Raw genomic sequence first — 72,089 nt, forward strand, 5'->3', positions numbered from 1 at the left:
TATTTTAAGATTAATATATTATTGATATTTTTATCATAATATTTAAGCTTCAGAATTCACATATGTTAAGTTTTGTTCTTCAACAGGAAACTTGACCCAACCTAGTAAATAAAAGGTACAAGCAATTTTTCTTATGTTACAGGATTTCCATATCTTATAGTGATTCTGGTGAGGTAGGCTACATATTAAGCAGTCCCATAAACAGTAACTAAGCACATAAAGCAAATGCATCTTGAGACTAAAACACTAGAATGGATAATTATATTAACTCTTGGCCTAGGGCGTGTCTATGAATGTTTACAAGGGAAATCCATTTCCTTGTTCATTTCTTCCTTCCTGCATTCATTTAAAGAATCTTTATTGCAATCTTCCTATGTGTTACAATAAACTTTCTAGATCAGGAATTGGCAAACTATAGCTTAAGGGCCTATCTGGCCAACTGCCTGTTTTTGTACAGCTTGTGAGCTAAGAATAGATTTTTACATTTTTAGATAGTTTTTTGAAAAAAATTAAAGAATGATATGTATTTTGTGAACATTTAAAATGATATGAAATTCAAAATTAATTCAGTGTTCCTAACCAAAATTTTAATGGAACACATACATATGCATATACTTCTTTGTTTATCTATTGTCTACAATCACTTTCGTGCTGTAAAGCTAGAGATGAATAGTATAACAAAGACTATATGGCTTGTAAAGTCTAGAAAAGTTCTTTTATAGACATGGTGAATTCAGCAATCATCATAAAGTAACTGAAGAAAAGACGATGGTGGCTTGGATTAGAGGTTTACTGGGGAGATGGGAGGAATTAGATAGATGTGCATTTTAGCTTGGAGGGATTGGTATTCAGTTGCCACTTGAGATCCTCACAGCCTATACGGGAGTGCCTGATTCAAGTTCTCACTGCTTTGCTTCCAATCCAGCTTCCTCCTAATGTGTATCCTGGGAGGCAGCAGGTGATAACTCAAGTACTTGTGGGTCCCTGTCACCTGCTCCTGACTTCCGCTTGGCCCAGCCCTGACTGTTGTGGGCATTTGGGGAGTTACTATTTCATTTGTTAAGAAGGGCTATGTGAGCCGGCACCTCGGCTCAACAGGCTTAATCCTCCGTCTGCGGCGCCAGCACACCGGGTTCTAGTCCCGGTCAGGGCACCGGATTCTGTTCCGGTTGCCCCTCTTCCAGGCCAGCTCTCTGTTATGGCTCGGGAGTGCAGTGGAGGATGGCCCAAGTTCCTGGGCCCTGCACCTGCATGGGAGACCAGGAGAAGCACCTGGTTCCTGCCTTCAGACCAGCATGATGCATCGGCCACAGCGGCCATTGGAGGGTGAACCAACGGCAAAAGGAAGACCTTTCTCTCTGTCTCTCTCTCTCACTGTCCACTCTGCCTGTCAAAAAAATTTAAAAAATAAAAAAAAAGAAGGGCTATGTGATACAATTGTTATGGGTTAAGACTTATTTCTTATTAGTTGTGTTTCTGCATATGTCTAGGTGTTGATAATTCAATAAAACATAGTTTAGTATTTGGCTTTATTTTGAAAGATGAATGGCATATAATTTAGATAGTTTTAAATTAAAAGTTGGTGTACTATTTAGAAAAATTGTATGTAAAGTGAATGAAAATATTCTTCAGCTGATTTGATCTAAATAGAAAGTAGTGGTATTTATAAGTTGGGTCTGAATGTCAATAGTTCAGTTTTCAACAGCAGGACTATAATTTGTCAGAGTTAAAAAGACTGGAGTTGGCTCATTAAGGAAATTTTCTAGCATCTCATCGAGAAATAACTATGAAATTCTGTACAATGAATCATCAAAGTTTTCTTTTCTTCCTTTTCCAAATTCTCCTCCTCCATTTTTAGGCTTATAAGAGATTTATGTTCATAGGCTAAACTTCATTTAAAGACTTTGCCAACATGATGTTCATTTCATAGACAAATTAAATCAAGCACAGACAAGCTTTACATGTCTGGGCTCTGCAAAAAGTTTTTGCCGAAACCAGCAATAGCACTGGAGTTTCCTATTTGCAAATGAAGGAACTGTTTTAGAACACAATATGACAAATATTTTGTGAGTAATAGCTGTTAAACTAGCTTTACAAAGATGAATGGGTCAGATTTTCTTCCCTTTTACAATATTACCATCCCTGTCTGCATGGATACTATCATTTTCCCCATCAACATCAATTCAGTTTATTAAAAGAATGTCCATTTTAGTGAAACTTCACAAAATATTTCAGCATTTTAAGTATTTTTCACTTTCTAGCCATGAGAAAAAAGAAACTTTTCTCATTTTTCAATCATAAAGTTATAGGGACAAATACATCATTTAGATGACAAAGTTGAGACCATTTTTTAATTCAGGTGTTTATAACATTCTGGGTATGCCATTGAGAGTAGAGTCTTAAGAGCATCAGGACCTAATGATACCTTGTATTTGTAAATAATTGCTAAAATATGTTTTATATACTTGACCCTACTTTTTAAATGCCTCCCCCAAGTTATTTTTGCTTTTTACAATAGATATACAGGCATTTTATAGAAAAATTCTAAGTCACAAACACATAAATAGAAGGAAAACAAGCAGCATTCCTAAGCTAAATCCTGTGGACACCTTGGTGAGTATAGTTCCACCCCCTCCCTTTTCTCCACATGAGTCTGTGTTATCATCCAAGGCACACATTTGTGACTTGCACTTTGTACCCATAGCTAATTGTTTTAAGCTACACAGTGGTTCCCAATGCATTTAACCATTCTCTATTATGAAACATGGGTTATTTCTTATATTTTGTTATGACAAACAACTTACTAGTAAGTATCCTTTCATGTATGCCTTTCTACATCTTCTTTATTGTTTCCTGAGGCTAACTTTCCACAAGAGAAATAACTAGGCCACAGATCTGAGCACTTTTAAGTTTGATGATTACTGCTAAACCACTCTCCAGAAAGTCCTGCAATCTCTGCTGTGATTAATGACACATGAAAATGTCTCTTCTCCCTCCCTAGAGAAGTTTTCCTTGTCTTACTCTGTGTCTTACGATAACTCCACAGTGTAGACAGAACAGATTAGGAGAAATGCTAATAGTCATCTCTCTAGAAAATAATCAGACTGGGAGTTGAGTTTTCTGAATTGTTGCACCAGGTTTTCCTTTCCTGTGGCATTCATCTTGCTGTCATTCTGCTGCTGATGGCAATTCCAAGTGCATTATCAGGAAAGAGCCTAGACCAGAAATTTGCACACAAGCCACAGCCTGACTCATGCCTGTGTTGCTGGCAGTGCCCTGGCCTCCAGCCATAGGACTGTGGGTGGCACAATTCTTGTATTCTGAGAAAAGGCAATGTTGGCACACTGCTTGTCCAGGCCAGCACTGAAGCCAATGGGAAGGGGAGGAGGTAAGGAAGTTGGAGTCAAAGCAATGGAGGGTGATCAAATTATAGAACTTGTAACAAGATGGTCGTAAAACCTTCATTCTTGCACTGTATTATGAGTAAAATAATCCGTGCCATACATCCGATTTGAAGATATTTAACTAACGAGTTTACTTTATTTATTCTAAGACCACAGAATTCTGGTTTTGTTTTGATTTATATAAAGCATTCCAGAAAGCAAATTCTCATAAGTTGAAGCAGACCAGATGATAAAGAAAAAATTGCTTTTTGAATTAAAACAAAAATAGTTTCCTTCTCCCTTTCCCTTTCTTTTCCCTTCCCTTCCCTTCCCTCCTCTTTTCTTCTCTCTCTCTTTGGTGTCATATGGTTTAATAAAAATCAAGTATAATAAAAATCAAGTATAAAGAAAACTGAAAGCAAAGAATATCATTGAGTGCAATCATGTAGATGTTTACAAAGTTCTAAAAATGATTTGACTATAGTATTTTGTAAGAAAACTGTTATGTAAAAGTGCAAGCAATATTTGTTAAGGGTGGAGGCTGGTGGTTGGCATAGTGGTTAAGACCTTGGGTAGAAAGCCTGTGTCCCACTTCTCAGTATTTGGATTTGACCCTGGCTCTGACTCCTGACTCCACCTTCCTGTTCATACAGAGTCTAGGAAGCAGCAGTGATGGCTCCAGCACATGGGTTCCTGCCACTCAGACAAGATACCTAGGTTGAGTTCCTGTCTTTCAGGTCAGCCCAGTCTATGCTGCTGCAAGCATTTCAAGAGTGAACTAACAGATGGGAGCTCTCTGTCTGTGTGTATGGTCTGTGTGTTGGTCTGTCTCTCTCTGATCCTTAAATAAATTAAAATTAAAATTAAAGAAAAATTTTGAATTAACCAATAAACCAGGTATAACAGTGTATTCTTTTTTTTTTTTTAAGATTTTATTTATTTATTTGACAGGTAGAGTTACAGACAGTGAGAGAGAGAGACAGAGAGAAAGGTCTTCCTTTTCCGTTGGTTCACTCCCCAAATGGCCGCTATGGCCGGAACTATGCCAATCCGAAGCCAGGAGTCAGGTGCCTCCTCCTGGTCTCCCATGCGGGTGCAGGCACCCAAGCACTTGGGCCATCCTCCACTGCCTTCCTGAGCCACAGCAGAGAGCTGGACTGGAAGAGGAACAGCCGGGACTAGAACCCGGCACCATATGGGATGCTGGCGCAGCAGGCAGAGGATTGTGAGCCGTGGAGCCAGCCCCTAACAGTGTATTCTGTGGAGCCACTAGGCTCTCTAGTTACAGGATCTGTCTCGGGAGCATCCTGGCTTTTCAGCAGTAAGAAGGCTGTTCAGGAAGCTTTCATGACTAATTAGCTTGATTTGTTCATTCTCTTCTGTGCTTCAGCGTCACTCTGTTTTTTGTTTTTCCCCATCACTGAATCTGCTTGTAAATTGGAGTCCTCTCTCTGTTTATTTGTCTGGGGTATCCATAATCTTGGAAACTCCTTAAGGTCAGGAATTATGTCTTGTTCTCTGCTGTGCTCATTGTGGGAGTCTGTGTAGAAGACAGTCCATAGGAACTTAATAGACAGAATGAAATTATATAATAAGAAACATAATATCAAATTTTACCATTTTGAAGTAGAAGTTATTATTATTAAAGGTTTACTTATTTATTTGAAAGGCAGAGTTACAGATAGAGAGGGAGAGACAGAGAGAGAGAAAGAGAGAGGGATCTTCTATCCATTGGTTCATTCCCCAAATGGCCACAGTGGCCAGAGGTGGACCAGTCTCAAGCCAGGAGCCAGGGACTTTTTCCAGATCTCTCACATGGGTGGAAGAGCCTAAACACTTGGGTCATCTTCTGCTGCCTTCCCAGGCAAATTAGTAGGGAGCTAGATCAGAAGTGGAGGAGCTGGGACTCCAATCAGCCCCCATATGAGATACCGGCACTGCAGGTTTACCCTCTTCGTCACAGCACTGGCCCCCAAAAGTTATTATTTTGAAGATTTACTTATTTGTTTGAAAGGGTAAATAACAGAAAGAGGGGGAGAGAGAGAGAAAAAGATTTTCCATTCACTTCCCCAAATGATGACAATGGCCAAGGCTGGGCCAGGCTGAAGCCAGGAGCCAGGAATTCCAGACTGGTCTCCCATGTGGATGCAGGCGCTCAAGTACTTGGCATCTTCTGTTGCTTTCCTGAGCACATTAGCAGGGAGCTGGATTGGAAGTTGAGCAACTAAGACTTGAATTGGTGCTCATCTGGGACTCCAATGTCCAACATGGTGGCTTAACCCACTGCACTAAAATGCAGCCCCAGAAGTTATTGTTTTGATTATTATATTCATAGCTTATCAAAAATATTGGAGTCTATTTTTTAAATTAATTAATATTAATTTATATAACAATCAATTTCAGTGTTTATTAATTCTACGAACTTGGGAAGATTATTTAATTAATTGCCTTAATTTTTTCACCTTTAAATTGAAGGTGCTGCATCAGACCAATAATTCCCATCTAATGTTGGGGAGACCTACATGATATTTAGTGATGGGGTAGAATATATTAAAATCTTCACTAGCGTGTTTGTGGTTTGTAGAAACTTATTCAAGGCCGGCATTTGGTACAGCATGTTAAGCTGCTATTTGTGATGCCAGCATCCCATATAGAAGCACCAGTTTGAGTCCCACCTGCTCCATTTCTAATCCAGCTCCCTGCTAATGTGCTTGGGAAAGCACAGAAGGTGGCACAAGCACTTGGCCTCTTGTCTCCCATGTGGGAGACCTGGATGGGGTTCCTGGCTCCTGGCTTTGACCTGGCCCAGCCCTGGATGTTTCGGCCATTTGGGGATTGAACCAGTGGATGGAAGATCTCTTTGTCTGTCTCTCCTTTTTTTTTTTTTTTTTTTGTCAATCTGTCTTTCAAATAAATAAAATAAATGTTTTTAAAAAGACTGTATTCAACACAATTACATATTTTTATAGCTAGGATAGAAAAAAGAAATATGCTCTTGCTATAGTATGAAACTTGAGAAAGGACAGACCTGGATTGGTCCCTTGGTGTCTCAGAAGCTGGAGCACAAACCTTCCCAAGGGTTACATAAAAATCTGAGGTAGGGGCCATAATTTATTCTCTTTAATGTTTTTCAATGAGTTATATAAGAGTGAGAGACACTGTGCTGATCCCGAGCATCTCCTATTGCCTGGTGTTTTGTCAGGGTTCGTATCAACCTGTTTTTCTACAGCTATGTTGGAAGAATTCAAGAATTTTCATGTATTTTATTCTAAAGGAAGGAAAGATCATGGATTATATTAATACTAAGTTCAGAAACGTGAGGGGATTTTCAAAAGTTCATGGAAGATGGAATTAAAAGATTTTTCATGTAAGAATATTTTGAAATGCATACATGAGTGGTCTTTAAAATGTTATTAAAATGCTTATTATGAAGGAATGATGAAAGCATGGATTTCGCAAAGTTTTGGAGTCAAAATAAGCTAAAATGTTAATTCTGCTTTCTGTGAATTTTGTGGAGTTCCCTCAAGCAAGGAAGATAAGGGTACCAGCTAGAATGTGAGTCTGATTTTATGCTGTTACTTAGCTTTAGAATAAGTAGGGCATCGTTTAAATTTGGAGACAGCTTATGGTGCTGAGATGCAGAAGTATTGTTACTTCATTGACTTGCCACGTGGTAGAGGACAGGTTGATAGATTAGTTCAGTTGTGGCTCCAAAGATTGTGTGAGAAAACTGAAACTGCCTAGCATGTTTGGGTGATTCGGCTGCAATGTCCAGAGCTGTGCCTATCTGAAGCCAGGAGCCAGGATCTCCCGGGTCTCCAACACAGGTACAGGGGCCCAAGGACTTGGGCCATCTTCCACTGCTCTCCCAGGCTACAGCAGAGAGCTGGATTGGAAGTGGAGCAGCCGAGACTCAAACCAGCACCCATATGGGATGTCTGCACTACAGGTGGAGGATTTACCAGCTACGCCATAGTGCCGGCCCCTAGAAATATTATTTATTTATTTGAAGGGCAGAGTGGCAGAGACAGAGAGAGATCTTTCATCTACTAGTTCACTCTCTAGATACCCTCAACAGCTAAGAGCACAGAACTCTACCTGGGTCTCCCATATGGTGGCAGGGACTCAATCACTTGAACCATCAAGTGTTGTCTCCCAGTGTGACATCGGCAGGAAGCTGGATTGAAAGTGGAGAGAGGGTTCAAAACCAGGCATTCTGACACAGGATGTGGGTGTCCCAAGTAGTAGTGTAACCTACTATGCCTCAGTGCCACCACAGGATGCTGTATTTTTAAGGAACTAGAGATTGTGTATTCACAGAACTTGAGGGACGTGAGTAGGCAGGGACTGCCTCCAGACTTTGATGCAAGTCTGTGAAAGGAAAGCAGTAAGGAAAGATAGATCTGGAAGGAGCCTTAGACCACAGAGCACTTCTGACAAAGTCTCATGCAAGCCATTGGTGATCCCTGAGCCCCAGGAGTCGACATGTTCTGTGAGAGGAGTTGTGTGTCAGGGAGCAGTGTCTTAATCCTATTGTCGCCTGTGCTGTGTTATAGTATGGGGCAGCCAGGGGGAATGCTGGCTTGAATGCCACAATGGACGCAAAGGCATGGGACTTGGAGTAGATCCTTTGGAAGTGTGATTTAGTGGAGTACCTATATCTCAAGACCCTCAGCAGGACTTCTGAAAGATTGTGGACATGATCCCCTCTGCCTGCTCCACTCCCATCTTCAGACCAACTTATAGCAAAGGGTAAAAGGAGGGGACTCTTTTCCATTCTGTTCCTAGAGTCCTAATCCCAACAGAGCAAGTTTGGATCTGGAGGTTACATCTCCCAAGGCTCACCTTTGTTTATTTTTATCTCCTAGCCAATAGTACCATCCCTTTTTAAAAAATCCCAGTGCCCCAAACATTTCTCAGCAATGAATTAAATACAAAGGCCATGCAATAAATGAGATACCTCAACAGGCCGACACCCTACAGAGGGTTATACACATATTAGCAGAAATGTAAATAATGGGATATGGAGCAGAACAGACTGGTTACAGAAATGGTGTATCTTGACTGGCCTGCAAAATCTGACAGAGTCTCCAGGGCCAAATGCAACTACTCAGACAAAAAAAAGAAAAAAAAAGGAAAAAAGAAAATTAGACAGACAGTGGCAAGTCTAGGCAGAAGCAATGAGGAATGACAAACAGACTATATGAAATGGGAGGTTCCCGGAGGACTGGAGGATAAAGGGTAATCCTTAGGAGGTAGGCAGTTTCCTGATTTATGCTTGGGAAATTGCACTTGCCGTGTCAACCACGGTTGTGCACATTTTATGAGTGTGGAAGAGATTGGTTTGGGCAAGAGCAGAGAACAGTAGGAAGCAATTACCTCTTGCCTGTTTACTCCCATCTTTTCACTGCTGTGTCTCTGCAAGGACAGGAGTCTGGGGACGCAATTGGCGAGTAACTTACAGTTGGAAGACCTGGATTCTAATCTCAGCATCACAGTTTACCATGGTGTAGGCCAGTTATGAAACTCTGAAAATGAAAGTTTCTGTTCTGTATAAACTGGAAATGACATCACTTCCACTGCTCCCCCCCGTGGGTTCCTGCGAGAATCAAACAAAAACAGACAACGCTTTCTGAAGTCACTTCGCTCACTTTCAACACTACAAAAATTAAGGAACTGCTACAAGGTACTGTGCAAGAAATAACAGGCACCTGGGAAAACCCACAAAGTATTGTTTCGTAAAGATGTTGCTTAGCCTCCCAAAGAGAAAAATGCTTGGCTCAAGATTGACCAAGATGAACAAGTGCGGGGAATTACAACGTGAGGTAAAGCAAATGGGGCTTTTTGTTTTATTTTTGGAGACCACAATTTCTTAAATGTTATCCTCACTGTTTACTGCTCTGCACCACTGGTGGCTCTGAGATGAGAGGAAGATGGGTCAGGGAGTATTCGTAAGGCAAGGGAGGTGGTTCAAAGTTACTTGAATAACTTTAGTGTGGGGAGGACGGTGTGCTGTACATGGTCCAGGCAGATGGCATAGCTGTAGGAATGGAAACTGAGATTTAATCAGAAAATGTTCTTGTTTTCCTGGGACACAATGAGATCTCTCTCCTCTTACAGTACCTAGAAATAGTAGTATATTATCAAACACACAAAATTTGTTTTAACAGAACTTCCCTTCTGGAAGAATTTTTTCAAAATCCATCTCTTATTAGCTCTATTTTATTGAGAGTTTTAGTCTTTTTTAAAAATTTTATTTATTTGTTTGAGAGGTAGAGTTACGGAGAGGGGGAGTAACAGAGAGAAAGATCTTCCATCCACTGGTTCACTCCCCAAAATGGCTTCAACGGCCAGAGCTGAGCCGATTGGAAACTAGGAGCCAGGATCTTCTTCCAGGTCTCCCATGTGGGTGCAGGGGCCCCATCACTTTGGGCCATCTTCTACTGCTTTCCCAGGCCATAGCAGAGAGCTGGATGAGAAAAAGAGAATCCAGGATTAGAACCAGCGCCCATATGGGATGCCAGCTCCACAGATGGAGGCTTAGCAGACTATGCCACAGTGTCAGCCCCAGGACTTCAATTCTTAATGAGCAAACCACTGAGAATATCATCAATATGTTCAACAGTGGTAGAACCATAGGCCACAAGCCCCTATTATCAAGAAACCCCTTTATAGAGACCTTTCCTGGAGTAGCAATAATCTCCTAAAAAATGTTTATTCTATGAAGAAATTTTGTTTAAGAATTTTTAGCTATTTGAAAAATAAAGAGGGGGGGAGGGAGAGAGAGAGAGGAAGAGAGAGATCTTTCATCTGTTGGTTCACTCTCCCTATGCTTGGAGCAGCCAGGGATTGCCCAGACTGAAGCCAGGAGCTCAGATCTCAATCCAGTCTCCCACGTGGGTGGAGGGGACCCAACTACTTGAGCCATCACCTGCTCCCTTTGGAGTGCGTATTAGCAAGAAGCTGGAATCTGAGGCTTTTTTATTTTTAAAAAATATTCATTTTTTTATTTATTTGAAAGTCAGAATTATACAGAGAGAGGAGAGGCAGAGAGAGAGAGGTCTTCCATCTTATGGTTCATTCCCCATTTGGCCACAACGACCAAAGCCAGGAGCCAGGAGCTTCTTCCAGGTCTCCCACGTGGGTGCAGAGGCCCAAGGACTTGGGTCATCTTCTACTTCTTTCCCAGGCCATAGTAGAGAGCTGGATTGGAAGTGGAGCAGCCGGAGCAGGTGCCCATATGGGATGCCAGTGCTTCAGGCCAGGGCATTAACCCACTGCACCATAGCGCCAGCCCCTGTGGCTTGTTTTACATGGTCAGGTCCTGCTGGGATCTTAATGACATTTACAAAATCCCTTTTTGTTATAAACTGGAGTATAATCTTGGAAGTGATATCCCATCCTCTCTGCATATCTTATTCACAATCAAGGAGTGGGTATTGCACAGGGTGTACACAACAGGAAGCAGGAATCTTAAGGACTATCTCAGAATGCTGCCTACCACAATGTGCTGTTTGGAAGTGGAAGTGAGCCAAGTGAGTAGTGCTCCCACGTAGGGAAAGTACCTTTCAGCAAACACAGTGGTGTTGATGGTGCAGGGCAGCTCATTTTTGTGTCTATGAGTCAAGCAGTTGGCTGCAACAACAGAGGTGTTTTTGCTACAACACCTGATGGGGTTGAGCATTTTTTCTGAATTTTACTCGATATCTTCAACACTGGTTTTTTGGTCCTCAAAGACATGGGATTAGCTACTGATTATAATAAATATCTTTCCTCTCAAAATCTTTGTAGTTAATATTTTTATCTGTAATATAAAGCCTTTATGGTATAACCGGATCTCTAACTGGGAACTTTATTTTTATTTTTTTTTTTTAAGATTTATTTATATGATGGGGCCGGTGCTGTGGCACAACAGGTTAAAGCCCTGGCCTGAAGTGCCAGCATCCCATATGGGCACTGGTTCGAGACCTGGTTGCTCCACTTCCGATCCAACTCTCTGCCATGGCCTGGGAAAGCAATAGAAGATGGCCCAAGTACTTGGGCTCCTGCACCTGCATGGGAGACCTGAAAGAAGCTCCCGGCTCCTGGCTTCGGATTGGCGCAGCTCCAGCCATTGCGGCCAATTGGGGAGTGAAGCATCAGATGGGAGACCTCTCTCTCTCTTTGCCTCTCCTTTCTCTCTCTCTCTCTGCTACTCCTCTCTCTGTGTAACTCTGACTTTCAAATTAAAATAAAATAAAATAAACCGATTTATTTCTATGAGAGGCAGAGTTACAAACAGAGTGGGAGAGATAGAGGAAAGATCTTCCATCCCCTGATTCACTCCTCAAATGGCCCCAACTTCTGGAGCTGAGCTGATCAGAAGCCAGGAGCCAGGAGCTTCCTCTAGATTTCCCACATAGGTGCAGGGACCCAAGCACCTCACCCATCCTCCACTGCCTTCCCTGGACTTAAGCAGAGAGCTAGACTGGAAGAGAAACAGCTGGGACACGAACCAGCACCCATATGGGATGCTGGTGCCTCAGGCAGAGGCTTAGCATACTATACCACAGTGCCAACCCCTACAGGGGCTCTTTTTAAATCTCCTTTAAACATGTGTAATTCTGTATCACTTTTATAAATTCATGGGACTGCATGCGAGAGAAAGCATTTGCTTCTAGAAGGGTGTTTTTCAAGCTATAGGGTGTTTTTCAATAAATAGAATACATGTAATAAGTCCAAGATATAATAATAGCATTTGGGGGAACAAGCATTCAATAGTCATGGCAGCAAAGGGCCTACTACATTCTCTGAGAGATCCAACAACCAATAATAAGCAAACACCCCTCAGAAACTATGAGACTTTTCTTAATCAACCAATTTTTCCCAAATCAAGACCAAAAAGTTTAAATAAGTCACCAAAGTTTATGAGGGGGGTTAGTGGTGGAGTGAAGGCTTGAAAAGTAAGCTAATTGGACTTCCTGCCTCTCAGGAATTTAGCTTGTTCCTTGCTCCATCTTCCTGTGAAGAAAGCTTAAACGAGTACTAAACACAGCCTCAGGAGGAAGTAAAAAATGTACAAGTAGTTAGTTCTGGCAGATACATCACTGATGATCCCTGAGTCCTGGCTCATCTCTTTGGGAACCTTGGAATCCATACACATGATACACATGCACCCACACACCACTGAACAGGACGTGACTGACCAGAGGGTGGGTGCCAAGGCGGATGCATCCCTTCCTCACTGTAACTCACACAATAGTCCTTCCTGGGTTCCAAGGCCAAGGGCTCCTGGACCAAAGGAAAAAGGGGGCCTTTGAAATTGGGCTCCGGAACATTTTGGTAACTGTAGCACAGTTATCTTTCATGCAGACATTCTGAACTTACAGCTTGATAGGAAATGAATTGCCCTAAAATAAGTCCAAAATTAAAAAGGAAAAAAAACAACATATGAAGGTCACCTCAAAAGGCAGTGCAGATCATGTGCATAATAGAAACCTCATTCCTGGATCAGAATGCTTGCACGCACACGCCTCCTGCATTCCATAATGTAAATCGCATCACACACATCTGACCCAGAGAGATGAGGTCCCAGGAGGTGCATATTTTCAGCATGAAGACAAGCAACCATTAGTGTTACAAGCACAGCTTATGGTCAGCTGGCTGGCCTGACACACCTTGGCATCCGCTGCTCCCCAGGGCCACAGTGGCTGCGTCTTTCGGAGTCCAGGGGTGGAAGTGGACGTGCCGAAGCAGCTTCAGGCCTTGACCCCCATTTCACTACTCTTGGAAGGAACTAGGATTAAGTAAAGAATCCAGGCTCCACCCTACTTTTTTTTTTTTTTTTTTAAATCTCCACCCTACTTTTATTACGGGGAAATGATTTGCCCTCCAGGGCTGAGAGGTAGGATCTCAGGTTAGACTTCTTGCATTTTTTCTCAAGCTTTTCCCCCTGCAGCTTTTCTTTCTTTCTTTCTTTTTCTTTTTTTCCTCTTTGGCTGCTACATTTCTGAAAAAACTGGTACACTGGTTAACACCAAAAACCAAAACCCACCAAGTGATCCTCAGAGCAATGTTTCATAGCCACTCAGACCCTAAGAAGAAATGAGATGGTAAACAGGCGAGCCATTACATTTAGTCATAAGGAGACTCAAACCACAACACACACCCACCACAATTCCATGAGAGAAGATCCCACAAATGTGCATATTTTGTGGTGTCTCCCAGAGTTCCTACTGAGGGATGATGATGGTGGTACCTATGAAGGACTCTGGGGCTTTGTAGGGTTGCATTTATTATGCTTGAGGCATTTGGAAAAGGTAACTTAGGAATTTGGGTAATGACTTAACACAGTTTCATTCTATTCTTACATGCCTCAGTTTGTTGAATAGACAGCCTTTTTGATTCAGGGGTCGAGCCCCTGTTTGAGGCTTTCAAGCAAAAGCTATTAGTAAAGTTGAAACTGATTGCAGGAATACTGTTGGGGCTACAAAAGAGACCTTGTTTGTTTATTTTTGAATAACAAAGAAAACATCCAAGTATTGGGACATACTTAAGCTTTTTTTTTTTTAATTTTCATCTTGGGATTTTTATTTTTATTAATTTATTTTTTGAATAGCAAACTGTTATGTTTATTTATTTTTTAACTTTTATTTAATAAATATAAATTTCCAAAGTACAGCTTTTGGTTTACAGTGGCTTCCCCACCTCCCCATAACTTCCCTCCCCCTGCAACCCTCCCATCTCCCGCTCCCTCTCCCATCCCATTCACATCAAGATTCATTTTCAATTATCGTTATATACAGAAGATCAATTTAATATATATTAAGTAAAGATTTCAACATTTTGCACCCACACGGAAACACAAAGTGTAAAGTGCTGTTTGAGTACTAGTTATACCATTAATTCACATAGTACAACACATTAAGGACAGAGATCCTATATGGGGAGTAAGTGCACAGTAACTCCTGTTGTTGACTTAACAATTTGACACTCTTGTTTATGGCATCAGTAATCACCCTAGGCTCTTGTCATGAGTTGCCAAGGCTATGGAAGCCTTTTGAGTTTGCCAACTCTGATCTTATTCAGACAAGGTCATAGTCAAAGTGGAAGTTCTCTCCTCCCTTCAGAGAAAGGTACCTCCTTCTTTGATGGCCCGTTCTTTGTTTTCATCTACTCAAAAGACATAGTGACAGGAAGGTGGGGGGGGGGGGGAGAGACAAAGAAAGAGAATGAGAATCTTTCATTCACTGGTGCATTTCCCAAATTCTAATAGCCAGGGCTGGGCCAGGCCCTAGCCAGGAGCCTGCAACTGCATTGCAGTCTGCCATGTGCGTGGCAGGGGCCCAGGCACTTGAGCCATTTTCTGCTGCCCTCCAGGTTCATTAGTAGGAAGCTGGATTAGAAGCAGAGTGGCTGGGGTTTGGCACTTGAATAAAGGAAGTAAGCATCCCAAGAGGCATCTCAAGTGATGGCTTAATCTGCTCTACCACAATGCCCAGCCCCAGATTCCAGTTTTTCGCTATTACTCTATGACATAGTTATGGAAGGCCTGAGTAATTGACAAGATGGTTTCCAAAGCCAAAATATCCATTTATTATTAATCAAGAGATCAAGTCAGATTTTAAATAATGTTTCCTATTATTAATCCTCAAAACTGAGCTCAAAATGTATCTATTCTCTAACTAATGAACAGCTATAAATATTTTAAGCAGAGATTTTTAATTTTTTAGTTAGTTACAGAGACACACAGAGAGCTAGCAAGAACTCCCATCCATTGATTCACTCCCAGATGCCCAGAAAGGAGAGGGCCCGGCAGCTTCAAGGCAAGGAGACAAGAATAAAATCCAGGTCGCCAGGACACAACTATGAGAGCCGTTACCTGCTGCCTTCCATGATCTACAGGGGCAGGAGGTTGAAATGAGGAGTTGGAGCCTAAAATTGAACTGAAGGTCTTCAGTATGGGACATGGGTTTCTCAACCAGCCTTTTAACCACTTGACAAAATGCCTGCCCCTAAGCAGATGTTTTAAATATGGTCAACCTCTTTGCTTTGCTAGATATTTAACAATGGGCACTGACATACTTTATAGATCTATAGATAAGTTTTTTTAAAAGATAGTATTCATTTATTTATTTGAGAGGGATATATATATATATATAGAGAGAGAGAGAGAGAGAGAGAGAGAGGGAGAGAGAGAGAAACTCTTATCTACTGGTTTACTTCCCAAATGTTCACAATGGCTAGGGCTTCTGGGCTGAGCTGAAGCTTAGAGCTGGAAACTCCATTCAGGTCTCCCATGGGGGTGACAGGAACTCAGTTGAGCCATTGCTTGCTGCCTCCCAGGTCAGCATTAGCAGAGAGTTAAAGTCACGAGCTACAGTCAGGTATTGAATCTGTGTACTCCAATGTAAGACATGGGCATCTTAACCAGTGCCTTAACCACTAGCCCAAAGGCTTGTCTCAAAACATATGTACCTGAGGATGGATCAAGAAATGTACCTTAGGAATTCCCACAAAATTCTGGAGTGCCAGTTGCTTGTTTTCTGCATGCTTCTTTATTTCTGTACCAAAAAGTTCTCCAATAAGTGTCTGGTGCTTACTCTCCTTTTCCCACAAGACATGAGGCTCCATTGTACTTAGAACTCATTAGGTAGAATATTCTTTATTGTAAGGAAATGTGAGTTCAGGTCTTACAATAATTATTTATGCTAAATTAAACCAAAAATGGACCTTTTGCAGGAGCAATGTTCCAGGCTTGGGTAGTGTAGGATGAGTACATTTCCATTCCTTTTCTTTCTTTTATCTGATGGCCTGAATTCATTTCAATCTACCAAAACCAGTAAGAGAGCACTCCTTTTTAAGCTCGATTTATAATGATCTGAGAAACAGAAGGGAGATGTGTTGGGAGTTCCCGGTAGAAAGTCCTGGTATTTCCCAGCCACTGCCTCATACCACAGTTTTTAGTTCTCTTACTCCAGGAAGGAAACCTGGGGTGTTGAAGGTATGGATAAAGTTGCCCAAGTATTTGTCTTCTTTTATCAAGTTGTAACTTCAAATGGCTGTCCTCCTGGTCCAAAGCAGGAATGACTGCTAAGGACTTTAAATGAGTACTCAAACAATTTTATCTGGCCTGGCAATGTGCATATTTTTGATAAGTGAATGGGGAGAGCTGATATCCCCATTTCAAAGGTGCCCATAACAAGCCAAGAGAATAAGCTCCTACTGACTTGCAGGGAAAACACTCATAAAGCTCACTGGTGGCCCTCAGAGGGTGCCTTGATCCTGTACTTTGAACTCTTCGCTGCTGTTCCAACAGGTGAGGCCCCACATGCAAATATTTGGTTTGGCCATTTTTACTATAAACACTGCAACCCTTAGGATGATAAGATCTATAGAATTTAAGGCTATATGCACAGACATCATCAAAATAATTATAAAGTCTACTTTCTTGTTGTTTTTCAAGGAATACAAGCTTGGCTGGCATTTTGGGAGAGTCTTTGCTTAAGGTAGGTATATAGAGAAGGTTAGGGAATGAAAAATGCCAACAAAACATATGGATCCCAGGGCACTGCAGTCACATTCAAAAACAAGGTCAAAGGATGAAGCAATCATCAACTGAATCCAAATTCCCTATCAGCACAGGAAAGGCAATTATCAAGTCAATGCTCATGTCCACTGCACACAGGCTGTTCCTCTTCCAGTTTTTCTGTGCTTATGCATTATGATTCTTGACCACCTTCCTTGTTGCATTTTATTGAGTTTTATCTTGTGTTGATATTTTTAAATATTTTTTATTTTTTAATATTTTAAATTAATTTTTAACATACTCAGTATAATTCATTGAGACAATTCTAAGAATATGATATTCTCTTCCTCTCTCACTCTCCCCATCTCTCCCACCTTCCACACTCTCTTTTTCTTTTTTTTTTTTTAGTTTTTGAGATAATGTATTTTAAACTTACATTACAGTAAAAAGGCTTAACACTTCACCAAATAAGAAGTTTAACAAGGAAAAAGGAAAAAGTCTCTAGTTTATGAGAATATAGGGAACATTATAAACAATAATTGAATGGAAAAATGACCATTTCAGCCATATTCAGTAAATTTTAAAGCAATCACACATCATTAAAACTATAGTAGTATAACTTCCTTAACCATTGGTTTGACAAAGGTATAAAACAAAGGTTTTTTTTTTTACCTTTTTTTGCTCTTGTCAGTGTAAATTTTGCCTCTCTCTCTGTAGATTTGAAACCTTTTCAGGGGAAGGGGTGTGGTGTGTGAAGACCCATTGCTAGAAGCAGAAAGGGCATGGACTGTGGAATCATCCTGGCTCTTTCAGTTACTACTTGAGGAAATGTTGGAAAGCTAATTAACTCTTGTGAGCCTCTGTTTCTCATCTCACAAAATCATACCCACTTCAGTTTTACCCCAGCCTTTAAATGATATAGACTACATAAAGCCTACAGCTCAGATCTGGTTCCTCAGCACATTGCTTCCTTTCTTGCATTTCTTTGATTCTCCTTCACCCTAGTACTGTGTGCATGCACTTAGTATGTTGGTTAGTGAAATATAAATATATATGCTTTTTGACAGTGAATTGGAAGATTTAGAAATTATTGAGGGACTGGCATTGTGGTGCAATGGGTTAAGCCACTGTGTGCAGTGCTGGCATCACACATGGGCGCTGGTTCTAGTCCCAGATGCTCCACTTGTGATCTAGCTCTCTGCTAATGTGCCTGGGAAAACAGCAGAAGATGGCACAACTGTTTGGGCCCCTTTACCCATGTGGGAGGTCTGGAAGAAGCTCCTGGCTTCTGGCTTCTGCCTGGCCCAGCTCTGGCAATTGTCATTTGGGGAAGTGAACCAGCAGATGAAAGATCTCTCCCTCTTTCTGTCCTTCTCTCTTTAGAACTCTGCCTTTCAAATAAATAATAAAATAAATCTTTAAAAAAGAGAAATTATCTAATATCAGTTTGTATTCGTTTGGAGAGACTCAGTTCTTTAAAAGTTCCACCTGCTTTCCTGTGGATCAGGAAGCTCTGATTTCTTGCTAGGGGCTCCTCAGGACAGCTCTCCTAGCTTTCCGCTTTGTCTGTGTAGGCAAAAGCTCAATAGTTTATACCCATGAGGATGTTTAAATCTGGAAATAGTTTTGTCATAAGCATTGGTAAGGTAAGAGGTGGAGCAAGAAGATAAAAGAGGAAAAACTTGGCAAAATATCAATGAAAATGAAAAGCAAAGCCCTAAAAAAATCTGAATGAAATACACTTAAAAGAAGCAAATTTCATTTAAGCAGTATGATGCTTGTAGTACAGAAAAGGTGAGGTCAAGGACTTGGGCAGAACTTGTCAAGTCTAGTGCATGCTTGGGTGTTGAAGAATGTCTGCAAGTGTAGATTCTCACTGGGTAGAAAACTGAGGGATAAGACGGAGAGTTCTAATAGATTCAGCTAATCAATACTTCAGACTAAAACTGTGGACACCCATGGCTGAGTTAGAAGTATAAAGGACTTATTGAAATATAGAAGTTAATAACAAGCACAGGGAAATATGCTATTTGAATTATTGACACAGCTTCAGATAGGTCTTATTTAAGAAGTTTTTATAAAGATTACATATAATATTTCTGTGTACATAGATACTGAAATGTCTTTATCAGTTCTATGTGATCCTCAGTTCTTATTGCTTTCAAGGATATTTTACCCAGTAAAATATTCTATATCTGCTTTTAAAGGAAATTTTCAATAATTAATTTTGTTAAGAAAAATTAAGAAAGACCCTGGAAATATATTCAAACTGCTCGTTAAAGACGCTCAAGGACTGAATGAATACATATCCCACAAGACTCCATTTCCTCCTCCCATTACTTCTCATTCTTACTATTCTTATTAATTTCAAGCTGTGGAAATACACTGATATGAATGCAAGGAATAGTAAGATCCTTTATACATGTATTTTATATATATAAATATATATAAATATATACATAGCATAGATGTAATATGTATTATGTATAACGGTCATGAGCACATCGAACTGAATAATAGCTCAGTATCTATTGTTATGGCCCTGCTGCCCACAGAAATAGTTGCAGAACTGCATTTCCAGGGAAGCTGGAGTGATCTTGCTAAGGCATCAAGTGCTGCTTGTTCAAATAGGAGATTGGGCAGGCCACCCAGTAATGCCTGCTTGGGATATTGCTTGTCAAACACCCAGTGTGACTTCTTTCTGTAAGTATTCAATAGTTTGACATTTCCTTTTCTGTAATTGTATTTTCCCAAGCAATTTTTACACTTGTCCATTACAGTATTTACCATATTATTGTAATTGTTTATACAATATCAGCTCCCTGCAGTATGATACCTAGTATGTATTAAGTAACTGAATGAAAAAAATTATCAGAAGAAAATATATTTTTTTGAGTAGCCAAAATTAATTGTCCTTGGACCTAAAATATCTCTCATTCAACCTAGACCATAAATAGGGACTGGACACCTGTTGTTTACTCGATGGAACAAATGTATTAAGTTGCCCCAGTGCTGTTTTTCTTTTTTTTTATTTTTAAATTTATTTAACAGGTAGAGTTATAGACAGTGAGAGAGAGAGAGAGACAGAGAGACCAGTGCTGTGCCGGTCCGAAGCCAGGAGCAGGTGCTGGGGCCCAAGCAGTTGGGCCATCCTCCACTGCCCTCCTGGGCCACAGCAGAGAGCTGAACTGGAAAAAAGCAACCGGGACTAGAACCCGGCACCCATATGGGATGCCGGCACCGCAGGTGGAGGATTAACCAAGTGAGCCACGGCACCGGCCCCCACCAGTGCTGTTTTTCATCATTTGTCATTTTTAAGACTCTTATGATCTTTAAATTCTTAAGAATAAATTATGTTTGGGGCCAGCCGTGTGGCATAGCAGGTTAAGTCACCGCATGTGACACTGGCATCTCATATGGATGCCCACTGGAGACCTGGATGCTCCACTTCCAACCCTGGTTCCTGCTACTGGCCTGGGAAAGCAACAGAAGATGGCACAAGAGCTTGGTCCCTGCACTGATGTGGAAGACCTGGCAGAAGCTCCTGGCTCCTGGCTTCAGCCTGGCACAGCCCTGACCACTGCAGCCATTTGGGAGTGAACCAGAGGATGGAAGAGCTGTCTCTGTTTATCTCTTCTCTCTCTGTAGTTCTGCTTTTCAAATCAATAAAAGATAAATCTTAAAAAAATAAAAAAAAGTTCCATTTGAAAAGAAGTAATTGTCTATGTGGTCCTAAATTTCTTTATTCCTTTTTTTTTAAAGATTTATTTTTTATTCTACTTGAAAGGCAGAGCTACAAAGGGAGGAGAAGACATAAACAGAGAGAAAGAGAGAGAGAGGGAGAGAGAGAGAGGAATCTTCCTTCCTCTGGTTCACTTCCCAAATGGCTGCAATAACCAGAGCTGGGCCAAATCGAGGTCAGGAGCCGGGAGGAGCTTCTGACTGGTCTCCTACATGGGTGCAGGGGCCCAAGCACTTGGGCCATCTTCAGCTGCTTTCCCAGGTGCTTTAGCAGGGAGCTGGATTGGAAGTGGAACAGCCAGGTCTCAAACTGGCATTAGTGTGGGATGTTGGCACTGCATGCAGAGGCTTAACCTGCTATGCCACAAAGCCCTCCCTGGTCCTAAATTCTTAAGATAAGAAATCTGAAGTCTGTATACTAAATTTATGTGAGAGGTGGCGTTCTTGATACCTCTGTGTCTACTTGTATTGGAAAGTTGTTTACATTCTTTTTAAGTTTAGCTACTGATTGAGTGTAAGGCAAAGGAAATGCCACATTAAAAGTGTTTTCATTGGGAAATCACTGGGTCCTGCCTAGACCATACTGTTGAACAAAATACAAAAATACTTTCTATTTTTTAATCTGGCTCACTTATTAGTGTTTAAAGAAGAACTCTGCATATGTAGTCAATTTTTTTTTTGTCATTTAATAATGTAGCTTGTCTCAGGTATTTGGCACAACAATTTAAGTTGATGTTTGGGATGTACACATCCCATATCAGAGTGCCTGGTTTGAATACCTGCCACTCTGCTTCTGATTCAGTGTCCTGCTAATATACATTAATAGGAGGCAGCAGATGATGGCTCAAGTACTTGGGTACCAGCCCACTTATGTGGGAGACCCAGATTGAATTCCATGGCTCTGTCTTCAGCCTTGCCATCCCTGTTGCTGTGGGCATTTGGAGAGTGAACCCATAAATAAAGAATTTTCCTCCTTCTGTATCTTTCTGTCTTTCAAATAAAATTCAAATAATAAAAAAAGTACACAAAGTCACAGTTTTTTAGTATGTAATCTCATTCAGGTCTTCTAGGTTGCCTTCTTTCTTAAAAATTAGTGAGCTTTTGACTCTTTTGGGAAGGTAAAAGGAAATTTCAAATGGCATAAGACATTTTTGGTGTGTTCTAGAAGTTAGGACTAAGGTGTGCCCTTTTAGAAGAGAATATGTCAGAACTGACATTTGATTAATGGTTCAAGGATGTGTGAGGGGAAGGCTTATTAAAATCTCATCTCTATCATGCAGCTGAAATTGATTAGTTTAAGTCTAAAAAGAGTTTGCATTGAAAGAAAGCAAGGAGAAGGGGTACATCAAGAGATTCATGTTGATGGACAGCCATGGGCTGTCCTTACATAGGAATTAAGAGCATTTAAAGTTAGTGTCGCTCCCCCTCTTCGTGGAGGAACGACACAGGACCCTGCGCTGTTCTTTCTGTCTGCTCGGCCCTCCCCGGGTTTGCTGCTGGTTCTTCCCGGGTTGGCTACTATCCCTTCCACCTCCGTGGAAGGGCAGTTCCCCCTGGCCACATTCCCCACTTCCGCAGGGGAGCGGCACACCGCCGGCCGGCTCTCTGGGGCTGCACAGGTGTTCCTTCAGATAGATGTTCCCCTTAGATGTTCCTGGTGCATGCCGTCTCTCTCCTCCTTTATAGTCCTCTTCCACCAACCCCAACTCTGCTACCCACATGCCGAGTACGCTGCTCTCCTCCAATCAGGAGCAGGTCCTACAGTTTCTTGGTTGAACTGGAGGCAGCTGTGTAAAAGCTGTTTTCTTCTCTCCCAGCGCCATATTGTGGTAGAGCAGATGCATAGAATAAGTCTTAATTCCAGTAACTCAGTCCAGTCCGGGCTGCTCCCCACAAGTTAGCACTTCACCTGGGTAGGACTGAAGCAAGCCCCACCCTAAGCCTGATTCTATAGGAAAATGATTTTGATTATTATGAGCATGAGTGTCAACATTTGTCTTCTATGCTTATCAATGGCTCTTCCTAAACACAGACTACAAATAACAAGTGAATATTTAATAGTATACTTAACAACCTATTTCAGTATTTAAACATTCAAAAATCAGTAGCTGGACAGTAAGAATCAGTAGTTGCCTGTTTGTCTAAGTAAGCAACAAGCTAAAATAGAAAAGAGAAAGAATAATTGTAAGCTACTTTCACATTAAATTGGAAACTAAAAAAAAGTATATGCCCAAAGTTCATGTTTGTTTTTTCTTCCTGTGTGTCTAACTTTTATCTTAAATCTAACAAATGACTAAATAAGTTTGTCCAGAGGCCGTTACCAGGTAGGGGGTGAGAAGGAAGTGCCGAAAACTGGCACAGAATCAGCAAAAGGGAAAGCAAAGAGCAAAGTCACGTGGGACAAGCTGGATGACACACATTTAAAACAGTGGAACTGCATTGAAGTTGTGTGCATATTGAACAAATCATTGAGAACACTTGTTTGTTTAAATATGGAAATTAATGTACTATTAGTTAAGATTCAAGTGATCCAACATACTCTCTGAACCCTAGCAGAATTCTTTTTTTTTTTTTTTTTTTTTGACAAGCAGAGTGAACAGTGAGAGAGAGACAGAAAGGTCTTCCTTTTGCCGTTGGTTCACCCTCCAATGGCCACTGCGGCTGGCGCATTGCGCTGATCCGAAGGCAGGAGCCAGGTGCAGGGCCCAAGCACTTGGGCCATCCTCCACTGCACTCCCTGGCCACAGCAGAGAGCTGGCCTGGAAGAGGGACAACCGGGACAGAATCCGGTGCCCCGACTGGGACTAGAACCTGGTGTGCTGGCGCCGCAAGGCGGAGGATTAGCCTATTGAGCCACGGCGCCGGCCCTAGCAGAATTCTTAATTTAATTTCAGTTTTAGATCTAGTTTCATAGATTTCATAGATAGTTGAGCACCTGTTGTTTTTTTCCAGATATGGCCAGAAGCTGGTGGCCTTATGGGAGCTCTAATGAACTCTGGAGTAGCTAGAGAGATACTAAGGAAGCAGATACTTTCATTATAATAAAGCAGAAGTACCCAAAATACAAAGTTATAATGGAGATAGATGATGCCAATATTTCAGAAAAATTCTTGTTTGAATCCAACTTAAAAGATGTAAACAGCCAGATGCAGGATGAAGTAAGATTCTGAAAACAGATAAATATAGTTCTGAATCCTGACGCTGCCCTTCTGTGAATAATCAAATTGCTTTATTTGTAAAGGAGCTATTATGTCTAAAAAAGGCACTAAAAATACATACATCCTCTGGTTTTTCTGTATTTGAATCACTGCTACATGTTAGTTATCATTATGTTGTTATTACTGGATTAGTAGTATTATACCACGTCTACATGAAACTGTGAAAGGTAATTAGATCCAAGCAGAAGATCACAGAATAACTTTATATATTACGGTTTTATGAAACATATGCTTTGTCTTCCAGGATATCCAGATGTTTGACCTTTACAACAAAAATTGTTGTTGTGTTTTTCTTGTTTCATTCAGATACTTGACATCGTATAGATTCTAATATTTTAGCTGTCAGGGTATGATTAGAATCTTACAAATTACAGCCTATGGTGTTCAAAGTTATTTATATCCCCATTTGATCTGACATCATACATTTAATATTCAGTTCAGAGTTTTTACATTTTTGTATTATATGAAATTTGATGCCAGAGTCTTTATAACAGATGTGTTCAATAAGAACAGCTTTACAAGAACTTTTATCCATAAAGTAGTCATTCTTTCCATCAATGTTCTTCCTGAATTTTGTTCATCTCTGTCTCCTCAAGCATTTACTATCAACTTGTCTGTAGTAAGGGATCTTTCCTGTCCTTGGGTCATGGCTCCATCTTGCTGGTTCCACAAGGAACTTGGTTTTACAGATTCTGGCCCTGTTCTCAGGTTCACTTGCCACCTCCTGCTGTGATTTGAGTTTTTGTCTCCTGGAATTCATGTGCTGGCAACTTAATCTCCAAAGTCATATGTTACTGGTACTTGGAAGAGAGAATATTGGGATGCAATGGGTCTTGAGGCCTCTGTCTTGATGAATAGGTTAATCCATTAGTGGACTAGTAGTTTAAAGGGTTATCAAAGAGAGTGGCTTTGTTATAAAAGTGAGCTCTCTGCTACAGTTGCTGTGGGCTTCCCAACCTCCATAACTATGAACTTAAGAAACCTCTAGTTTGTAGAACCTACTCAGCCTCCGGTACTCAAATTCATATGGCAGTGAAAATACCTCCTCTCTCAGACTTCGAACTTGCCCTGGCCTCTCTTCAAGCACCTCTGGGTATGCTTGGATCCAGCTGATCCAGTTCCAGGATCCTCCTCCAACATTCCCATCAGCGTTTCTCATACTTTTCTCTCTTCTAATCAAGTGTTCTTCTTGTCCCAATCTTTGTTTCCAAGCCCTTCTGCTTTAGTGCTCTGTGCTGTGAGAAATGCACCCATATTGCCACAGATTTGTTAGTCTTCTTGGGTTCTCTCTGAGTTTGTAAAGACTCCTTTTGTCTGAGAAAACCTTCTAAGTCTCCCTTGTCCCTTTGGTATGATTCATCAATGGAATCTCCCTGGTTTTCCTTGCTTAAGAATTAGAGTCCAGTGTAAGCCCACTGGGAATTTTCATAATTTCTTATCAACTCCGAGGTTTAACAAAACTCTGGGCTCACTTCCTCATTTCAGTGCTTGTGGAGCTAGCAGAACAAAGAACCAAAATTTCCGGTGCCTGTCATTAGAATGACTTCTAAACAGAAGCACGGGTGATGCTATTTGCCTGTCAGAGAGCATTTTCAGCGCTTCCTCACACCCCCAGCATTCCCCATTTCAGATCATCAGATCTTCCAAACAGGTTTTCTCCTGTTGTCCTTCCTGCTCTACTGCATCCCCATCACCAATACTTGAGATCTTCCCAGCGCTTTTATGAGTCCTTGCGGGCTCTTCCTGAAGGTCACCCTGAGATGTTAATAGTGGTTTAGTGAGTTTCCTTGCCAAGGAGTCTTTTAAAAAGCAAACACATGCACTTTTAAATAGGAAGCAAATTGAGGGAGAGGTGTTTTCCCTCCAAGGTGGGGAATTTTGTGCACGAGGGTATTTAGGTGGAGAATGAATGTGAGAGCTTTAATGTTTTCCCTCATGCATCCAACGCCCCAGACCCATTCCCACTTTTTTTTTTTTTTTTTTTTTTTTTTTTTTTTTTTTTTTTTTACAGATTGTGCTAGGAGCTCAAGAAATTACTCTTTCCATGAGGAGAGCTAGCATCTCTGTGTAGCCCATCTCTTCTGTAGACAGAGACCTACAAAATGCTCCGGGTTGCATAACTACCCTGGAGGGAGAAATGTTCTCCCCTCTTCACTTAACCTTGTTCTTTTCCGGAAAAACAGCTCTTGCAAGATGAGATACTTGAGGGAGGATGGCCCCACTGAGATGATGATGTCTAGTTGTTCCCTCAAAACCCAATGGGTAGTGATTCAAAAGCATTTGGGGAAAAAGATGTAGCTTGTTACCAGCCAGCCAAAGATTGACTTAGAATCCTGTTGTGATTTATTGTGAATTCAGCTGCCTGAAGATTAACTTTGAAATGAGTAGGTTGTTTAAGATTTTAGCAAAATTAGAGTTCAAAACTTTCCTGAGCTCATTTAATAGAGGAATTCTAGCATGATGGGAAAACGGTAAAGTCAGTGGTCCCAAATTAGAGTGCACATACCTCATGCCTGGAGACACAGAATGCAGAATGTTAGAAATAAATAAATATATCTTTAAATATCATATTTTTAAATAATATGCTTTTATGAATGTTTTGTATTATTCATAATATGTAAGTAGCACAGTTACATAATTCATACATAACAGCATAGATATATAGTTTTTTCTTTTACATTAGTACGCAATTGGGATCAAACAAAGAGGGAGCCTACTGAGTAGGTGACGCCATGGCTGTAATCTCCATTCCCCTGCAGTCAATGCATTATAATGATGTCCAGTCCCAACATTCCCTTCTAGAACTGGGGAATCTTAAACACTACTTTTTCCTACACCATCATAACCTCTGGTATTACTTTCACTACCTTTAAGATGTTAAAGAAAATAGAGAACAATACTGGGAGTAGTTAGAACAATTTTCTTATCTCCTACTACAAGTTCCTAGGATTTTGTGTAAGAGTTCTGTCATATATCTTTAAAATATTCTTTCTATTCCTTTGATTTAAAAAAAATCTCCTTTTTAAAACCAAACATTTTCTAAAGACATCAAAGGCCATGTAGAAAACTATAGAAATATTTGCCATAGATGTGCTGTAGCAACAGAAGAGAAGCAAGCATACAATATTTGCTGAGACCACAAGGTAAAATTTGTTGGTGGTATCTCTTTTCATATTCTCTATACTGGAAAATGAAGGCTTTGATAAGAAATTTAACCTGTTGACGTTTGCTGATATTTCCATGCATGCAAGGAGAATTTCTATTATGCAGGCATTAGTTAACAAGCTGGTTGCCTGTTAGGACAAGGCCAAGGGCAACCTTATTTGCATTTGCTGATCAATGACTCTTTAGGCTGTAAAGACTCAGAGCCAAGGAGTGAATCAGACAGGCAGGAGCCAGTGTCATTCTGCTTTGGACCTGGCCTTGCAGCATAGCAGTGTTGTGACTCAACAGCCCTGCTGCTTACTTGGCTTTCGGTTTCCCCGTCTTATAACGCCTCAAGTAGGACTATTGGCAAATCAGAGTTCACACCCCAACTTCTCAGACTTCCCCCTAATTCTCACTCAGAGGCCAAGCACTACAGTGTAATGATTCATGGACCCTACTTCCTGCAAGTAATTATTTTCCCACGATGAGTGATGATTTATGCTGGGAGAGGGGCAGAGAATGTTGATTTGCTTTTTTTTTTTCTCTCTGTGGCCTTTCTGCTGACAGAGAGTTGGCTAGAAATACTTTGTCCCCATTTGGAAGGCCATCTTAAAGATGTTTAAAAGCATTTTAATTTTCAAAGTGTGGGCCCTTTAAATGTGAGTAATTCATAGGCAACTAGATTGGGATAATCCCAACTCACACTTTGTTAGAAAAGGAAGGCAACTTTGGAATTCATTTCCTTATTTATTTATTTATTTTGACAGGCAGAGTTAGACAGTGAGAGAGAGAAACAGAGAGAAAGGTCAAAAAAAAAAAAAAAAAAAGAGAGAGAAAGGTCTTCCTTCCATTGGTTCACCCCCAAATGGTCGCTATGGCTGGCACGCTGCACCGATCCAAAGCCAGGAGCCAGGTGCTTCCTCCTGGTCTCCCATGCGGGTGCAGGGCCCAAGCACTTATGCTATCCTCCACTGCCTTCCCGGGCCACAGCAGAGAGCTGGACTGGAAGAGGAGCAACCGGGACAGAACCGGCTCCCTAAATGGGATTAGAACCCGGAGTACCGACGCCGCAGGCGAAGGATTAGCCTAGAGAGCCGCGGCGCCGGCCAATTTCCTTATTTTGACATGTGAGGACCAGGGATGCCTCATAGAGCTCAGGAGCTGGAGGTCCCCCACCACAGCCTCGTTTCATAGATGAGGATACTGGGAGCCCGAGAAGATACAACAGCTACTATCTTATCTATCATCGAGCTTACCTGTACTGTGTCATAAAGGGAAAATCTAGGCATAAAACGTTTGAGATGGCATGGTGAGTCCTGTCGGTTGCTGAGCCAGGGTCATCAGAGAAGCATGGCAGTTGGCATCAGATAGACTTTAGCTTGTATCTTGGCTCGGAAACTGGGTGAAGCTGGCTAATTAATTTCTCTGAGTGTATTTTTGTCATCTTGATAGGCAAAAATGGAGATAGTAACATCCACTTCTTATTAGGTGCTGTAAGAACAAGAGCCAAGGCAAAGCTCCTGGCACATAGTAGGCTGTCAGTAAACGGAAGCTTCAATTTTTGCTTACAACTAAATGACACTTGCCCTTGCTTTCTTGGGGTTTCGTTTCATAAGCAGCTCCAGCTACCCTTTGGGCCGTCTTAGAGCTCTGCTTTGTCAGACTTAGCATGGTTCAGTTAATTTTCTCAAACCATTGCTGACTTTTTTGCCTTCATGATTTGCATCTGAGTTGTCTCATTTCCCTGAAAGCCCGTCACAAGCAAGGAGATTGTTGCAGAACATGATCTGAAACCTCCCTGGCAAGGGAAGTCCCCTGCAGAAGACGTATTTTTTTCCCCTCTGGAGTTTTCCACTTCTCCTTCAGATTGTGCAGGCAACCCCTTGGCCTGTGGATGAACTGGGCAGAAATGAAGGACTTCGCTTTGGATACGAAGGTGCCATGGGGAGGCTGAGGGTCTGGTCACATGTGCTCCTGGGGTCTTTCCCTTCACCCCTGCCTCTGTGCCCCGTTAGTTTTCTCCCGGAAGTCCTTTGTTGCTTTTCCCTTCTCTGTGGTCTCTCCTCACCACCTTCCGCCCCAACCAATGGAAATTTAGAGGCTCTTGTGGTTAAAATGGGAGTACTGGGGCTTTGCACGCTCTGTGTCTACACTTCCTTTATAGTTCACAGGGATTTCCTAAGCAGCCCCCTCTCGGCTCAGTGGCCCAGGCCTGGGTCCTCCCCGCTGGGATGGGGAATTGCCAGTACATGGTTCTTCTTTTACTTCTTCTTTTTAAAAATGCACTTGCAAAAATAAACATCTTATCTCAGGTGTTGCAATGAAAAAAGTGCTCTAGTTATTTTTGTAACATTTTTTCTATAATTCAAATACTATACGTCTCAGGATGAAATAGAGTTCATGTAATTAAATGGGCTCACTCCTTTAACCCAAATAACATATGTGTGTGTCTTTAATGCCTTACTTTCTAGATATTTTGTCACCAGGGAATTTCCCACTGGAGGATACATTGCAACACATGAGGACAACCTGCAAAACTTTAAAAAGATACAGATTTGTACTAAATGTTTTGAAACTTCAATACTTTAAATACTATTTCTATAAAAGGATTTTTTTAAAAACAGAAAATATAGCTCCAAACCCATGCTTTTATTATAGCAACTGATTTTACTTTCATATATTAACTTTCATTTTTTATTCACATACTATTCATATGCTGTGGTTTCATTGGGGTAGGGTTTTAAATTTGTGTTTTAAAAATGAAAGTAGACATTGCCTCATTTTTTGTTCTTTTTGCTGTGTGTCCACCCACTTTTCTTATTTCATATGACTGTCCTGTCTGAACTATAATGGACCAAGTAACAGTGAAACCAACAACTTCTTAGGTTGTAGACTACTATAAAGTTGCTAAATCAAGCTCCATTATTGACAGTGCCTCTTTCATTTAAGAATGACTGAGAAACAATTCAGCATGCCTTATTTCATTCATTCCTCAAATAAGTATTATGCTTACAAAGTATTGGGTGTTACTAATTTGAATGGAGATACAGGATATATCATCACTTGGAGTTGAAGATGGAAGAAAAAAATAGGAAGGAAATTTTATGTGGTTTTGTGATGCTGCAAATCAATTAGCAGAAAAAAAATCAGATTTCTGCTATTATGTTCCACATGGGAAGAAATGGATGTGGAGATAATAAAATGAAGGGATACGGTAAGTCACAGCCTAGTATTGGTGCTGAGTTTGGATTTGGGAAAGGGTAGATAAAATAATGGACCCCAAGAGTAATATAGCAGAGCTGAATCAATATTTGTGGGTTGGATAGTTTAGTATCTGTGGGAGATAATTTATTTGTTCTTTTGGTTTGTTGTTGAGATTGGGGAGGAGGGATTTAAATGAAATTAGCCAAATTGATTCTCAATGAAAAGGAGAAAAAGACAATTCTAATAGGTTTAAACAAAAACTGAAATGTATTGCTATCTAACTAAAAAGTCCCAGGCTATGTATGGATTCCATTTTGGCTAGGGTTAAGTCTTCCAATAAAAGTTACCGTGATTATGTCTTTCTCCAAATTTTTACTTAGATTCCTTCTTTGTAGGCAACTATTTTAGGCAAACTTCCTGACAGGGTAGCAAAGTAGACTATGTGTAGCTTGTGGTATAGATTCTATAAGTTTTGAAACCCCATGGAAAGTGTGCCTCTTTTCGCTTTGACTGGGTCAGCTGGCTTCTTCCCCATCTGGAGCCAGGTGATAGATTCAGCCCTCATTCAAACTCTGTGAGTTGACAATGGCAAAATAGTACTTCTCTAAAGGGAAGGAATATGCTAGCAAGACAGGGATATCGGGCAGGTGAAAACCAAGACTGACTACTCTACAGATACTTTCAAGGACTATTGAAAGTCATGGAACTTCTGTTTCAAGGAAAGCACCTGGAAAGTCAACATTGTTATGCTTACAACTTCAAGAGTTCATAGAACTTCTGAAGATACACATTAGTGCACTGGAGTTCCAAGGACTCCTGCTCAAAAACTGCTCTACAGTTAAAGCAATTGAGGACAAGTACGAGCACTTTTTGGCCATGATATCCCCTATACCTGGAAGAGAGCCTTGTATATATTAAGCCCTCAATGATTTAATGAATAAGTGAATGAATAAGTGACCAAATAAAGCTTTTCAGTGACCTACCCAGCTGGTACTATGTTAGGTGATTGATACATGTCATATTATTTCATTCTTCTCACATAATTTTATGAATTAAGGAAAGTGAAGCTAAGGCAGGAATAAAGTAAACTGGAAACCTAGGTTTTAGAAGCTGGAAAGGAGAAGAGAGCTGACCTGAAGTAGAAGGGAAGAAAGTCTAAATGTTAGTCTAGGGTATCAAGGGTCATTGTGGGATTCATTGTGGTGGCTCAGCTGGTCCTAGTTCACAGCCACAGCTATGGGGGCCATCACCTCAAAAGTCCTCTTAGGCCACTATGTGGCTGCCACCTTCTACAAGTGCTTCTTGTTAATGCAAAAAGAACACTTACTATCTTGTTTTCAATAGTAGTCTCTTAAAATAATACTTGAATCTTTTTAAACTTCTGCTTCAGAATCTGCACTCAAACTAAAATTTTGTTGTTGTCAGTTCAACTACTGGATTCATGCATTGGCTATTTGGGAACCGTTCTCACCAGGGGAGGATCCCAGGATTCTTAAGCTTGGAGTTCTGGAAGAATGATGGAACTGTAGGTCAGCTGCTGGAGAGTGGGCCAACTGAACAGCCCAATAAAGAGAATGTCCTCAATCTTGTGACATTTTAAGAGTCAGCAAAATAAAGTAGTGTAAACCATTATTCTGGGGTCACCAAGAAGTCTGGCAGATTTCGTGGGTCATATGTCAAAAGAGGATGTTTTGCTCTGTTATCTTGTCTCAGAGCCTATTTGAATTGAGTAATACAAAGATGCTAAGAGAATGAAAATAATAGGAATTATCCTGTTCAAACCTAAGAGAAGAATGAAAAACTCATTACCTTTAAGCAAATTGCCTTGTATGGGAGAAATAAAAGCTCACAGATAACTTTCAGCAGGAAGTCTATGGCTTTCATTCTGATAGCTGCTAGTGATTTGAATCCATGTGTATACTTCAGCTGCTGATGCTGGTAAGCATAGTATAGGTGTTTATAAAAATAGCCACAAGTGAAGCATTGTTTTCTTGTTTCTAAGGAGTACAGATATAAAAAATATTTCCTTTTCTGATAAGCCCAAATCAAATGGATTTGATTCTTGTTTTTGTGAGGGACATTACCTTTTCCTTTGTGAGTATGCTTGTTTTTATGTAGCTTTATTGGCCATGTTGTTTAGGCTCTTGATAAAGCAAATATTATTATATTATGTATGTTTAAACTAAAAAAATCATTTATTCCGTAAGAATGTATCCTTGAGATGTGCTAGATAAAGGGGATGATTAAAAGGCACCTGCTGGGGCTAGCATTGAGGCATAGCTTGTAAAGCTGCTTCCTGTGATGCCCACATCCCATATGGGAGCTGGTTTGTGTCCTGGCTGCTCTACTTCTGATCCAGCTCTCTGTTAATGGCCTGAGAAAAGCAGCAGAAGATGGCCCAATATCTTGGCCCCTGCCATCCATGTGGGAGACCCAGAAGAAGCTCCTGGCTCCTGGCTTCAGCCCTGCCCATAATGGCCATCTGGGGAGTAAACAAGCAGATGACTCTCTATCTCTGACTTTCAAAATGAATAAATTAATCTTAAAGAAAAGACACCTGCTGAGAATGTTGCTTTTTTGGACAAAGTGTTCTTGCAGGTGTGATTGAGTTAAGGATACTGAGACATGGAAGATTTTCCTGGTAAATGTATTATCATCAGGTTCCTTATAGAAGGTAGGCAGGAGATCAGAGCGAGTAGTAGAAAACAGAAGATAGAGTAAAGCATATTGAACTTGAGGCTACCAGCCAAGGAACACAGGCAACTTCTAGAAGCTAAAAAAAGGCAAGGACACAAATTCCCATCTGAAGTATCCAGAAGGAATACAGCCCTGCTGAGACTTGGTTTAGATTTCTGCTCTCCAGAGCTGTAAGAAGCCATTCCATGCTGTCTGATAGAGCAGCAGCAGGGCACTGATATACCCCTTAGACTGAAGCACAGAAAATTCCAGGAGACATTAATCTGGTATATATATATATATTTTTTTTTTTTTTGAGGTCAAAGTACTTTATTGAGAAGTCTGAAGGGGTGGGAGGGGGAACTTGAACCTGAGCTGGGGTTGATTCAAATCCGACGTCCTCAGCCGGGACCTTCCCACCGTCACAGTCTCTGAAAAGTGATCTGCTATATTAATGTGTGCGTTTGTCTGTGTAGGTCATGGAAATATGGTTAATCCAATCAATAGCTTTTCCAGGTGCTAGCTCCCAATATTTTCTTATTAGTTCTCCTGAAAAAGATGTGTAATTCTCCATTCAGTTGTGAATTAGGGGAAAGAAAGGATACTACTGAGAATAGGCTTAGGGAGCCAAAGCAACTTGCAGTGTTAGGGCACTGTGAGTGCTATAGGATTATACTGTAGTTATGGTCTCTGTACTGGCTTGAAAGGATAGGCCATGCTGTGTTAACAAACAACTCCAAATCTTATAGTGATGGAGTTTCTGTCATATTTGTGCCAAGTCTGCTGAATCACTGAGTGACTGTCAAGGGCAGCTTCTTTTATGTAATGACTCAATATTGTGTCTGCACATGCTGCTGTGATAGCTAAAGCATGGTAAGAGAAGCTGGAGCGTCTCATACTAGCAGCTGGATGTTTTGTTCTGCAAGTGATACACTCACATCCTATTGGCCAAAAGAAGTCACATGACTACATCTCAATTCAAGGTGGTGCCAGAATGTGATATTCCCTGATCCCAAAGAAGAAAAGTTAAAGATACTCGAATAGCATTTATGTCTCCTCCATGACTCCAATTTTGTAGGGTGGAGAAGTATTTAAACTATTTACATGCAACCCTCAATTATATAGTTACAGCTCCATGCTTAAATCCGATATACCTGTCCTCTTTCTTAAAAATATTTGAGTCTTGTGTTCCTTTAGTATTGGTGTTGATGCAGATTTCAGTTGAATAGTTAGTTTGGAGAAAAGTATTATGATTAACCTTGTAAATTGATTCTTAATACCAAGTTCTTTGATTTTTGAAGGACTTAAAACTCACTTACACAGAGCTGGAGAAAAATGAATATGAGTAAGCTAATAATGATGAAAATGAGAACCAAAGTGCTGTTCAATTAAGTATGTACCAACATTTGTAAAGAAATGGGAACTCATATCTAATTATTTCATTGTGCTTGTGTTTCCTCAGAAAGCCTCTGGCATCTAGAGCATTTCTGTAGGCATTCCATGGTGACTAAATATCAATTAATATCTACTTGCAGAAAAGTGTTGACAGTAAGTTTCTAAATTCACAAGCTTGACATTTTGTGGTGTAATTGGGCATACATGAAAGAGCTCTCCAGGTTGCCATTAAAAGCTACTCAGAAGGATGTAAAGTGGGTATTAACCCTTTGCCAAAGAGGCTGTCTGCTAGTTGGAAATACAACAGCAGATATTTCTAGCAGAGAGGCTGTGAGCCTGACCAGCCCCGTGCTCTAGACCCGGCGTTGTGCCCTGAAGTTCCCAAAGCCCTGGAAAGGAATTTACTTGCAGCTCTCTACAGGTTAGATGGGGAGCCGAGTGTGAGTCAGGTGGAGGCTCTGGAATTCCAGCTGTCGATACTCACTGTCCATTTCACCTCTCAGCCGGGCTCGGGCAAATACCAGGGTTAACACTCCAGAGGGAGCTGGTTTTAGGACTAATTAGTCTGGGGGAATTCCAGTGACATTGCTGGATTCTCTAAACAATGATCACAGTTCTTTTCTTATTACAACGCACCAATTATTTGTGAATCTGGGGCTTAAAAGTAGTTGACTGAAGCATATATATTTGTTGTTAAGTTAAAATTTATGGAGCAGCATATATTAGTAAAAGATGTTACCATTTTATAGGGTGCTTCTAATGTGTTAGGAACACTCTAAGTTCCTTCCCTACAGTACTTCATTTAAACCTGTGTGATCATGTGGATGAACACCTGCCTCTGACTGCGGTGGGTGTGTGATTGCAGCACGAGGCTGGGGCTGGGGGTCTGTCTGTTTCTGATGTCTTCCTGGCCGTGGCGTCTGCCCCTGTATCTCTGTGGAGTCTAGAGGGTTGGTGTTACTGTTTCCCATTTTATAGATGAGGAAACTGAATTCAGAAAAATGGGGTGAGTTGGCCAAAGGAACACAGTTCATCTCTTACTCCTGGTATTTACTGTGCTCACCTGCTCAGGCCCTTTAACAGCCTCTTTGAGATTCATTACCTTGTGTCAGTGTTATGGCAGCCTGGGATTATATGATTGCTTTATTCCATCAAAAATGATGATTCTTAACCCTTGAAACATTGTGTATCATGTCCAAGTTCACACAGCTGCAACGTGTAAAAGTTTCGATTTAAATTTGCGTTCTCCTGACTTGAGTCTTGCATTTGTGTGATCGTACTATATCTGCATCTAGCTGTTGTTAGAATCAGAACTCCCAAACTCTACATGCTCTAGGTAGGGCTTGATCTGAGGTGGGAGCTCACGTTTCAGGATTACAGTTGTTGGCTTGATGCTGAAAGACTGACTTTCACTTTGATCTTCTAGGGTTCATTTGATGGATTTAGGATCCACTGCACCCAGAAATATCACAAACAATCACTTTATTTGCTCAAGTCTTTTGATTTTTCTTCTTGCAAGGTAACCAGTGTTCTCCACACATAATAACTAATTGGGACCCATGTTCCTGACAAGAACATTTTGCTTCAAGTGGCCTTCAAATGACTTTTAGTATTTGCTATTTAATTTAGTCAGTTGATTTTCTCAGAAAAGCGCATCTTCCACAGCCATTGCCAGTCAAGATCTTCCATTTTAATCACCTCTTTGAAAACATTTTCTTTAATCCACTCTGAGCAAGAAGGTACATTTATTTGTACCTTGGCCTTTAATTTCCAGATATACAGTTAAGGTGGTTAGTGATCATTGAATCATTAAATATACCCTAGAAGGATTTCTTTCTTTCTTACTTTCTTTCTTACTCAGTGTCCATGTGCAGAGGAGTCAAATACATGGTTCTTCTGAACTTAGTAAGAAGCCCAGGTGGTTTAGGCAGCCAAATATATAATAAATTTCCTCTAATGTAAAATCTGCCACATGTGAGGGCTGAATTTGTCGCTCCCTGTCTTCGTGGAGGAACGACACAGGACCCTGAGCTGTTCTTTCGTCTGCTCGGCCCTTCCCGGGTTTGCTGCTGGTTCTTCCCGGGTTGGCTACTGTCCCTTCCACCTCCGTGGAAGGGCGGTTCCCCCTGCCACATTCCCCACTTCTGCGGGGGAGCGGCACACCACCGGCCGGCTCTCTCGGGGGCTGCACAGGTGTTCCCCTTAGATAGATGTTCCCCTTAGATGTTCCTGGTGCATGCTGTCTCTCTCCTCCTTTATAGTCCTCCTCCGCCAATCCTAACTCGGCTGCCCACACGCCGAGTACGCTGCTCTCCTCCAATCAGGAGCAGCTCCTGCAGCTTGTCAAGTTGGTGAGAGGCAGCTGGGTAGAAGCTGTTGCCTCCTCTCCCAGCGCCATATTGTGGGAGAGCAGATGCATAGAATAAGTCTTAATTCCAGTAACTTAGTCTAGTCCGAGTTGCTCCCCACAGAATTGACCATTATTATGTGTTTAATATGCATAGAAAAAATTTCTGCACACTTCCAGAGTGCCTAACTTTGGAATACATGTTATTTTTGGTGCTGTCTCAGATCAATCAGTTCCAGAGGAATAATGTAGGGATTTCTAGATCCCCTTCACTATATGGCCCTGCTGATGTCAGGACATCTACTTCCCCTGGACTGAAATCATTCATCTGAAGCTCTGCTGTACAGTTCTGGCCTACATGCCACTTAATCAGAACACTGTCCTTCCTTCCCTCCTTTTCTTTCTTTTCCCTTCCTTTTTCTTTCTTCCTTTCCTTTCCTTTCCTTTCCTTTCCTTTCCTTTCCTTTCCTTTCCTTTCCTTTCCTTTCCTTTCCTTTTTATCTTCCTCCCTTCCTCCCTTCCTTCCTAAAGATTTATTTTATTTGTTTGAAAGGCAGAGTTACAGAGAGGCAGAGGCAGAGGCAGAGAAAGAGAGTGAGAGGTCTTCCATCTGCCGATTCACTCCCTAAATGACTGCAATGGCTGGAGCTGGGCTGATCCGAAGCCAGGAGCCAGGAGCTTCTTCTGGATCTCCCACATGGGTGCAGGGACCCAAGGACTTGGACCATCTTCTACTGTTTTCCCAGGCCATAGCAGAGAGCTGTATTGGAAGTGGAGCAGTGGGAACTTGAACTGGCACCTATATAGGATGCTGGCACTGTAGGCAGTGGCTTTATCTGCTATACCACAGCACTGTCCCCATTCTTCTTCCTTTTTTATTTTTTTTTTAATAATTCAATCAACCAACAAGGTTGGGAAAGGGGAAAATCTGATTTTGGCTTTAAATACAAGGTAAGAGATGTTTTTCTCTTTGGGTATTCCATTCAGCTTGGGAAAGTGATATCATATGATTTGTTATTTAAGAATCTCATCAGTAAATATTTTCTGAGTGATCACCATGTACCAGGGGCTGAGGATTCAGCTTTGAACAAAGTACATGGAATGTCTATCTTTATGGAAGTAGCTAAAGGAAGATTCAGAACTAAAAATAACTAAGGATAACATGGTAAGGTCGATGTTATCAAAAGGAGACTACTTGTACCAAAGCAAGAATACAAAGGAAATGCAAAACAGCCAACTTGTTCCTGGGGGGTGGGGTGGGAAAATCTTATTGGAAGAGGAAGAACCAAGAGTTAGGGGCAAGTTAGAGTGGTGCAGAAAGAACAGCATGATAGGCTGAGACAAGACTCAAATCTGATTGGGAGCATAAGAAAGATATTTAGATGGGCTAGAAGAAGGTTAATGTTGGCGTGGGGTGGGAAAGATGAGACCGTGTAGGAATGAGAATAATTATTCTGCCTTCAGCCTATAGTTACTTGTAGGGGCTATAATCAAGTATCTATAGTGATACCATTTATAATAAGACTTCAGTAAAATGGGGGAGAGATGCTTGTGCCTGAACTAACCTAGTGACCTTAGAGATGAAGAGATGTATGGAAGAAATAGAGCTGACAGTCACTGATGATTGGTGGAGGGCCAGGCCAAGGTCTTGTTGTCAGGTTTAGGTAATGGGCTTGATGATCTCATTTTCAGAGATCAGACACACAGGCGTAAGAACAAGTTTGAAGAAGGAAGATGATGATTCTGGTTTGGGTCATGTAGAGTTTGAGGTCTCTGTGTAATACCACACAGATATTTAGTAAGAAATTGGTTATACGGGTCTAATAATTAGAGGAGAGGGCTAGTGTGAAGATAGAACACTGGCAGTCACTAGTGTGTGAATAATAACTGATGATGTTACCTACTGTGATTGCTAAGGGAATAACACTGAGCACAATGCCAAGGAGTGCCAACAACCAAAGGATGGGCCACAGGCAGGAACTCACAGAAGAGACTCTAAAAGAAAAGAAATAGGAAGAAAGCCATAGGAAGAAAGCCAAGGAGTACTGACACTGAATCTACTGAAAACAACATTAAACTGAATACAAGATTACCTATTAATATATTTTACTATGAGGCAAGCTAAAATCCTAGGGCTAATAGAAATGAAGAATAGGCTGCCAGGGCTGGAATTTACTGTAGCTGTTAAGAAGTACGTTAAGTTGCCTGCATCCCATATTAGAGTACATTGATTCAAAACCTGGCTCTGGCTCTGACTCCAGTTTCCTAGTAATGAAGATACTGGGAGGCAGCAGGAGATGGTTCAAGTAATTAATTTCCATCACTCACATGGGAGACCTGGGTTGAATTCATGTCTCCCAGCTTTGGCTACAACTCCAGCCCTAGTTTGGCCCTGGCTGGCTGTTAGGAGCATTTGGAGAGTGAACCAGTAGATGGAATTCTCTCTCTCTCTCTTTCTCCCCCAACACACACTTCCCTTTCTCTCAAATAAATGAATAAATAGATAAAGAAAGAAAAGTGAAAAAACAAATATTAAGCTTTCCTTTTAGTATTTATAAAAGTGTATGGGGCGGGGGAGGAGAGTTGTTTAGGGTGTAGGAAAGGAAACAAGTAACTTGGAGCAAACTTCTTCTTGTTCCTTCAGATTAGGCATACATGGAATATTTAGACATTTACATATTCATTTAAAACTTATGAATTGAGCATTTTTCCTAGGTCTGTAGAGGATATATGAGAAGAATAAACTGTATCTGTCCCCTGGAAGCTGTGAAAGAATTAAGAATACAACAAATGCACAATTTCAGAAACAGGAGGAATTTTATAGGACGAACACTAAGATTTTATGTAGAAAACAAGGTCTGTAAGAGTTTAAGAGGAGGGAGATATTGATTTTCACCAACACTATTGTGCAGAAAGACGAGACACAGGGCTGGTATCCAGCTCTATGTTGTAGTGACCAGAATTTTGCAGGGTTAATAGTGTTAGAAAAGGACACTCAGGCAAGATAGAATCTTGATCTTTTCTCCAATATGCCCCCTTTCTGAATTCAATAGGGTAATACTGCATCTTTTCAAGAGTGCCTCTGGCTTCTCAAAGCAACATTCATCCTAAGGAAGAACAATTAGTCTTTGTCTTTCATCAACAACAGAATCCAATGCTCAGAAAGGAAAAGCCAGCAGTGACTTTTCAATCACCCCGCAAAACCCCCAGGTTGTTCTGAGAAATCCCCAAATTTCTTGTAGGAAGAACGTGAAATATATTTAGTGACAAGTTCCTCCTTGCCCTGAAGTATGTCAGAAACAAATCTGAAAGCTCATGGAAAATACAGAGAACTTGTGGGTTTTGTTACTTGGCAACTGAGATCTGAACTGTTAAAATAAGAAATATGCATTATTTTACAATTCTAAAAATGCAGTGCATGCTATTTTATTTTCTAGAAGTGAAAATAAAATTACTGTAGTTTCTATTTCCCATTGTTTCAAAATTCCATCCTCAATTAATCTTGATTTCTTGCTCTTATTGTTGACACCCGGAATGAACACCTCATGGACGGGTGATTTCTAGGTAGAACAGAAAATCTAGCTAAAGTTCCCAGGAATGCCACAAGGAAATCTAGAAAACATGCAGAGAATGGGAAGAATTTTATCAGGGAGTGAGGAAAGTCTCTTTGTCTATAGTGGCCATGGGAGTGAACTCGGGAGAGATAGAGACCAGAACAGTGACATCATCCTCAGATTACCGGGGAGACTGCTGCGCCTGCTCCACTTCTGGGAAGTGTGCCTTTCCTTTTTCTGCCCACTGGCTTTGCTGCTACCTCTACCCCACTGAGGTTATTTTTGACCCTACACCCAATGTAGGAGAAAGTATCAGTATGACACCCACATTTCCCAAATTACATCTTGGAACTAGTGCTCTGACAAGAGTGGATGAAGGATAAAGAAAGAACACAGCATATTTTCCATTGCTTCTTAGGAAACATGGGATGGCTGATGTCTTTCTATAGGAACCAGACTCAATTGAATTGCTGTCTTTGGCCATGTGAAATTCAAGGAGGTATTAGGTATGTTGGGAACTTCTGATTTCAAGGAGGTACCTATCCTGTTTGTTCCCATTTCAATGTTGCTGTAAAAGTCAGGATTCTGCAGTCGTATTATACATCAGTGAGTCATCATGGTGGGAGCTCCTGGGATAAGATATTCTCCACAATCTTCGGCTACCAGATAACCGCAATTTTGTGATATGGATTGACCAATTTGTTAAAGTTTAGGAAATGGAGAAGCTAAATAATGACATTAGGATTTTGGTGTTATACACTTGACAAAGAATCATGATATTTTACATTTATTGAGAAAATAACAGAAATCATTTTTAAAAAAATATTTATTTAAAGGAAAGACTGAGTTGAGAGAGAGAGAGAGAGAAAGAGAGCTTTCATTTACTGGTTTGCCTCCCAAGTGGCTGCAATGGCTGAGATGGAACTAGGCCAAAGCAAGGAGTCTGAAACTCCATCCAGGTCTCCCACATGAATGGCAGATGCCCAAGAACTTGGGTCATCATCTTCTTTCCCAGGGGCATCAGCAGGGAACTGGCTTGGAAGTGGAGCTGCTGAGATTTGAACAGGCCCTCATATGGGATGTTGGCTTCGTAGGTGATGGCTTAACACACTATACCACAGTGCTGGCCCTGGAAATCATTTTCTTATTCATTACTTTATTCGTGTCCTATAGTAAATTCAAGAGAATGTATGACGGGTCTTCAAAGGTTTAGATCCTGGCACTTGCACAAAATGGATGCAACTGAATATCATTTTACCAAGTGCAATAAGCTAGACCCAAAAAAATAAATATCACATGTTCTTTCTTCTTTGTGGTAATAATATAATTGAAAAAAGTTTAAAAATTGTGTGGATGTCATTCATGTCATTTGATATACAGTTATAAATATTGCTTCAATGGACATATCACGTAAGTGACAATATACTCTTCTTACCCACATTAAAAAAAAAGAAATGGAGAGGGGATAAATAGATAGGAGCCTTTGGATATAAGTAATGTTTTGTTTTTAATTTAAGTGTTGGTTATGAGTGTGAAGTGTGGTTAAAGGATCAAAATCTCACTTATGTGTATGCCTATGTGCATTTCATAGTATGCATATTATATTTCAATAAAATATTTTTAAAAAATTTCACATAAAATTTATATTGTGGAAAATATGTGCATCAATTTCAAAATTCTTTTGCAGTAAATTTATTTTCCATGAAGTTTTCAAGTACTTTTATACTATTGCAACATTGACACATAGGCTGAAATGTAAGTTTTGTTGTTATATTTATTGGTATATCTACAACTATTTAGAAGAGTTGTTGGTACATAATGTTGTATAATGATTTACCTAAGTATAATATGTATAGATTGTATAAAATTGAGTCTTTCAAAAATATTTTATGAAACTAAATTCTCACTCAGTGGACTTAATGGACTAGTCCACTTAATGGACTAGTTTATTCTGTATAGTTTCCAGATTATAGTCATTCACAAATCACAGCTTCTTTTTTTTTTTTAAAGATTTTAGCTATTATTTGAAAGGTAGAATGGCAGAAAGAAAGCTATCTTCCATCTGCTGGTTCACTCTCCAAATGCCCACTACAGCCAAGGCCATGTGGGTGGTGAGAACCCAAATACTTGAAGCATCATCTGTTGCTTCCAGGCACATGAGCAGGGAGCTGGGCCAGATGTAAAGAAACTGGGACTTGAACTGTCATTTTGATATGAAATTCAGGCTTCCCAAACGGCAGCTTGACCTGCTGGCACAATGCCTGCCTGGTAACTCACGAATTCGGCAACTTTGTGTTTAGGCTGTTAATTTTTTTTATCTTTTTTCCTGTTCAGTGAAGTGTTATCTAAGGATCCTTTTCATTTTATAAGTCAAAGCATCGTCTCCTTACAACACACCATGATTCTTATAAAATCATACAAAGAAGCAGCACATCCATTGGCTTATATGATATCTACTTGATATCTATGCAGAAGACTCTGAGAAGTTTTGAAAAAACAAAGATAAACCCAACTCATCTTTGGTGGTTGTCTGAAGCATCATGTATGTAGGAAAAATGTTCCTTGCTGAAAAATTGTAGCATATTATCTGCTCAGACAACTCATTAGCAATGGTGATCTATTATTTAGTATCCAGGCATCGAGTTAATGTTATCCCAGTGGCACTTAAAAGTATAGTTGAGAAGACAGATGAAAACCAACAACTACAGATTGTGAAAAATTAAAAGGAAATTGAGGGTTCAGATTACCATGATGGAAAGTGACTGGGCTGATGTAGAAGTTGAGCTATTTTAGACAGGAAGATCAGGAAAATCTTTCTGAAAATACCTCATCTGAAAGATGAAAAGCAAGCAGCCACATAAAGACGAAGAGGAAAGCATTTCAGGCAGAGCACAGAGGGTAATGAATCACAGTTTCAGAACTCCTTGTATTTACAGATGAAATGACACAATATAACCAGGATTTGCTTTGAAATAACTCAGTGGGAGGAGAGTATAGATCAACAAGATTGGCCATGCATTGATGACTTTCTTTTTAAAAGAGTTATTTACTTATTTGAAAATCAGAGTTACACAGAAAGAGAAGGAGAGGCAGAGAGAGAGAGGTCCTCCATCCAGTGGTTCACTCCCCAGTTGGCTGCAATAGCTGGAGCTGCGCCAATCTGAAGCCAGGAGCCAGGTGCTTCTTCCAGGTCTCCCACAGGGTGCAAGGGCCCAAGGACCTGGGCCATCTTCTGCTGCTTTCCCAGGCCATTGCAGAGAGCTGGATTGAAAGTGGAGCAGCCGGGACTTGAACTGGCACCCATATGGGATGCCGGCAGTGCAGGCAATGGCTTTATCCGCTACACCACAGTGCTGGCCCCGGTGGCTTTTGAACTACTTGATGGGTACACATAAATTTATTATGATATTCTCTCTTCTTGTTTATGCTTGTAATTTTATATAATAAAATGTTTAAAAACAACATTTGGAACTAGGCATATCCATTGTCTAATTAATAGTTTAGACATACGATCCTCTTTTATGACTGACTATCTAAAGAACATTGAAGCTGATGGTGTGAGGAAAAAAGTACTTGGATTATCAACAGCAGAGCTCAGTAAAGTACAAGCCCTAAATGTAGACCATTCTTTGTTCTAGAAATGAAAGATTTTCCTATACTTTCATGAAGTGAAAAAGATGTATTTAAGGAAATTTAACTAAATTCAATTGTAAAATCAACTTCATTGAAGTATAATTTACATGAAACAGAATGCATATATTTTAAGTATACAGATTCATGACACTGTGAAACTTTACCCTTCGCATGCTACAGAGTATTGATACTTTTCCAAAAAGTTCCTTCTGCCATGTGTGGTCATTTATCTCCCTTTCCCCCATTAGGACAAAACTGAACCAATTTCTATTATTATAGATCACTTTGCATATTCTATAACTTCATGCAAGGAAATAGTATATTGTATGCTTTTTTTGTGTTGTTTCCCTTCACTCAACATAATATCTTTGTGATTCATCCTGTGACAGCATGTATAATTCTTTTGATTATTGAGTAGAACATTACATTATACTATTATACCACAGTTTATCTGTTCACTTCTTGATAGACAATATGTTTATTCCATGGTTGAGCTTTTATAAATAAAACTTCTATGAACATTTATATGTCCACGTGTTTTCATTTCTCTTGAGTAACTACCTAAGAATAGAATTGTTGAGTGCAATGGTAAATATGTTTGTAACTTTGCAAGAAATTGCCAGAATGGTTCTCAAAGGGTCTGCACCATTTTATACTCTGCCCAGCAATGTATGAGAATTCCAGTTCTTCATGTTCTTGGCAGTATTTGCTATTATCAGCCTTTAATTTTAGCCATTCTAGTGGATATAAAGTAATGTCATATTGTAGTTTTAATTTGCATTTTTCCGAGGGTCAAATGTTAAGACCCATGAAAATCCCTTGTCGACAACACACCATTAATTAAATGTTAAATATCAATATAGACACTTAATTTTTTTTTAACTTTGGCATGGAAAGGAGTATGAGAGGAAACATTAACATATACCGATGCAGTGCCGGCATCCTATACATGTCGTGTGCTGGTTCAAGTCCTGGGTGCTCTACTTCCGAACCAGCAACCTGCTAATAATGTCCCTAGGAAAGCAGCAGAAGATGGCCCAAGTACTTGGGCCCCTGCATCCTCCTGAGAGACCCAGAAGAAGATCCTGGCTCCTGGCTCCTGGCTTCCAATTGGCTCAGCTCTAGCCATCGTGGCATTTTAGAGTGAACCAGCGGATGAAAGACTCTCTCTCTCTTTCTCTCTCTTTCTTCTTCTTCTTCCTTTCTGTAACGCTGTCCTTTCAAATAATTAAATCTTTTTAAAAACTCCAAAAAAAAAAAAATAAAAACGTACAGCAGATATCTGCTGTATGCTGGCACTTTACATATACCTCACATATACTACTTCTTTTATTCTTTTTTTTAAGGTTTATTTTATTTGCAAGATTTATTTATTTGAAAGACAGAATTAGAGAGAAAGGTAGTGAGAGAGACAGAGAGAAATCTTCCATCCGATGGTTTACTCCCCAAGAAGCCAGGAGCGTCTTCCGGTTCTCCCATGTGGGTACAAGGGCCCAAGAACTTGGGCCGTCCTCTGCTGCTTTCCTGGGGACATTAGCAGGGAGCTGGATTGGAAATGGAGCAGCCGGGACTCAAATGCATGCCCGTATTGGATGCCAGCGCTTCAGCCCAGAACTTTACCCCTCTGCACCACCGCGTCAGCCCCACTACTTCTTTGATTCTTTACCACAATTCCCTGAGGCTCTGATAGGGATTCTGAGGTAAGAATTATCATCACTTTGCAAATAATAAACTGAGACTCAGAGAGTTTAAGTAACTTGCTTAGGGTGCCTCAATTATTAAGTGTCTGACTTTGAAACCTTGCATGGTCCTCAAAACAAATGGTCTATTTGAGAAACTGGTAGACATTGGAAAGAATTGCCAAGGAAATGCAGGGATATCTGAGTACGAGGTGTAAAGCAGGCCAGAATTCATATGATCAGATTTGTTCTCCACTTTTCCTTGTATGCTCACCCTTGGGTCCACACATATACAGTCTCCAGCAAGGGGCAAGGCAGGTGACAGCTGAAACCACACGTCACAGATTTTACTTACAAGTGTCTGTACTGAGATTTATTTTTGGAAGCTGTAGGCAAATAGTATTTCTTAAGTGCATTTACATGCTAGCCCAGTAACAGATGCTGGAGAGGAAGTCCATGAGGCACTTGTTGCTTTAGATATGGGACAGGACAAATCTGTGGGTAGATTGTTCATAATAATTCCCAGCCATGGGCATGCAGTGTAAAGTGCATGAAAAGCAAGTTATGATTCAGGAATCAGAGGATGCCTAGAACATGAGGAATGCAAGAATCCTACCTTGCTTTTAAATTGATAGGTAGGATCCAGTGAAGAAAGAATGAAAGTATATGTCTTGAAGTAATTGTGAAATGGAAGTGGGAATATATGTTTCTTGTTAGAACTGTAGGAACAGCATGGTGGCCAGAGAACCAGCTGTGGTGGTTAAGCACTGCCTACATAAAACCACAACTGACCACCACCGACTGTCTTTGACATCCTGGGCAATTTATTAATCCTCTGCACACATGTGCATATAAACATATGTACATATTTTCTCACATGTCAAATGAGGGAATGAGAACATTGGTCTCCTAGTCTTGCAGTCAGGGCCTGAGAGCACTCACTGTACTGGTTGACATATAACTAACACTTACCAAAACAACTACTGTTTTCATTGCTAATGGTCTTGGACACCTAGCCAGGGAAAGCAATTCATTCGACTTTCTGTCTGTCATCTTCTAGAGTTATTTGGGTTTGTAACTATCCTTGCTTCCGTCTCTGTTTTCAAAGTGCTATTCTTCTCTTTCAAGGTCAATTCTTCTGCTGGTCCTTCTTTCTATCAAATATTGCCTTCCTCCTCCCTCTTCCAGTGCCTTGATTTCTAGGACTTTGTATCATACCACCTTCTGCTGTTTACTTGTTTAAACATTTCTCTTTGAAGAGAGAAATTGAAAATATAAACCTTCCTACCTCATGTGTATACTATTCCCCCCACTTCTAAGTTAGATGCTTTAAAGGTGTTACACATTGCAGGCTGGGTAGCAGCAAATGATATATTAGAAGTACATGTATGTGCGTATAACTTGAAGCCTGGAAATCTGGAAATCCTAACTTATTTTTGGACAAACAATTATAGAAATCCTTGGTCTTGGGAATGGGATTTGGTGTGATGGTTAAGCCACTTGGGAAACTCACACCACACACTGGATGTGAGTCCTGGCTTAGCTTCTGGTTCCACCTTCCTGCTAATGTACTCCCTAGGAGGCAGCAGGTGATGGCTCAAGTACTTGGACCCCTGCCACACATGTGGGAGATCTAGGTTAGGTTCTTAACTTCTGACTTTGGTTTTTCACAAGCCCAGCATTTGCCAAGGGTTGGGGAATGGTCCAGTAGATGAAAGAGGTCTCTCTGTCTGCCTTTCCCTCTCTGTCTTTCAAATAAATAAAAAATCTTAAAAATTAAAAAAAAAAACTTGCTCCTTAATTAAACAATGCACTCCAAATGGAAAAACCAATGGAAAAAAATCACACACACACACAAATCACTGTTTGTCTATTCAAAATGTGGATCACTGCCTTTAAATAGAACCAAAAAAGGTAATTTCCAATGCTTATTTTTAAGTCATGTCAAATAAATGGAAACAAATGTGTAGCATAGAGCTCTGACATGGAGAACAATTCAGTTTTCCTAGCAACAAGTGCTGTGCTTACCATTCAAGTGGGCAGAGGGGCTTGAGCTCTTCGCTCTCTCAGTCACATGCCAATGTCACTGAAGTGCTGTCATTTCAGACACGCTGTAGGCATGGTCTTCACATAAATGGAACCAGGGAAAAATTACACATGCTATATATGGGGAAAAGCCCAAGCTCTTCCTCTCTTTTTATTAGCCTCCAAATTTTGCTGCTGGTATGTGTATTAACAGAGGAATGTGGTATTAATATTTAACTCACTCTGCAGAAATATGCATTTAAATGGGAGAAATTTTAGTATGCAGGCTACAGAACAAGATTTCTGTCTCTCTGTTCTTGCACGCATGCACACACGCACACTCATACACAAAATGCTTTCCAGCTCACATGGCTGGGAGCCTTCAATTAAATGCGAAGAGTAACACATGGCCAGCAGAAGGAGGGGATCTAGTAGAATGGCAGTGTTTACAGCTCCAGGGGATGCCCAATGTGCACGAGGGTTTTGTGAACCCTGCTGGAGACGGAAGTCCCACATGGACAGCTGCAGCATCAAAGAACTCTGGTGACCTAGATTCAGCTATAGATTGTGCACTGCTTTGGCCTGTGCTGCCATCACCACGCCAGCAGTCGGCTTGCAGTTTCATGGGCTGCCTGGCAAACAGCGCTGACCCATTTCACCATGACAACCTGGGCTGCTCTACTAAAGGCTGTGTGCAAGGACACGCTCACTGTTGGCATTTTAAAGATTCCAAGATCAAGTTTACTCAGAGTTTTTTGAAAACCACATTTAGGAGACCAAACCAAAGCTGACATTCTTTGACAGCCAGGGAAGTGATGGAGAAGACAAATGTGAAAAAGTTAGTTAGCGTTTTCCATGTTCCCAGAAAAACGGTCTATTTTATATTTTACTCAGCCAACAGCATTGTAATGTTTCAAACCAAGTGAATTGATAAGCAGAGAATAGGCAGGCAACAGGCTAAGGAATTAACTGCCGATGCTACAGATGCTCACATATATTCAGATTCTGGGTTTTAAAAACAGATATATAGAACCAAATAACATAAAATCTCATGATAAATAATGAAAAGTGTTTAAAGGTGGATTTATTACAGCCTTGGCTCAACCTTGAACTGCACAGAATTGAGTTTCATTAGAGAACTAGAATAGTATGCCCCTTGGGGGAAAAATGGGTCTGTGCTTTGGTAAAGGAATTTCATTTAGTAAGTGCAATTTAGAAAAATCAGGACCTGGTATGTGCATGTGAGCACATTAAAATGCAACCTCTGCTTTTCTGACAAAAACCATAGCTCGGAATTGAAAGCATTTGCAGGCCTTTGTATTGAAATCCGTACACCGTTCTCAGCACCACTTTGTTGTTATTGTTAAATTAGCTCAGTAAATTAAATCTGAGAACTTCCTGAATATTTCTATTTCTGAATTATAGAAAGCTAAGTCACCAGAGGCCAAAAGATTGTTCCCTGCAATGCAGTCTATTCCTGGTGACAGACCCTATCCTGGGACCATGGAGGCCCTGAGGGTCTTGGACTCACACAGTCTTTACTTTCTAAGGGGAAGAATGAGAAGAGCAGCATTAACTTCACGTTATTGAAATCAGCCCAGTTTTATGAACACATGGAAACAAAATTGCAGTGCAGTGGTGGGTGTTTGGCCTAGCAGAAAAGATACCTGCATCCCATATCAGATTACCTGAGTTCAACACCCTGCTTGCTTATTTACTAATGAGCTGACCCCAGCTTCTTTTTATTGCAGATCCTATGGGGCAACTAGTCATGGCTCAAGCAACTAATGATTGGGCTTCTGCCACCTACATGGAGAACTTGGTTTGAATTCTCAGCTCCCCACTTCAGCCCTGTTCAGTACTAGCTATTGTGGGCCTTTAGGGGAATGAACTCTTGGATAGAAGCTTTCTCTCTCTGTCTCTTTCTCTTATCTCAGAAAAAGGTAATAGATCAATAAAATAAAAAAATAAAAATTATAGCATATCTGGCTGTAGTGGGGATGACAATGTCTGGAGGTGAAGGTAGACTTCATTTTGACAAAGATTTTGGGACAGTGCTGGGCTGTCAAGATGGAACCTGCAAGAGCAGTCTGTGATCAGAAAATAGTTTAAAATATGGGACCAGTGCTGTGGCACAGAGGGTGAAGCCATTGCTTGCAGCGCCAGGATCCCATATAGGCACTGGTTCCAGTCCTGGCTGCTCCACTTCCTATTCAGCTCTCTGCTATGGCCTTGAAAAGCAGTGGAAGATGGCCCAAGTCCTTGAGTCCCTGCACCTGCATGGGAGCCTCAGAAGAAGCTCCTGGCTCCTGGCTCAGATCGGTAAAACTCCAGCCGTCGGAGCATTTTGGGGAGTGAACCAGCAGATGGAAGACCTCTCTCTCTGCCTCTGCCTCTCTATAAACTCTGCCTTTCAAATAAATAAGTAAACCTTTAAAAAAGAAAAAGAAAATAGTTATTCAGAATAAGTTGCATTTGGGGTTCAACCCTCAGGAGTTGTAGGGGTTGAGACTGAAAGAGTAGTTGAAAGCCAGATTGCCAGATTGGGTTTGATTTAGACTTACAGGCAGAGGAGAGACAGTCAAGTATTTTGAGTAAGCATCTCTTAACTTCACTGTGTTTGAAGAAAACCAAGGTACAGGGCAAGGTGCAGGATGAGCCAGAGGAGGGGGGAGGGCGCTGAAGGCAGGAGGGTCAGTTGGGAAGTTACTGTCACACTCAAGGTGTGGTGTGATAAGAGTTGGAAGAAGGTGGAAACAGTATGAATAAAAGGGAGAGATGCTGTAAAACAGAAAATTGTTATTTTATTTCCCCAGAGAGTTGAGTTTGCCTTCATTAACACACCAATAAGGTCAGTCATGCTTCTATTATGTTTTCCAAAAATGGATCAACTTGTTTTGCACAAATCATGGCCAAGATGTACTTAAAGATGTTATAAAATGGGTTTGATTAATGACTTGAAAGATATGTACCAGATGATAATGAAGATCATAATCTTAAATCTCCTGTTTGCTTTTCCATCCTTTCCACTGCCCACACTGTGCAAGGGCAGGGGGCTGGTAAACATCACCTGTCCAACTCTCAGCAGTCCCCTGAGGCTGACTAAGCAGTCCTGATCAGATTATGTGGAAATTGTTAACACAAGAAGTTTGAATACACAAGGTGATACAAAAGCAATATTTGTATTATACCAATTTCCTTCCCAAGAGGCAGGTTAGCATGGTTTTTGGTGGCAGCTACTTTACAACAAAATGCTTTAAGAAGGGCCAACTTGAGATGAACAGGTTAATGGGAGATAATTAAGGCTGAGCATATGTGGAGGACAGAGATTTCTTGCTAATAAGGGATGGTCCTTAATTGCTGAAGCCAGCATGAATAATTTAGGAAATTTAGAACAATGACAATGGATTGTGTCATGAATGACCTGGAAATTTTTGTTTTCTTGTCAAACTTTAAAAAAAAAAAGATTTGTTTACTCTTTATTTCCTGTTGAGTATATCCCAGTGTAATTGTTGCCTGAAAGTGCCTCTGTTTCTTAAGAATAATCCCTGATTCATGGATGGGAAGAGAAAAGACATTGTCTAGAACATAAAGTTTAGCTTAATATCAGTTTTGGCAATATTACTGAATATGCACCCAATAGATGACACTAGTAACCAATAATTTAATTACAACAGTTACTAAGGATGTGCACCCGTTATGCACTATTTATGTGTCTAGTTGAGAGTGCAGAATTTTGGAATTTTCATATGTGTGATGAGGTAGAAATAAACAAGAGAAGAAAAAGAAATCTTTGCTTAAAAGCAGAATTGGATGAAATTTATGCTTACACCATTTTTCTCTTAAATATTTTAGAGGTTTACTCTTCAACTGTTTGAAATGGAAATCATCCTTTTATGATCCAATTTTTTCACTCTTATTTGTTTGCATAGAGTTGCCCAAGAAGGCTGCCTTGTAATGTACCATGATTTACTCTTCTATCACAAACAACAGAAGAATTTCCAGACTTTGAAAGCTGACAAGGGAAAGAAGGAGGAAACAAAAGGAAATGTTTATGCCTCCTCATTTTAACATGGCTCCTTCAGAAATCTGATACTGAATATCTTCCTGCATCTGGAGGAAAGAAGAAAGAGACTATACAGCCATTCTGTACATAATGTTGAAATAAAACTCGCTATTGTCCACTGAGACAATAGAACTAGCCTATAATAATGTGGTACAAGTAGAGCATAAATGACATAAGCCAGCAATGCAATCTTTGTTCCAGTGTAATCTTCCATATCAACCATCTACACTCCCTGGAGGTAAGAGAAAGGCCTTTCTCCCATTTCCCATAACTTGCCACCACCTCCCTCTCTCTCCCTGTTGTATAGAAAGCAGTGTAATAAGGTTTCCCTTTGGGACGGCTAACTATGTTTGACAACACAGGAATTGTCCTGAATCTTGGTCAAAATCTCAAACTAAGCCCAAACCATTTCTACAGATAAATAAAATGAGTTCACTTTTGTTATCTGTCTCAAAGCTTGCAAGAGGTGTTTACTTTGGTGGGAAAAGATATGGGAATACTGAGAAATAAGATGTGGGCTACCTACAGAAAAAGACCTAATTGGGAAGATATCATGTTCAGCTTCCACGGGGAAAGATAGCATCTTTTTATGGGAATAGGCGATAAAGGCACTGTATAATATGGAACAAAGTAAACTGTTGAAGAATACTGGGATAAGGCAGAAGTGCTTCCCAAGAATTCTGAGGCTGTCAGCCTACTCACAGCGCCCTGCTACTGTATGAGGCACTGGGCAGTTCCTACAGTGATGAAAAAGATGGCCTGCTGCTGTCTGCATGCAGCTAATCTTTGTATTGGGCCTCCTGCCCAAATGCACAAATGAGTGTCTGAAAGATATCTCAACTTTGATATTTTCCCTGAGCCTAGCTATAGTTGAGTCTCTAAAATTGCTTAGGGACTGGCATTGTGGAGCAGTGTGTTAAGCCGTTGCTTCCAATGCCAATGTTCCATATGGGAGTGTTGGTTTGAGTTCCAGCTGCTCCATTTTGCTTGTTTGTTTTTTAAAAAGATTTATTTATTATTTGAAAGGTAGAGTTACAGAGAGGCAGAGGCAGAGACAACACAGAGAGGGAGAGATCTTCCATCCGCTGGTTTACTCCCCAAATGGCCACAGTGACTGGAGCTGGGCTGATCCAAAACCAGGAGCCAGGAGCCAGGAGCCAGGAGCCAGGAGCTTCTTCTGGGTCTCCTATGTGGGTTCAGGGGCCCAAGCACTCGGGTCATCTTCTGCTGCTTTCCTAGATCACAGCAGAGAGCTGGATCGGAAGTGGAGCACCTGGGACTAGAACCGGAACTCATGGGATGCTGGCACTGCTGGCAGAGGCTTTACCAGCTATGCCATAGCACTGGCCCCTATTTATTTTCTTCCTCTTTGCTGATCATAAACAAGAAGAAAAGGGTTCATACTGGTCCCCAAGTTTTAAAATAAATAGCATTAGTCCAAACTGTCTCATGAAAACTGTATAAGTAAAGGATCAGAAAATTAGACTATGATTTAGATTCAGAAGGTACCTGATGTTTAATTTTATGTATCAACTTGACAGATTCAAAGGATGCCCAGATAGATGGCAAAATGGTTTTTCTACATGTGTATCTGTGAGGGTGTTTCTGGGAGAGATAGCATTTGAACTGATGAACTGAGTAAAGCAAAAGGCCATCATTTAGTAAGGAAGAATGACAAATTCACTCTCTCTTCTGCAGGTGGCGACTTTACCTGCTACACCATAGCGTCGGCTCCTGCTCCAGGACAACTGAACATTTAAAAAAAATCGAAATGCACTGGAAGAAAATACATATTTTATCTTTGCTTTGCTTGAGAGTAGAAAGAAAAGGACACTGGTATAAATGTTGGTTTATTATTTCTGATATGCCATTGATGTCTTGACACATTGTGTCTCAGTGTCTGTCACATAGAGATATTCACTAATACTTATGAATGAATAAATGTTCACTCATTATTGGTGTATGGGATACAACAATGAGCAAAAATCTTATATTCTAGAGTTGGAGACTATGATATACATGTAATTATTCAAAGGAAAGAATGTTAAGAAGAAAAAAAGAAAGCAATGGGAAAAAGTTCTGTTCTGAACTTGTGGAATTCCAGAGTAAAGGTTTTCTTTGCAGATCTCATGGGTAGCTTCTTGGTCAGAGGACATTTAGTGATGTGAGGTACCATTCTCAGAAGACATCTGGAAACAAGGGCTCAAGCAAAAGAAAAAGCAAATGCAAAGACTGGTGGGCCAGCACAGGTCTGGTGTTTCCAAAGCTATAAAATTGGTGTGCCTGGAACAGTGGTGGGAGGACACATGATCAGAGAGGTAAAGGGGGGGTGTGTGTGAAATAGGATCATGGATGAATCTTCTAGGTAATGTTAAGGAGTTTAAATTGTATTCCCAATGAGATGGGTAATTACTCAAGGCTAGAAACAGCAGAAAGGAGGATATCATATTTTGAAAATGGTCATGAATAAAGGGAAAATGGGTTTAGGCTTTAATGGGGAAATGTACTTTAGATGCCCAAAATTCATCTTTTAAGACTTTGAATCAGAAAAATTTATCAAGAAGCAATAATATTTCTGATTTCATGAGATGCTTAGAAAAAGCACGTTTATGGCCAGCGTTTATGGCTAGGTTAATCCTCTGCCTGCGGCACTGGTACTCTGGGTTCTAGTCTCGGTTGGGGCGCTGGTTCTGTCCAGGTTGCTCCTCTTCCAGTCCACCTCTCAGCCGTGGCCCAGGAAGGCAGTGGAGGATGGCCCAAGTCCTTGGGCCCTGCCCAGGCATGGGAGACCAGGAGGGGGCACCTGGCTCCTGGCTTCAGATCGGCTCGGCCTGGTGCACTGGCTGTGGCAGCCATTTGGGGGGTGAACCAATGGAAGGAAGACCTTTCTCTCTGTTTCTCTGTCTCACTGTCTAACTCTGCCTGTCAAAAAAAAAAAAAAAAAAAAAAAAAAAAAAAAAGAAGAAGAAGAAGAAGAAAAGAAAAGAAATTGGCTCTTTCATTAAAAAAAAAAAAAGAAAAAGCACATTTATTTGATATGAAGTACTGCCCAGTGAGAGGATCAATGTGCTTTTTTCTCCAACAACTTAAACTAACCCACAGTCAATTTGATCATGCACTTAAACTGATTTCATAATTAAGACCACCAGGAAAACTGGAACATTGTCTCCCATCAGTGGGCATGTCCCAGGATAACCATCCACTTGACTGTCTCTAGGACAGTGGTTCTTCTACATCTGACCTAGGAATAACTTCAATAGATCTTTATTCCAGAATTTTTTTTTGAGAATACCACCAAAGTCTGACTAAAACCTAAGAGCAACTTGAGATGATGTGTAATTTAATATTCTTTCAAACTGATATTTAAAAAATATTAGCACAGGTGCTAGCATTGTAGCTGGGCAGATAAAGCTACTGCTGGTGATGCCGGCATCTTTTATAGGTGCTAGTTCGAGTCTCAGCTGCCCTACTTCCAATCCAGCTGCCTGCTAATGGCCTGGGAAAGCAGCAGAAGATGGCCCAAGTGTTTGGGCTCTTGTACTCATGTGGGAGACCTTGATTAAACTTCTGCTCTTGCCTTTAGCCTAGCTTAGTTCTGTTCATTGCAGCCATCTGGGGAGTGAACCAATGGATAGGCAATCTCTCTCTCTCTCTCTCTCTCTCTTTTTCTCTCTCTCTGTCTCCTTTTCTCTCTTTGTAGCTCTTTCATTTAAAATATAAAGTATTATCCCAGTACTCACATTGGTGGGAATTCAGATTAATGAATGAGTTATTATTAAATATTATGTACAAGCCATATTATTACAAATCACCTTCAGTGCCCAATAAAAACACTCTGTTGAAAGAAAAATTTTGGAAAGACAATTTTTTCTTATTTTGCTCTGATTCTCCTTTTCTTTACTGCTTTATTCTGAAATTTTCTAAAGCCTTGATTCATTTAAGATACAGTAAAATTTTAAACTTCAGATAGTAAAATAAAGCATTCCTATAAAGAGCACTATACCATTGTCAGAATTCAGTGATCTGTGATCATGATTTTCAGTTGATGGCCATACTATTTCCAAAAATACTCAAATGCAATGGCTTTGCCCTAGGGAAGAATTCTCTTTTTTCCTTTCCAAGGGCACTAGGAATGGGATCAATGCACATTGATTCTTATAACATTTTGGTAACCTTTGAGATTAGTGACCATTATTTGCCAAACTGGTTGATCTTACCATTAAAGTGGACTGTGGACCCTATATTTATGTTGTACACAATATTGCCACATAAGATTTGCTCAAGGACCATGACAGAGACTTGATAAGCTAGATGAGACTTAGGATAGAGTGGTCAATGACAACTTGAAGAATTGTGGAGACATCTACTCTATCTCTTGTCTTACACACCATTGAGACTACTGCAAAAGTCTCTTCCTTTCCTGTGAATCATTGCTTATTTTATCCCCTTGCAGAACACAATACTCACAAGAATTAAGGTATTAATACATGTTTGTTGGTTTTGATTTCTGTTTGTTTTGAATGATGATTATGGCTGTCCTAGTTTTTTTTAGAAATTGCGGTAAGGAGTTAGATGATGTTTGTGCTTGCCAACCAAGGCTTTAGAAAAATAGAATATCTCTTATTTAAAAAAGGTCATAGTCAAAGTAGAAGTTCTCTCCTCCCTTCAGAGAAAGGTACCTCCTTCTTTGATGGCCCGTTCTTTCCACTGGGATCTCACTCACAGAGATCTTTCATTTAGGTTTTTTTTTTCTTTGCCAGAGTGTCTTGGCTTTCCATGCCTAAAACACTCTCATGGGCTCTTCAGCCATATCTGAATGCCTTAAGGGCTGATTCTGAGGCCAGAGTGCTGTTTAGGACATCTGCCATTCTATGAGTCTGCTGTGTATCCTGCTTCCCATATTGGATCATTCTCTCCTTTTTAATTCTATCAGTAATTATTAGCAGACACTAGTCTTGTTTATGTGATCCCTTTGACTCTTAATCCTATTATTATGATTAATTGTGAACTGAAACTGATCACTTTGACTAGTGAGATGGCATTGGTACCTGCTACCTTGATAGGATTGAATTGGAATCCCCTGGCACGTTTCTAACTCTACCACTTGGGGCAAGTCCAATTGAGCATGTCCCAAATTGTACATCTCCTCCCTTTCTTATTCCCACTCTTACATTTAACAGAGATCACTTTTCAGTTAAGTTGAAACACCTAAGAATAATTCTGTGTTAATTAAAGAGTTCAACCAATAGTATTAAGTAGAACAAAAAAAAATACTAAATGGGATAAAGTGTTAAGTTGTTCCTTGACAGTCAGGACAAGGACTGATCAAGTCATTTTTTCTCATAGTGTCCATTTCACTTCAACAGGTTTTCCTTTTCGGTGCTCAGTTAGTTGTCACTGATCAGGGAGAACATATGATATTTGTCCCTTTGGGACGGGCTTATTTCACTCAGCATGATGTTTTCCAGATTCCTCCATTTTGTTGCAAATGACTGGATTTCATTTTTTTTTTTTACTGCTGTTTAGTATTCTATAGAGTACATATCCCATAATTTCTTTATCCAGTCTACTGTTGATGGGCATTTAGGTTAATTCTCAAAAGGCTTCCATAGCCTTGGCAACTCATGACAAGAGCCTTGGGTGATTACTGGCACCATAAACAAGAATGTCAATTGTTAAATCAACAACAGGAGTCACTGTGCACTTACTCCCCATGTAGGATCTTTGTCCTTAATGTGTTGTACTATGTGAATCAATGGTATAACTAGTAATCAAACAGTACTTTACACTTTGTGTTTCTGTGTGGGTGCAAACTGTTGAAATCTTTACTTAATATATACTAAAGTGATCTTCTATATATAAAGAGAATTGAAAATAAATCTTGATGTGAACGGGATGGGAGAGGGAACGGGAGATGGGAGGAAAGCCACTGTAATCTAAAAGCTGTACTTTGGAAATTTATATTTATTAAATAAAAGTTAAAGAAAAAAAACAAACTAAGAAAAAAAAAGAAAAATAGAATGTCTCAGTCTGTAGAATGATAACCTTTTCACAAGGTCCAGAAGAACCACAGGGTGCTGCCTGCTCCGTTTCCTTCTCTTCCTGAGTTTTGTGAATTTACATCTGTTAGGATCAGGTCATTAACACAAATTGTTGTCAATAGCAAACCAAAGTTCTGAGTAGGAAAACTGTGAACTCAGTCCTGGAAGGTAAGGTAAGGCATGTTTCTGGTCTACCTCCAGGAATTTCTGGCAGCTCTGCCAACCAGATGAGACAAAGAACAGATAAAATTCCCCACATAGGTCAGAACATCCATTTCTGGTTCTAAGCAATCTGCTCTGTCTCAGCAACTCCACATATACTCTTTTCTACCTCCTTGTCTGTGGACCTGCCAGTATGCACATCACCCACCAATTTGTAGTATTCATGCAATTTGTAGCATTCATGTATCTTATCTGTAGTGCCCGAGAGACTCTGGATGAGATCAGGCAGAAGCATGGTGCCAAGACATAGTATTAATCATTATCCTTCCAGCATCAAGACCTTTTAAAAACACTATTGTATGATATTAGTGATAATTGAGCCTAATGATAATAATAAGCCTTCCACGGCACCAGGGATATAATATGCGACAGACAGAAAATTATTTGAAAACACAATGGAGAGAGGAGAGTTTTGGGACCCATTAGATAAAGGAGAGTCCACATGTGCAATTTAAAGTAGGCATACAGGACTCACACTTGGGTCTTTGCTGTTAAAAGTATTCTTTTCCAGCTTGGTCTTCAGGCATTCTGGTCAAAGTAGGAGTCTCAGAGCTGCCACTGTGCTACGGTTCAGCCATTCAACTTCAGAAGGGAATGAAGTCGTTCCACTAGATAGTCTCTGATGTCCTTTCAAGATCACAGACTTCAATTCCCTTTGCTTGTTTACTGCTTTCCAGAACAGGTGCATCTCCCCATCGTTTCCCCAGACACTTCTTTCCTGACTCAGTTTCTTATCACATTATGTAGCTGTTATAAAAATGGGTGGGGAGGTAGGATGAGAAGGGAGAGAAAAAAGTCCCACAGATTGTTTTCTGAAATCATTTTGCATGAATGTTTTCCCAAGGTTCTAGTATTTGCAGTAGGAGCAACTAGATTTAGTCACTGGGAAAGAAGGAGGCAGCACTGTAGCTCTGAAGTAGAATCCACCCCAGATGTTCCTGATAAGCTCCAGGAATTTCGGATGAGGAGTGAGGAGTGAGACAGGTTCCTTGGAAAAACACATTCCCTGTTTTTGGTAGCTTCCTTATATTGAGTCCCTATCATGAGTTACTTAATTTTATCTGCATGATAGTTCAATGATATGCCTACTACCATTTCTAATTCATCTATTAGGAAACTGAGAAGCAGATGCCTACGTAACTTATCCACAGTCACATAGCCAGTAAGTGGAAGAACTAGTATGCAATCCGAGGGCTCTTTTTGTTCAAAGCCCATTTTCTTTTCAGTCTATCCACTGCCTCTTGGTTCAAGCTTCTTTGAAGGAAATAGTAAAATAATTCAATAACCCAGCAAGTCTAAGCTTTGAGGCACAAAGGGGATAATATTTGCATAGTGTGCACAATTTGGATGCTATGGCCGTGGGTAGGCCTGTTTGTAGAAAAAGGAGAATACTGACAGTCCCTTCCCTGCTTTCTAAGTAGCTCTAATTAGGCCCATCCCACCTCCGTCTCTTAGGTAGCACTGGGAAGAGTATGCTGGCAACTGTTACATAGTGACACTGCTACAGTAAGCACAGTACCCTCAGGATAGACTGGTTGAGGATAGCTCTGCTGGGATTTAGCCCCCTTACTCATTATATAAATGCAGACGGATAGGCAATCCTCAAGTCCCCACACTTGGCACTAAGAGCGATGACCCAATCTGAATCTGGAATGGCACCTGCCTGAGAGTGACACCTGGGAAGTCAACTTGCACAGCACATTCTCTGTGCCAACAGCAAAGGCTGCACAGGGATAAAAATCACCATTCTTCCTAAGCAGATGAAACCTGAGCCTTCCATTTCTTGATACTAGTCATCAAGTAAGCAGGTCTCTTCTGTTGACACCTGTATGAGGGCTTTTTCCCACAACAGCTGCTTTCTCGCCAAAATACCAGCAACAGCACAGGCCACCTTAGTCCCTTAGCCCTGGATGAGCTCCTGGCTGTCCTAGGGTTGACACCATGTTTCATAAAGGCTTGACCTTGGGGACCCTCCTTTTCTCTTCGAGGTAAGCAATGCCTTTGATGTGCAGGATACGTAAGCTACCTTGGCAGGTATAGAGACCTTTTATTGGTCTCTGTGGCAAATTTTTTGCCTGGTGTCCAGAGCTGCATGCCCTTGAAGCTACCTGGCAAATTGTCTGAGAGAACAGACTGCTTGGGAACAGCCCTGGGTTTGCTATTAGTTTCTCATGTGCCTGATATCAGTCAGTTCATGAGCAGTTCAGACACTGGTGCCAGATTTACAAAGTGTAAACTCAGTTTTGTCCTGGGCTTTCTCTGCCTGATTTCCACCATTTCCCTATTAAAATGTCTCTTAAAACAGAGCCACATTTCCCTTCTAAAACCTCAACTAAATCCTGGAAGATTAACAAATAGGGCAAAATGATTACTTCTTATACATTTTCATATGGAGGCTATAAACAGTCCCTGTTCCCTGAGATCCTCCCTACAGTGTTCCTATGAGACAAGGTAGTTATCATGTTCCAGGTTTTGCAAGAGGAAAAACAGAGACCATTCCTTTTCTTTCCCACTGCCAAATAAAATAAAATAAAGCTTGAGAAAAAGAAAAAGAAGAAGATGAGGAAGAAGAAACCTCTGAAATTAAGGGGGTTGAAAAAGAAGTCAAAAGTACACTGGAGCCTTCTGCCTTCAAGGTGAACATTTTGTGTTTTGCTTGATTACTCTTCCCTCCCTCAAATCTCATAGGCACAGACTCATTACCCCATTAGGATTTGGCTGGGAAGGAAGAAGGGGCAATGAGAAACAGAGAGGAATCTGGCTGGGCTGCCAGAGTTAACAGCCTCTCATGTGCAATAAAACCAGACAGTATTTTTGATGGACCACATTCCCATTGCATTCAAAGAGCCTTGGAAAACTTCCACGGCTGCTGATTTCAAATGAGAAAACATCCAGGAGGCAAGCAAGACAGAGATGTGTCCTCTGGGCTCACTCCTAACATTGCATCGTAACTTTTAAGTATTTAGGTATATGGCATGTGGGCCTCCATTTGTACACTTCTGGTGCAAGTTTGAAAACTCGTAAATAATACAAAGTATGTTCTACCCTTCTTTCGTGACAAATGTGTTTTCACTAATAATTTAGAGGCTGGGTTCAAAGTTAGAGTTCTCTGTTTCCTTGAAGTTCTATTCTGGAATTTGATGGCCAGACAGATCTCTCACTGCCCAGCCCACTGCTCTTCGTCTGGGGCCCACCCCCTTCTCTTCAAACCCTGGTTTCATCTTGCAACGTGTGTGGCCTCATACTCAGGTAGGACACTCTATGGCACATATTCAAGCCAATTAATACATTAGTAGCCAGCCCTCCCTGCGCTGGCCCCCCTTTGCCCACAGTGGTGCCCAATTTTCTCCGAGATGGACAGACCCAGAAAGAGATGTCACACAAGTGCTTGAAGCTGGCTTCATCTGGTTGGGAAAGGAATTTCAGGGGCCTGAGAATCCAAAGCATGGTTAAAGGGATGTGGTTTGGGTGTGGGGGAAGGGTAGCCTTTTGGCTCCCTGGGCTTTTTTTCCATGAAGAGAAGCATTAAAGGTCACATTGCACCTTGTAAGATGCAGGACATGGAAGCACTGGCCTCTCTTGCTTGGATTTATGGATAGAAAGGATAGTATACATAAAATAGTTCCTTTATAAAAGCAAGCTTTGCTTAGAAAGTGGACACTTGTTAGATTCTATATGTGGAGGTGCACCAGAGCAGTGCACTCTTTGCTTCATAACCAAATGAGAATGGCTATCTGATGGTCATGATTCTCAATTCTGGATGTAAAAGTGACATCACTCAGGGAAAATTCCTCATGACCCCTTACATGTAAGTTTTGGTTTAATTGGTGTAGGGTGGGATCCAGGCATAACTATTTCTGTAAAGCCCCCAAGTGATTGTATGTGCAGCCAGCATGAAGAACCACTCAGCCCAGCCTAATGACTCTGCCTCCTATATACCAGGGCTTTAACCTTTGTGTGAATTCAAAGAACTCAAAGCTATTATGATCCAGGGGAGCTTCATCTCCAGAATAATGGTGCCCCTGTATTGTAGCTAACAACTTAATCTGTACTTGGAGCAGTAAGATTTGTCTGCATAGCTTCTGCCAGTGGCAGGCAGGACTTTTAACTGTCGCCTCCACTGTGCTCCATGCAGGGTAAACACTTAACAATCATTACTGCAATCAATCTAAACCAACTCCAACTGTAGAATAAGGGTTGGCTTCACATTATCAGACATTCTAAGATAGTTACTTCATCCAGAAACCCTTTAGGGTGGACATTACTGTGTACATTTATCAGGTGAATTGCAAGAAGGTGGCAGGTCTGGGGCTCAAACACAGGTCTTCTGATACTAAATCCTGAGTTCTACCAACCCTACCAGGCAGTTTTGATAGCAATTCTATTTAGCATCAACTGAATTGTTTAATATATAACACTGGCCAAAGCAGGGAAACTTGCAGGGAGATATATTATCAGGCTCATAGAAAAATACCACATACAATATGGAACACCTAGTTCAAAATCTATATAACACAAGCAGAGAAACAACAATTTGGGCTTCTATTGGATGAACATTTGTTTCTGGGACTAGTAAATATACGTTTTTTTTTAAAAAATATATATATATATTTACTTGTTTATTTGAAAGACAGAGTGACAAGTGCTTTAGGAAGAAACTGGATAGGAAGTAGAGCAGCTAGGAGTTGAACTGGTACTCTGATATAGGATGCTGGAGTGGCAAGTGGCGGCTAAACCTGCTGCACTCCAATGCAGGCTCCACTAAGTGGTTCTTAAATTCTGAAACTTATGCGCAAATTCGGATGTACACTCAGAACTGTAATTAGTATTAATAACACATCACAGTGAAGTTCTGCAAATATAAGTATACTGTGATCCCTTGAAATCACAAAATCATAAGGCAGAACGGGGTCTTTCAGGACAATCTAGTCCAGGACTGTCCGTGTGACTCTGCATGTATGCCTGAGAGGAACCTCCTCTACCTGGAATACGTTTTCCTTCTCTCCTCAGCAGGGGAGTCTCTGTTCAAAGTCCAGATCCAAGCCTACCTTGACTTGGCAAAGTCATTCATTTAGGATCTCCCTGGGTAGGGCAGATTCAGGTTCTGAGAATGGAATTTTATGTAATCAGAGGGGTTCTTTTTATATAAAGAATATACATTTAGGTACACAGGTGAATATTTTCTTAGAATAAGAAAAGTGGTCTCAATAAATTCTAGAAGACTTGGAGATTCAGGTCCCCTACTTCTCAGGGCCCTTTCGGCAACTTTGTAGGCCTATTTGTATAGCATACTTCCTGGTTGGAGCTTGGCTTTCCTGCCCTACCTCAGAAATTTCACAAATGCCAGCAGACCTGAACGTGCCTAGGACTCACTAAAAAAAAATCTCCTTTAGCTCTTGGGCAAATTTGTGAAGGTATTATTTATTTGCTGGTCTATCTGTCTACATGCCTCATCATGCTGAATGGACTCAAAGAATCTGTTCTTTATACTCTTAATTTTACACACACTGTCCTGTCATCCTGTTCCTCATTTCTGTTGTTTCTTACCTTCCCTGCCCCAACTGCATTTGTGTCCTGGTCAAACTCTATTTAACCTTTAATACTTTTCTGGATTCTTCTATGCCAACAATTCCAACTGGGGAGAGTTTATCCCTCAGTGGACATTTTTTGATGCTTGGAGACAGTTTAGATTGGTACAACTGGAGAAGGGGTAGGGTGGCTACCAGCACCTAGTGGGCAGAAACTAGCATGCTGCTGAACATCGTACAGTACACAGCACAACACCCAGGAATACTAGCTCCAAGTGCTAGTGATGTTGGGGTTGAGAAAACTTGCTCTTGCCTGAGAGGGGTACCTTTCCCCTGTACTCCCAGAGCCACTTATGCAGATTCTGTATTTGCAGACAACACATTGATTATGATCATCTGTACACATGCTTGAATCCCCCATTGGATGTTGAGTCGTGCAAGTTCACTTTTGTATTTTAGTCTTAATATTTCCAGAAACTGACAGCGCTTGGCACACAGCAGGTGGTGTATAATGCTCATTCAAAGACTAGAGTTACTCTACTTATATCTGAACCATGCAGTTTAGCAAATTTATCATACATAGTCTTATTTAAAAAGGCTTTATATGTATAAATATTGTCTCTTGATCAACGCTGTAATCTTGAGGGAAAAGGACTTGTCTTTATTTTCTCAAAATACTTTTGCAATGTTAACTATGCAATAGATGTTCAATAATTATATGTGGATTATTTGCCAGTTTCTTACAAATATCCATGATGATTAAAGTAATATATAATCAAGGTGGGGTGGGTTTATTAAGGAAAGGTTTCTGAATGAGGTGTGTTTAAAATCAATTTCTTTTTTTAAAGATTTATTTATTTATTTGAAAGTCAGAATTACACACAGAGAGAGGAGAGGCAGAGAGAGAGAGAGAGAGAGAGAGGTCTTCCATTCGATGGTTCACTCCCCAACTGGCTGCAATGGCCAGAGCTGTGCTGATCTGAAGCCAGGAGCCAGGAGCTTCTTCCCACTGATGCAGGAGCCCAAGGACCTGGGCCATCTTCTACTGCTTTCCCAGGCTACAGTAGAGAGATGGATCAGAAGAGGAGCAGCTGAGACTAGAACTGGTGCCCATATGGGATGCCGGCACTTCAGGCCAGGGCATTAACCCGCTGTGCCACAGCGCCTGCCCTAAAATTAATTTCTGAAAAGGGAAAGAAAGAATATTTGATTGGAATTGTGGGATTCCATAAAGAAGTTAGAAAATTAGAGCTAGGTGATAATGATGCTTTCTAATTTATTAAAAGAAATCTGAAACTATGATGAATATCTCTAGTGGAATTTAGTTCACTAAGTACAGGAAATCTCTCTTTTTTTTTCAGGGAAAGATTTAATGTCAGGTGGGGGAAGCCCGATGGGCTGGGGGGCAAGAGGGTAATAGAGAGGAGGAGAGTGTAAGAGAGAGAGATCAAGGGAGAGCATGTGTTCTGGAAGAGGTCCTGTTAAACCTTTGCAGGGTGGATATAGGGGGAGGCAGGAAAGTAGAAGCAGCGAATCCCATTAGGGTAGAGATGGAGCTGACTTCGGTGGTTGGGCCATGGGACTTAGGATCAACGTCTACTGTGCAACATGGCCAAAGGGCTAGGGCCTACGATGGCATTCGAGGCATAGATGGTGCCACAAATAAGACTATGCCATTTTACTAACATTACTCCTTTTTGTTTTTTATAAAGCAAGAGTTGTATGGGATTACATCCCAAAAGTCCAGGAGGGGTGGAGGGATGATATGTCTTTAGACATACTTCCTGCTGACATGGGGTGATGAGATACTCTCTGCTGGCATGGGGTGATGTCTAAAGCAGCTGTCTCCTAGGTGGGAAGCTGAGTATATCCCTGTAGCATCGTTTGGTTGACTTCCTGCTTGGTGAAGGCTTTGGTTTGTTCCATTATCACCTACTGTGAACACTTAAACAGACACGGTAGTATAAAAGCCAGGGTGAGAATAGCAACCAATAATCATTACCAGGTAATGAGAGGATTTCAGAGAGGAGAGGAAATGAGGGGGGTCTCTGGACCCTTGTGAAGACTTTTTGATGGACATGGTTTGAAACTGATTCCAACAAAGGCTGGGAGAAAAGCCATTCATCTTTTGCAGGTAGAGGGGTTTGTCTGTAGAGAAATTCTGAACACTCATATAACATAAAGTGGGGAGAGGACCATCAATACACACAGGTCAGGAGTAGAGCCATTGATGTTAGAGTAGAGACTATGATTACAAAAGAATGAGGCCCCAGGTGGGCTAGACAGGGTCTAGAACAAAGGACAGAGTCATTATGGGAGACAGGAAATCTTGATGCATATTGAATGTACTATTTTGGGGGAGAGTTGTAAAGTCAATTCTGTGGTTCTAAAGTACTTGAAGTGATTTCTGATTGTCAAGAGGTCACCTCCCCAAATATTTCAATAGCTCATTTAGAATGAAAGACAGGAGATTGCTGTGAGTAAAAATTACAGATATGCCTTAAGATCATGACAATTCTCCAAATAATGGTGCTTCAACAAATGGCAGTTGTAGCTGTCTAATAGGCTATTTTTGTGCATGACAGAATCACTTATTTGCTTACTCATGAAGGAAGATATTTTACAATTTTGTTTCCATGATTCCCATCCATTCTTTATGTGGTAACTAGGAGGATGATGAGACATCACGGAGCAGGAATGCACTCCCCTTACATAGCGTATTTCTTCCAGATGCCTAATAGGTGAAAACCACAAAAACGTGGAGGCTGCAGAAAATTCCTGATAGTTTTAAAAAACACATGAGCATCTGTCTCAAGCCTAGTGGAATGGTAAAAGGCAGGCATATTTCTTATGCTAATCTTAGTTATCCCAAATAATACATCTCATCTCTGCTATTATTGGGAAGTTTAAGGATGTTGGCAGGTAGTAGAAGGGCAGACACCCCTGAGACTCCAGGCTTCCATTACTTAGACCTGGTCTAACTCACTACCTTGTCACTTTCTTATAGATCTGATAGAAAAGAACCAATTTTATTTCTTTGTTTGCCATTCCCCTCCATCTGCCAGACTGTGTGTTGAGTAATTTTTATATGACACCTCTATCATCTAGTAGCCAGAGTGCCTCTCATTTTATTCTTTTACACACAAAGCACAATATGGATCACATGGTAGGAATTAAGTTAATATATCTTGATTGATTGATTTTGATTTTTGTAGAGCTTCATTTCAATAAATTAGACATCCTACTGTGTCTCTCCATCACTGAACAATTCCAATTTGTCTAGGCCTTCATATTGGGTAGATCAAATTTCAACCAAAAGACATTTTAATATTATTTCTTTTCATGCTACTAGACACATCTCTACTACTTTTATTTGGTAATTAAGGAAGCTGGTTTAGAAATCCTGATTTAACTTGAGTTACATTTTATTTCAAACACAAAGAGCATTGGTTGTAAGATAGAGTCTTGTGTGGATTGTAGATAGCTACTGTTTGCATTGACACTCTTGAGGTTTTCTCATTGTGTAACAGACATTGCACCTTCAGTCACAGCAGTAACAAGAATTGGCCAAATGTTCCCTTGGCTATAGACACCACTAAAATTTAGTCATATCAGAACCTCTTCTGATGGGAACCAGGAGAAAGGAGTGGCTTCTTTGGAGTGGGGTCACTAAGCAGAGTGTGTGTGAATCTAGGTCTTACATTACAAAAATAGGACCAAGAGATGAAGAGAAGGAGGGAAGTAGGGGAGAAGGGGCAGTAAAGATGTTAGACATTAAATGTTTATTGACTCTCAGATTTCATCATGTAAAGCCAATGACTCCCTTGAAGTTTTCAACTTTGTCAAATAACTAGCCTCTCCTTTTGCTTTTTTTGTTTATTTGCTTGAATTGGTTATTTGTAACTAACAGTCAGAGAATTCTGGTTAACACTGGTGGTGGAAAATCCAGGTGGATTATCCAAAACAACTTGGTCAATTTGGGAAGTGAATATTGTGAATTTCTCTCTGGAAAAGAACATTCACAATTGAGTATGATAAGCCTGCCAATGGAAGAAGTGGTCAAACTTTGTTCCTATGATTGTTTTGATTTTGAACTAAGTCATATAAAGTCCTTAGCACATAGCACATGACAGTTACTGTTTGCCTAATATACTAACATTATATCATCATCATCATCATCATCATCATCATATCATCATCATCTTGCTAGGTGTCTATTAAAGGTTACTGATATGGAGACTAAGTTGAAAACTTGCCTGGAGCCAGAAAGTGGTAAATCTATATACCATAGAACAATATTTTGCAGTGGTATTTTGGGTCTATTCTAAAAGACTGTAGTTTTTGGTGTATAATGCCTTTCATTGTTTTAAAAAGTCTCATCTCTGTTGGCTTTCTCAGAGCCTTTTCAAATTAGTTTCACAGGTGTATTTGGGGATAGTAAGCAAGATTTATTTTTACACAGAAAAACAGTATAATACCACTTTGACTACACAGTGAAAGCCAAGAGGTAGTTTATTGATTTATGATAAGACAACTCCAAAACCCAAACAGAATTCTATTGTTTTCATGGGCTGTAATCCAAATAATGATTCCGATCACGTTTTAAAAATAGAAATTTTTGTTATTTCTGGACTAAAGAAAAAATTGTGAAGACAGTTAAAAATTATTTTTAAGGAAATGTGAGAATTGATCTTTGAGATTAACCCCAAATTAAGCAAAAGCTATTGACATAATACCCTGAGAAGCATGCATGTCTCTCCTCTGACTCATGAGGCAATTAAAGCCAATTCTGCTGAATAAGGTTGGTTGTAACAGGGTAGGAGACACAGGTGCATAATCTGGGGAAGACTTAGTTAAAAGACAAAAATGGAGAACATTCCTTAAAAATCAACCATTTTTGTCCCAGAGGATGCAAGTTGAAAACGTCTTTGTTTTTTCACTTACAATTTTATTTCTGTTCTCACACCTCACCCTCCTTTACATGAATATTAAGGACTGAGGCTTTAGCAACAGGCTTTTTTGGTTGTGAAGGAGGTAGGGGTGAAGGGAAAAGTGTTGTGTATGGCTTTTCATATGTTAATAAGTTGATTCCATGACAACCATTGAAAAAAGAAGGGCTGGGAACAAAAGCTGCAGCCGGAGAGGATCAGGGCTCTTTCAGGGGCGCTGTAAGAATAACAGCCAAGACTCCCTCCTCTGAAAGGTATCTGATCGCTGTTCCTCAAAGGGCTTTGTTTTAATAGTGCAGAGTCAGTATATAATTAATGCAGAGTTTTATGAGTCCAAATTTCACCCTCAATGATGCTTCCCCTTTAAAAGACAGTGAGTAAGAATCTGAAACCGAGAGGCTGTGTCAAATCTCTGTTCCCATTAGGGCCCTGGAATGGAGTCCATCTAGGGGACTTCGTAGACTATCAGTTCCGATGATGATACACTTCAGTTTTAAGTAAAGAGGTCAAGGGCTTTTATCTTTGAGTATAAGGAGGTGTTTAGAGCTGTTGGCAAGAAGAACTGCAATGAGAAAGGCAGGCTTTGACGTGGTGCAACACGTTATCCTCAGTGCCATGTTTAAATTGTATGGGACTGGAAGCAGACGTCGGCAACTGATGGCATTTCTGGGCTTTCTCAACTAATGCGAAGAAATTCTGGTTGGCAGTTTATCTTTTCAAAAACATGAAGTGACATCTTCATGCCAAATTTCCTAATGTTTAATACAGCTATATTTTTACTTTCAGTAGTTAAACATATGAATTAGCTGTTGTATCATGCTAACACAATGCATTCCTTCTAGCCAGTTCTGATCTAAAGTGCTGCATTCAGTAGTAATGCTGACTTTACTAATTTTCTGTCCAGCCCTGTTTTTCTCTCATGTGTGTTACCCAGTCTTTGATTGAATTATATTAAACTCCTCTTTTTTGCCCCCTTTAAATAGTTGCCAAAAATTTGCCATGAGTAACTTTGTGATACAGTGTTTTCTCTGTTTGGACAGACACAAGAGCTTTCATCACAATGGAATGCTTATGGAATTACATATTTCAAAGGACACTAACATAAAAATACAACTTCATTCTGAGTCAGGTTACAATGATGAATAGTAATGCCACAATGATTACTAAAAGAATTTGTAATTTGCTTTTAGAGCCTTGGCTTTGGTCTTCTCATTAGGGATTATAAAATGTAATTCATGTTTTTTTCTCATAAACTTTATGAACTTACATGAATTTCACTTTCATGCTATTTGTGACTAGCTGTAGTTGTTGTTTGATGGAAAGAAAAGAGATATTGTAGCTATGATGAATCAGAATTTGAGATCTGAGAATATTAGAACCAAAATTATATAAAAAATTGTTGGTTTCCCCAAAATAATGTTATTTTCAAATGCATATTTTACTAAATATTTACTGAAAAATTTGTTCTCATCCAATATTTTAGTAAAGATCAAAGAACCAATCATCCATTCAACAGGCTTTTAATAGTTATTTTGAGCCAGAACTAGGTTGAAGCCTATAGATAAAACAATGATTTGAACACTTTTCTTGAAAAATCCATGGTTTAGCAAATGGATAATTATGTCAATAAATAATTACAGCTTTTGTCATTTTTTAACCTCTCTTCTCTTTAGAAATTAGGGTTTGATGGTTTTGTAGATATGTGTGTGTATGTGTATGTGTGTGTATATATATATGATTAAAATAAATGAGGGTAAGTAGGTGAAAAACCAAAACAGGAAAAGAAAATAGGAGGAAGCAGGGATAGGGCAAGCTCTAGACACAGAGCATAAAATCTTGTGTTGTTGCCAGAGGTAGACCACAAATTTAATTCTAATATACCCTAAAGATGATTGTTCACAAAATCCATTGTGTCCAAACCAGCAACACCAACCAGAAGTTGATAATAATCAAAATTTCACTGGTTTTTAGATCTAAGAGAAATTCTCTCATGAATCCATGAGAAAGTTACATAGTAGTACATTCTCAGCATCATTCTTAAAATACATGCAGTATCAAGTCTCATAATTTTGTGCCTATTCTGCATGAAACAGGACAGGTAAAAATTAAAAACGCTTATAAAATGCACAGATGTCCTGTAAGGAAAGGAGAGTGGCCATGGTTGACTTGCTCACCGATAGAGAGCTGTGCTTTGCACACAAACACACACACACACACTCAGATAACCCAAATTCTCCCATTAACAAACACTATGGCCACAGCTAATTGGCCTGTGGAGAGGAGGGACACTTGACTCAAGAGTAACTAATGTTTACAGACTGGCTAGTGGCCTATAAGGCCATCTGACACAAAAGCTTTGCTTAGGAAGGATGACTGAAGTTGAGGAAACAATTGGATGTTTTCTTTGGGAGTTTTAAAGATAAGAGTTACACAGAGGGAGGCAATTATTTGGAACTGAAGTGCACAGAAAGAAAAGTCAGGTTACAAAGGCCAAGAGGCAGCTGAGACAATAAATAGGCACGGAGTGAAAAAGAGACACAGAGCCAAGGATGAGGTGATGATTTCTTGGGGACAGAACTGGTGTAATCACCGAGCCCCTACTGCTGAGCTGGGGTTTAAGAGAACTGGTCACCAGCTGTGGGAGTTGCTGAATGACAAAGCAGGTTTTCCTGGAGTCTGACTCTGCTCTGATTGGTAATTCTGCAATTCTTCCTGCAAGACATAGGTTTGTGCTTATACTGGAACTAACCTGAGAATTACTGTCTTTTGTCATTGTTAGAAGTAGCTAATATAACTCAGAGAATTCCTACAAAGGTGCCATGCAGTGCAGCTATGCAACCTCCGAAGGTTCAACTTCATCCAATATAAAATTTGCAATAAATATGCAGTGGTGGGACTGCATGTCCTTTAAGAAATCATAGGCAAATGTTATTGCTATGATTTCTAAATAGGCTGTTCATTAACAATCAATGAGCAGGGTATCTGAAGTTACACTCTGGAAACAATAAGAAGTACAGATATCCCCTGTAGTTGAGTAAGGGTCAGTCTGAATGTTCTGCCTAACAGAGTTCAGGATATGATTGATGTCTTTTTGTGGAAATGTAAAAATTAAAGACACATTTCCTCTGTCTATAGGTGAAATAATACACAGTTAGTGGGGTATGGTAACATTTTCCAATGAAACAAAATAAAGCAAACTCCCAGTTCTAACATCATCAAAGATGTGAATAACTGGAAGTCCAACAACCCAAAGTTTTCACTGCAAAGCAGAACTACAATGCTGTTTATCTATAAAAATCTCAAAGAATGGTGGGCAATGATTGTCTCTATTGCTGTAACAAAATTGTCATTGCATTGTCAGAGAACATCTTGCCTTCCATGGCTATAGGCAGAACCAAAAGAGTTTTGGGGTTTAGCTGCTCAAAACAATGGTTTAATTTTAGTAGTAATACAAATATCAAGGTTAATTACTATTTGGAGTACTTCTTGGTCATCATAGTGAACAAAATGGAAGAAGAATGGCAAATTTTCAAAATATGTATGTGTGGGACTTATCTATGAGGAACTGGAACTATAGGATTAATGTAATTGAGTCAAGTTTCCCAAATTGTCCTGGTCTGCCTCTCCGATTAAAGATCATACGATTAACTTCTGGTGAGAGACTGACTCCTAGTTGTAAATGTCAGAACCATTTTAGAGTCTTATCTCCATGCTGGTTGGAATTCACTTTGACTACAATCTTGCTGAATTTAACTGTCTAGACAATTATATATT

The 72,089-nt window shown here is 40.3% G+C and overlaps 2 long non-coding RNA genes across 3 annotated transcripts; one reads left to right on the forward strand and one right to left on the reverse strand.

Moving 5' to 3' along the window:
• Positions 1-8,983: 8,983 nt before the first annotated feature.
• Positions 8,984-53,548, forward strand: LOC127492987 (uncharacterized). Of its 2 annotated transcripts, none has more exons than XR_007922864.2 (3): positions 8,984-9,208; positions 51,442-51,813; positions 53,274-53,548. It is a non-coding gene; the product is annotated as an uncharacterized lncRNA (long non-coding RNA). The 2 variants fall into 2 exon arrangements; XR_011388577.1 differs by lacking the exon at positions 8,984-9,208 and adding an exon at positions 16,826-16,870.
• Positions 9,604-13,146, reverse strand: LOC138849611 (uncharacterized). Its single transcript, XR_011388576.1, has 2 exons — positions 13,040-13,146; positions 9,604-9,852 (listed from the first exon to the last, which is right to left on the reverse strand). It is a non-coding gene; the product is annotated as an uncharacterized lncRNA (long non-coding RNA).
• Positions 53,549-72,089: the final 18,541 nt, after the last annotated feature.

The sequence above is a fragment of the Oryctolagus cuniculus genome, chromosome 5 (genome assembly GCF_964237555.1).
Source record: "Oryctolagus cuniculus chromosome 5, mOryCun1.1, whole genome shotgun sequence".
Lineage (NCBI taxonomy): Eukaryota > Metazoa > Chordata > Mammalia > Lagomorpha > Leporidae > Oryctolagus > Oryctolagus cuniculus.